Source organism: Euleptes europaea, chromosome 5 (genome assembly GCF_029931775.1).
Source record: "Euleptes europaea isolate rEulEur1 chromosome 5, rEulEur1.hap1, whole genome shotgun sequence".
Taxonomy (NCBI): domain Eukaryota; kingdom Metazoa; phylum Chordata; class Lepidosauria; order Squamata; family Sphaerodactylidae; genus Euleptes; species Euleptes europaea.
In genome coordinates, this window is record NC_079316.1 from 102,921,932 (window position 1) to 102,978,437 (window position 56,506).

Below are 56,506 nucleotides of genomic sequence, written 5' to 3' on the forward strand. Positions count from 1 at the left end.
AGGGTTGCCAGCTCTGGGCTGGAAAATACCTCAATATTTTGGGGGTGAAGCCTGAGGATGGTGGGGTTTGAGGAGGGGAGGGACTTCAGTGGGATAGAATGCCCTAGAATCCACTTCACAAAGTGGCCATTTTCTCCAGGTGAACTGATCTCTATCGCCTGGAGATCAGTTGTAATAGTGGGAGATCTCCAGCCATCACCTGGGGTTGTTCAGCCCTAATACTGACCACCTAGGGTTGTCAACTCCAGGATGGGAAATACCTGGAGATTTTGGGGGCAGAGCCTGAGGAGGGCGGGTTTGGAGAGGAGAGTCCAATTGCTATAGAGTCCAATTGCCAAAGTGGCCATTTTCTCCAGGTGAACTGATCTCTATCGGCTGGAGATCAGTTGTAATAGCAGGAGATCTCCAGCCACCATCTGGAGATTATTGTAGCAAACAAACGTTAGCGTGCTGTATAGTTACTTAAGCAAACCCAAACCAGCAACGTGTTGCAAAAACAATGAATAATTCAAAATTAAGTACTTGTAATAGTGTTATTCAATATATCATATACACTATATACAATGAACTTGGTTTACAAACTGAACCATATATTCCAAAGAACACAAAATTAAAGTACAGAACATAGGTACAATGTCCATTTTTTGCAGTCCTTTTAGCTGTATAGAACATCTTGTTGTTCAAGAGGTAAGAAGGTCAGTTCTTCATTTAAACAGAAGCCCGGTTGTCTTTCTGTTTCGGCTTAACAAAAAGCCTTCCTCAGCGACCAACGCGAGCTGTTACTAACTGGCTTTACTAACTATACGTTGCTGGTTTGGGTTTGCTTAACCACCTGGAGATTGGCAACCCTAGACCCACCTGTGAAAAAATTGCAACCAGCTTTGTGATCCTAACCCATCGTTTGAGACACCACTGCATTAGTGTGAACCTTTTGACATTGAGGAAAGTCATTCCAGAAGGCCAGAAAAAAAGACTTGTTAAAATCTTGCTAGCTATAGATATTTGAAAAAGAGAAATTTTGCTTCACAAAATAGAAGCTGGTCTGCAATGTCTGGCAGAGGGAAGAAAGCAACCCTCTCTGCGTGCGTTTCCAGGAAGCAATAAGCACCGACATGAAAATAACCTCACGATTAATCCCCTGCCGATCCGTTTTATCTGATGGCTTCACAGTGGGCTGGGAGATCACTGCGCGGTGGAAAACGGCGGTGCGTTAACAAGATGTGACCAGACTCATGGACAGAACAATAGAGGAAACCCTCCTCCGCCTTGTCCAGTAGCCAAGGGGGTCCGCTCTCATGCCCAGGTAGTGATGTGGGTCACGGTGGGCTTAGTCTGCTGCCTCGCGTTTGGGGGGCTGCCGTCGGCTCTGGGTTCGTGCCCTTCCCAATGCAGCTGCACTTTCCACAGCATCAACGAAGGAACGAAAGCCAGGTACGTGCCCAACTGTTGGTTTTAGTGATCGAACGGTTGGAAAGTATAGGGGGACGAGAGCAGCTTTAACAGAACTGGCTCGCCCACGGCCCGGGTAAGAACCGCAAACAGATGCGAGTTACACACTGGGGCTTCTTGAAGCAAAGGATGTTCTCCCAGTCACTCTGGACTCCGGCTTTAGGCCCAGCGGGATTAGCTGCGGAGCAAACTGTAATCTGATTTCGGAGATGGCATCTGATGATCCCCCATACCAGGGGGGAGGCAATATAATTAAAATTAGTACAATGTTGGGGAGGGGGGTAACCATGAAGCTTTTGAAATATGTATTCAAAGGGGGAAATGAGATCTTGAAAGGAGTCACTCAGCCATGCTGGATGTACAAAAATTATAACCAGGTTCCTTTTTTTTTGGCCTAAAGGGTTAAACAGATGTATGTTGCTTATTTACCAACCTTTCATGTCGCTGTGGTTTCAAAGCCAGCCATGGTACGAAGATACTACAAACTTCCTCTGTTTCAAGCAGAGTCAAATTAGAAAAATGGCAACAGATTTCTCTGGTTTTGGAAGGAAACACAGTTAGAAACACACGACACCTGATTCAAAACATTGCTTCGAACGCTACACAAATATAGACTAGGAAACCAAGCACATCTTTTAGGGATAGATTTGTAGGATAATAGGATGAAGAACACTGGCTCTTGTTTGAACCGTATTCATAACCAAGTTTTAACCTCATGCCACCTTTTACATGATACGAAGAGAAGCTGATGAGCTTGAAAATAAAGAAAGAAATGCAGGGATCGGTGTTTACAGAATGCCTTTTGAGTTTGGATTAAAAACGTTTCATATACATTGATCTGTGTAATCCGGTAAGGTGGGTCGGAATTATTCCTTTCTCTCCAGACCGGAGACGGGGTTCTGAGGTGAAGGAATCATGGTTTACCTGAAGCTACCTATTGTATTCCTGGCTTACATTTGGCTTACAATGGAGTTGTAGCCGCCACACCCACGCATGAGAGTAGCATGGCTAGAGTGTATGCAAAGCACATTTCTGACCGAACATTTCAGGTGAGGGAAATGACAAATGGTCACAGGGAGCAATGGAAAAGGAGAGCCAGCATGGTGTAATGGTTAAGAGCGACTGACTCTAACCTGGAGAACCGGGTTTGATTCCCCGCTCCTCCACATGAGCAGTGGACTTTAATCTGGAATACAGGATTTGATTCCCCACTCCGCCACATGAAGCCTGCTGGTTGACCTTGGGCCAGTCACAGTTCTCTCAGAACTCTCTCAGACCCACCTACCTCACAACTTGCTTGTTGTGGGGAGAGGAAGGGAAAGCGATTGTAAGCCGCTTTGAGATTCCTTAAAGGTAAAGAAAAGCGGGGTATCAAAACCAGCTCTTCTTCTTCTTTGCTTACTGGCTTGCAGTTTTTCTCGCAGAGAAGCTCATGGGTTATGTAAATGTGGTGCTGTTGTTGTGGTGAGGTTTAAATTCCTTTGCAGATCCCTTGTTTCCCTAAGGAAACTAGGGAACAAGGAATTAGCTGAGACTTTGGGGGTGATAAGCATATCACAAAATAGACACCAGATTTACAGTGCAGTCCAAAGCATGGCTACGAGAGCCAGTGTGGTATAGTGGTTAAGAGTGGTGGACTCTAATCTGGAGAACCGGGTTTGATTTCCCACTCCTCCACATGAGCGGCGGCCTCTAATCTGGTGAATCAGGTTGGTTTCCCCACTCCTCCATATGAAGCCAGCTGGGTGACCTTGGGCTAGTCACAGCTCTCTTAGAGCTCTCTCAGCCTCACCTACCTCACAGGGTGTCTGTTGTGGGGAGGGGAAGGGAAGGAGATTGTAAGACAGTTTGATTCTTCCTGAAGTAGGCATATAAAAACCAACTTCTTCTTCCTCGACATCCTTCTCAGGGTATGTGACCAAGGGACCTTTGACTCTTGAAAGCTTATTCCCCGAAAATCTTGTGGGTCTCTAAGGTGCTACTGGTCTTGAATGTAGCTGTTCTGCCGAAGACCAACACGGCTACCCTCTGAAACTATCCAGTATTGCCATAGAGACCAACAAGATTTTCAGGCTACCGAAGTGAGCTTTGACTCTCAAAAACGTATAACCCCAAAATCTTGCGGATCTCTAAAGTGCTACTAGACTTGGATCTAGTTCTTCTGCTTCAGACCAGCATGGCTACCCTTTGAAACAATCTTTCTCAGTGATTTGAAGTCAATGGGTTTAGAAGGGTGTAACTCTGTTTAGGATTGCACTCTGAAGAAGTATAGGTTAGTGTCTTCAAAATGTTCATACCCACTTCCTAAAACCAGGCAACTAAGAGTGCGAATAACCCCACCAGAGACTTTAAAGAGGAGGCTGGATGCCTGGTGTAGGCAGGGAGAACACTGATGTAGCATCAGTGGTGCTCTTGCGCTACCGAGTTTATAACCATGAATCACAGTTGGTCCCACCAACCGTATCAAGCCACAAATTTTCTACTGGGAGGAGGGCTAGCCCCACACTTTGCCTGGTGCCGTTTCCATGTCCAGGTGGTGAAATGGGTCACAGTGGGCTTTATGTGCTGCCAGATTTTTTTTTGGGTGGGGGGCTGCCTTGGGTTCTCTGTTCTTGCCCTTCCCAGTGTAGCTGCATTTTTCACAGCATCAACAAAGGGGAAAAATCATGGTAAGTCTACAAGCCAGGGGCTCTTGTACCTCTGTCTCTATGCTTGTTCCTAACGCTCTGTATCCAAGCCCTGCCCCAATCCTCAAGGCTTTCTTTCATTGGAGGTAGCCTAGTCAGGAGGTCTAGACTTGGGCACCTTCTCCAAAGGAACTACACCACCCATTATTATTTTTTTGAGCCACGAGGCAGTGGGAAGTTTTCTGGTCCTTCACCAATTTAAGCAGTTGCCCTGTGCCCATGAATCGGAGCACCCCCTCTTAGCTCCACAAATTCAAATAAAAAACGGCGCATGGTGACTGTCCCCAAGGAGCACTTTCTTTGATCCCATGGGCACAAATGATCACCCAAAAGTCAATGGGGGCATTCAGGGGTGTTTTTGTAGAGGACCAAAGCACCCTTTCTGCAGTTCCTTCAACCAATTGTCGTCCAATCAGCACAGTGCCATCTTGGGCTCTGGATCTTGGTCACACTAGAATGTGACAGAATGTGGGGAACTGGTGTTTTTGACTCCCTTAGCAACGAAGGGTAAAAACATTTCAGACCAATTATATAACCATCCAGAGAGGCAATCGGGGATTGCATTTTCTGCTGAAATCTTATCTCATGAATCTGTCACAATGTTATGCAACATCCTATAGAAATCATAAGATTAAAGCTGTGGAAAGTCAAGCAGATGGCAGTGGCGCATGCGATTTAACGCACACACAGCGTTGTGTTTAAAGATGTATCTACCTGGCAGCAGAAAAAAGGCAAAGAAAATGCTTTCTTTCTCTGCTGTATTTTTATCCTGCTTCTCAGCCCCCAGTTGTCTTTCAGTGCAGCTGATAGGAATGGAAAAAAACAAGACGAATGAAAATTCAGTTTACCTTTTCCTTAGGGAATGGGTTCACAGACAGCTGCCTCCTGCCTTCTTTTGAATTGCCCAATGTCTACTGGAAACTGGAAGAAAGAGCTATAGCTGGATCCAAGCACAACGGGAGAGTGCTTCTCAGCTTCTGGCCATCCCTATGATGGGCCTAGGGTTGCCAGGTCCCTCTTTGCCACTGGCGGGAGGTTTTGGGGGTCAGGGCCTGAGGAGGGCAGGGTTTGGGGAGAGGAAGGACTTCAGTGCCATAGAGTCCAATTGCCAAAGTGGCCATTTTCTCCAGAGGAACTGATCTCTATCCGCTGGAGATCAGATGTAACAGAGGGAGATCTCCAGCTAGTACCTGAAGAAGAAGAGTTGGTTTTTATATGCTAACTTTCTCTGCCACTTGAGAAAGAATCAATCAAACCATCTTACAATCACCTTCCCTTCCCCTCCCCACAACAGACACCCTGTGAGGTAGGTGAGGATGAGAGTGGGGTTAAGAATGGCGGACTGTCAGGCCTGCGTTCCTCCGCTCACAGCAGCCTGTCAGACTGAGAATGCTTTGCTTTCGGGGCCTCTCAAGGTCGAACCTGCTAACTGTTGAATTCCTGTTCCAGCGCTATCTCCCGTGGGAACGGCTCCTCGTTGGGAGGGGAGTACCGTAACCCATTGTGACTCATGCTTTACAATATAGGCCTTGTACTATGCTGCCCGTTCCCAGTCATGCCAATTTACCTGTTAGCTCTGTAAGCCTGTAGGTTTTCCAATAAATCAACTCTCTTTTGGACTTCTCGTCTGTGGATGTTGTTTGTGGGGCAACCACGGGGACAAGTGCTCACACGGACTCTAATCTGGAGAACCAGGTTTGAGTCCCCACTCCTCCACATAAGCGGTGGACTGTAATCTGGATAATAGGGTTTGTTCCCTGACTCCTCCACATGAAGCCTGCTGCATGACCTTGGGCTAGTCACAGTTCTCTCAGAACTCTCTCAGCCTCACCTACCTCATGAGGTGCCTGTTGTGGGGGGGGGGGAAGGAAAGGAATTTGTAAGCTGCTTTGAGACTCCTTTTGGTAGAGAAAAGCAGGGTATAAAAACCAACTCTTCTTCTTCTTGATTGGCTTGCATATGTAGGATTGCCCACCTCCAGGTACTAGCAGGTGATCTCCTGCTATTACAGCTGATCTCCAGCCGAGAGAGATCAGCTCACCTGGACAAAATGGCTGCTTTGGCCATTGGACTCTATGGCACTGATGTCCCTTCTCTCTCCAAACACTGCCCTCCTCAGGCTCCACCCCAAAAATGTCTGGCCGGTGGTGAAGAGGGGCCTGGCAACCCTATGTAAATGGGCCACCATGCAAAATAAAACAGGTCTGCATACTATATACTCAGTCCCAAAGGCAAAAAATCCCTTTCCTTAAGAAAAAAAGACCTTTGATCTGCATTGCTATAGTTATTATTGTGAGATATGAAATGAACCTAACTAGCCACAGCTGAGAAGGCCACACTGGCTCAGTAGGTAGATGTGATTTGGGCACCTTTTGTGTGTTAGTATTTTGAGATAACAGACAGTTTCAATTTTACGATTTTCAGCAGTCTAAACCACAATGGAAATTATTGAAAAGAGAAGAGTTGCCAACTCTGGTCTGGGATATTTCTGGAGATTTGGGGGTGGAGCCTAGGAAGGGTGGGGTTTGGGGAAGGGAAGGACCTCAGAGTCAACCCTTCAAAGCAGCCATGTTTTCCAGGAGAACTGATCTCGATAGTTGGAGATCAATTGTAATTCTGTGAGATCTGCAGGCCCAGCCTTGAAACTGGCAACTTTATCTATGAAAGCAGGCCTGATACACAGATGCAGGTTCACCAAAGTAATTGCCCTAACACTCCCCTCCCTCCCGCCAACAGAAGACATTAGACAACGATATCTGGGCTAAACTAACAAGATTCGACCAACAAGATATCCAGGGTATAAGCTTTTGAGAGTCCAAGCTCCCTTCATCAAGTATCTAACAAAGGGAGTTTTGACTCTTGAAAGTTTACACCCTGGAAATCTTGTTGTCCTTTAAAGTGCTGCTGGACTCAAATCTTGCTCTTCTGCTACAGATTAATGCTCCTACTCACCTAGGGTTGCCAACCACCAGGTACTAACACAAACAATCACCTATGCTGAAATAGTTAATGCTTAACCACCAGGTACTAGCTGAAGATCTCCTGCTAATACAACTGATCTTCGAGTCCAGCCGATAGAGATCAGTTTACCTGGAGAAAATGGCTACTTTGGCAATTGGACTCTATGGCATTGAAGTTCCTCTTCTCCCCAAACCCCACCCTCCTTAGGCTCCACCCCAAAAACCTCCCGCTGGCAACCCTAGTCCAAGCTTCCTTCATCAGGTGTCTAACAAAGGGAGCTTTGACTCTCAAAAACCTATACCCTGGAAATCTTGTTGGTCTTTAAGGTACTGCTGGACTTGAATCTTGCTCTTCTACTACAGACTAACACTCCTACTCACCTGAAACCTGGCCTAAACTAGGTTTTATTGGATGATTGTACAGCACCACCAAACTGGTTACTCAGCTGATTAGGTGTGGATCGCAATTAGTTTAGAATTTAGAAATCCTGCATACACATATAGCTCAACTTTTCTTGTTTTTGGTTTCTGTGGATTTGAACCTTCTTTTTAAAAAAAACAAACAAACATTAATTTAGAATGGGGAAAAGCTTTGTCGTAACGGGAGGAAAAAACCCAGAGAAAACAAAAGGGAAAAAATTAATAAATGAAAAAAAAAACATTTAAAAGTTTACAAATTTTACAGAGTTGTTTCAAGACATGCGTTTGTCCCCAACAGAGCTGTTCTGTGCAATGATCCCGAGATGACCCTCACGCCAGTGAACTTCCCAGCGGATGCATTTAAGCTCCGCATCGAGAAGACAGCCATTCGAAGGGTGCCGGGGGAGTCCTTCCACTCTCTCCGCAGCTTGGAGTTCCTCTGGATGCCCTATAACTCTCTGGCAAGCCTCACTGTGACGAACTTTCGTGGTCTCCGGAGGCTGCGCGAACTCAGGCTGGGTGGGAATGACCTGACCTCATTCCCTTGGGAAGCCCTTCTGAGCATGCCCCAGCTGCGGCTGCTGGATCTCCACAACAACGGACTGGCCTCAATTCCAGCCGAAGCTGCCCAGTACGTCAAGAACCTCACGTACCTTGATTTTTCAAGCAATAAGCTGACGACACTTCCTCAAGCTCTTATTGCGGTCTGGTCTAACCTCCAGGCTGTTCCCTACTTCCCCAATGACAATTCCAAGATCATCTTAGGTAAGGAACTGAACTAGGGAAACAGGAAAAAATGGAACTCTGCATGTATAACTTGTTGTCACCCGCCAACCCTTTCTGAGCTAACATTGGCCACTCTTATGCTCAAGAAGGTTGATCTTTGGAGGCCCCCCACCTCCAGACTAGCTGTTGTTCTCCTGTATGAGTGGCTGTTCTGACTATGCCTCCTCAGGCATTTGTTTGCAATCTCTGCATCGGGAGGGATTGAATGATCCAATACGCAACCGAAAAATGAGCAATAGGTGCAATAGTGAGTGTGTGGGTTTTCCTCAAAAATGGTGGCAGCGGTGGTATTTATCATGGTGGTTTGGCACACGATGTGCACAGAGCAACAAGTGTATATTATTTGAATGAGCTTCCCTCAAACAAGTTCCTTTACCGGCAATTAGGCATTCCAAACCTTGTCGAGCTGGTGGGAACAACTGGAATTTTGAGAACAGGTCATAGGTACCACCACAAAATGGCTGCCATGAGGACTCCGGCCTGTCACAAAACGTTGGGAGGTTTTAATATGAGCATCCTCCTATAAATGATGCAGCTGTTTCCAAATGAATATTCCCTGACAGAACAAGGTACCTGGGGTCTTTTGAAGAACTTTCTGCTCCAAAGAAGTGGAGGAAAGGCAGAATTGGCTCTTTGCTTTAGAAAAGAAGGAAGTGGGCACTAGGAAACTCATCAGTAGGCACTATGGCCCCCTTGGGCCCCCTTGGGACATTTGGGACATTTGGGACCACTGATCTGAAGTAGGTCCAAGAATGAGATTCTACAACTGGCCTAGGCAAGCTACGCATTTTGGGTTTTTGAGACAGTGCTGCTCTAAACTCATTTTGCAATGCCATCAGCTTTTCCCGTCACCAGATTTCATTGCTGACTCATGGTCTTTGACACCTCTGTCTCCTCTAAACACTTCTGCAGTAAGTCAACTGACTCAGTTGAATTTAGCCATAGACTTTCCCCTCTGTCGAAGCTGAATGTCACAATGGTGCTGTTTGTCCGGCTTTGCAGTTGACTGCTGTCCTTTTGGATGTTTGGGCCATCCTCTAAAGGCTTTGTTGTTTAAACCAGCTTTGTGTCATCTTTAGGGTTGCCAACCTCCAGGTGGCAGCTGGAGATCTCCTGGGATTACAACTGATCTCCAGGCATCAGAGATCAGTTCATCTGGAGAAGATGACCTCTTTGGAAGCTGGACTCTATGGCATTATACCCAACTGAAATCCCTCCACTCCCCAAACCCCGCCCTCCTCAGGCTCCACCCCACAAATCACTGGAAAAGACAAAATTGCTAGGAAAAGTTGAAGGCAGCAGGGGAAGAGGAAGACCCAATATGAGATGGATTGACTCAATCAAGGAAGCCATGGCCCTCAAGACTTGAGCAAGGCTGTAAACGATATGATGTTTTGGAAGACCATAAGGTCACAATAGGGTCACCATAAGTTGCAAGTGACTTGACGGCACTTAACACACACAGTCTTTTATGCCAGATACCATTAGGTTTCTGTCTGCCAATGTACATACCAAAGATGTGGTGTGGGGTAAATATATAAGGAAACTTGCTGAAATGGTGCATGTGATCATTGCTTAAGAATCACTCATATTACTTGGCCCTGTCATAGATCACTGGCAAAGCCATGAGTGGGTGACAAATCTTGGAGACAACTACATCTGCCTCTACTCACATCAAAGGCCTTTTATGCAGGGAAGTTTCACCCCCGCCAACTGCTTCAAGGCTTCCTTTTGATTATGCATACCTTTTGCACCCGTCAGAGGTCGCCTCGCTCTCCCCACACATTTTGCCTGTGTTTTCCAGATGCTGTTTTAGCCAGAATCTGGAAAATGTGGGGAACACACATAGGGAGACCGAGGCAACCTCTGACGGGCGGAAAAGCCATGCATAATCAAAAGGAAGCCCCAGAGCAGTCGGCATGAGGGACTGCAGGGAAATGCTCCTACATAAAAGGTCAAAGATGCTACTCATCATTTTCTCCAAAAGCAACTACCTTTGCCTCCCTAGGCCAGATCAGTTGCTGCTGGAGCAAATGGACCAATGGATTCCTTAAGAAGATAGCTGCAACAGACAAACAGTCTCAGATAGAATTGCCAGATCTGGGTTGGGAAACACCCGGAGATTTTGGGGGCGGAGCCTGAGGAGGGTGGGGTTTGGGGAGGGGAGGGACTTCAATGCCATAGAATCCAATGGCCAAAATGGCCATTTTCACCAGGGGAACTGATCACTGTCACCTGGAGATCAGTTGTAATAGTGGGAGATCTCCAGCCACCACCTGGAGGTTGGCAATCCTAGTCTGAGATGATATGGGGGCCAGAGGCTGGAAGTGCTGGAAGTGACATTGTGCTGTTTGAGTGACAGTGGTTTGAATTTCCCTGCCCCTGTGAGCCTCCCACAAGTTGCCAGTGCTCAGCTGGCAACCTTGAAGGAGAGACAGGAAGGGGGGGAATTGGAGGGCTATCATCACCCCTTGCACTGTCAACTGAAGGGATGGTGTTTGGTCTCCTTGCTGAGTGTTACGAGTCTCTTTGGATTCTTAGCAAGCAGGCACTGTGATATTAGTTGTTCTTTTTGTAGAATATGAGTCCCTTTTGGGTAACCAACAGAAATACTTTAGGTTCAGGGGCTAGCTGATCTTATGAGGTTTGGAAATTGTGGTGTGGGAGCTTTCCGCCACTGCAACAATTACGTTGAATTGCTGTCACGACACTCCCCCCCCACCCCCGCGGTCCAGTTTCCTAAGTATGGAAGTCTCTTTTATCAAGGAAGTATACCCGCTAACTTTCAGTATTTGTAGGTCGCTTTTCTAATGAAATTACCCCCAAAACATTTCAATCCAAAAAAAAAAAAAAAAAACAATTATGGTGTGTACTGCCATCTTGTAGAGATCAAACACTTCCAAGACAGGAACACACTTCTTATATTTTTTTACCTCATAGAAGGTGAGCTTCCTATTTTTCAAGGATGTCCTTTGGAATTTTATTTATTTACTTTATTTATAACCTGCCTTTCACCCCAATGGGGACCTAAAGCGGCTTACACCATTCTCCTCTCCTCCATTTTATCCTCAAAGCAACCCTTTGAAGTAGGTTAGGCTGAGAGCGTGTTACTGGCCCAAGGTCACCTGGCAAGCTTCCATCGCACAAGTGGGGATTCGAACCTGGATTTCCCAGACCCTAGTCCGACACTTTAACCACCACACCATGCTGGCTCTCAGTTTTTCCAGTTACTTTTTTTTCAGTTATGTTGTCAGCCATCCTTCATTTTGGCGGGAAAGAGTTCTGCATGTCAACAGAGGTGGGTTTTTTTAAAAAAAGCTACTCAAGAACCCTGTGAGGTAGGATAGGCCAAGAGGTAGTCACTCCTCTAAACTTTGTAGGTGAATGGGGTATTAAATGAACCTGGGATTCCCATATCCAAGATGTTAGAAACTGTGAAAATGCACTCTGTGCTTCTGAACCCCATGTGGATTTTAGTTCCAGTTCCAGCGCAAAAAGAGTGCCTGTATGCAAATGTGCATATAGGCATAACTTGATTATAACTTTCGGCGTATCTTCAAAACGGACGTTAAATAATAAACTGTGGATAGAGTAACAGCCTTATCTTTACCAGATAGCAGATAGATTAAGTGGTAGTTGTGAGAACATACAGGAAAGTGTGAAATCAATGGAGTAATAAAAGAAGATCTTATACAGGAATATAAATCACAACTGAATTGAAAAATGGGTGTTTCTGTCTTTGCCTTTCCACATGGGCAGACTCTCTGTTTGACTGGAGTATTTAAGAATCTGCCAGATAATTCGTTGAGGGGTAAGGCAGTATGTCTGGCCAAGAAGAAAAGTCTTTGAAAGGTTAGAATGGTTAAGAATTCAAGATAATCTGGGAGCACTGGAAAAGATGGGGTGCTCTGTCCCCAAAAGGAGGGCGCGCATTTCCTTTTGGCATCACCACATAGTTCAAGATGTTCCCTTCATTCTAAATTTGTATCTTATTCATTACTAAAGGGAGGACTGAGGGAAAACTTGGATAGGAAATCTGTAAACTTGAAAGTCTTTTGTCTACTGACTTTGGTTGGCTTCCATGTGGATTCATTCTTCCTTGACAGACGTTGACGTGAAGATATAAAGAAACTCAGTGTGATGAAGTAGTTGGACTAGGATCTGAGATATCTGGATTAGAACCCCCACTCTTGTGCCTTGACTTTGGGCTGGTCACGTTCTCTCAACCAAATCTGCCTCGCAGGGTTATTATGAGGATAAAATGAGGGAGAAGTGTTCACTCTTCTTTGAGTTCTTTGGAGGATCAGTGAGATAAAAATGGGCTAGATAGGGAAAGAGGGGGATTAGGGTGGCAAGTTTGGTCTACACACATTTATGCACGCATGTAGGGAGTTCCTGATCATGGAGAGAGATTTGTACACATGTACATGTGTATGGCCCTGACCTGGATGGCTTATGTAAGCCCAAGTTCGTCAAATTTCAGAAGCTAAGCAGGGTCAGTCCTATTTAGTACTTGGATGAGAGACCACCAAGGAGGTCCAGGGTTGCTATGCAGAGGCAGGCAACTGCAAAGCACCTCTGTTCATCTCTTGGCTTGAAAACCATATGAGGTCACTGTAAGTCGGCTGCAACTTGATGGTACTTTCCACCACCACCACATGCATATGGATATAGAGTCTGTTCCTGAATGCCAATGAAAAGGTCAGGGTACAATTTGCAATGGTGATCTAACTCCTCACTAAGGGTGTGCAAAAAATCCCTCCCTGTAAATTTTGGGTTTGGGTTAATTGGCCCAGTTTATTTTAGAGTAAGCCTAAATAAGCCAAATACCCATACTGGTAAATGGGTATTTGGCTTTATTTCTGGGTTTCCCAAAAACAATTGGGTCCATTATAGTCTATGGAATTTATTTTCGAGGCTTGTGGGGGGGGGGGAAGCGTTTTTAGAGATAGAGTCACCAAATTCACAGGATAGCTGCAAGGGACTCTCCTTAGATGGACACTGAAGATTGGTGAAGTTTAGGACAGGGGGTACAATTTTATGGGCCCACAAAGGGGTCACCCCCATACTCCAGGCATTTGTGAGAGCCAAGCTGTCAATCGGTTTTCAGGTTCATAAGGTCAGCGTTGCCAAGGACGGGCAGAAAGAGCCAACTGGCAGGCTGGCACCTCTGAGTCAGGGGCTGTGTTCATATTTGGGTCACTCTTCATGTTGATCATTTAAATTAGCTTCCAAACTGAGGAAAATGGCTTAAATGCAAGAAAAATAAGGCACATTGGTGGCAAATGACATCCTGTGAACAGTCCTTTAATATAGTAATCAAAAATCTGATTTGAATAGATGGTCACAGTGCAGGTAAACGAAGCCACTACTCAGTGCGATCTTCAGTTTGAGAGCAGGTTTTCATAAGGGGTGGTGGTGGTGATATTGGAGCCAGCCGAAGTCTCGACCAAGGGGGCTCTTCTGAAAGAGATTGCTCATCTGCGCGGGTGAGAAAGTCTTCTTCAGAAGCCCGATCAGCAGCTGTTGAAGCTGGTGCTTTTAGTGGGAGGGTATATCCCACTGGACGGGACTGGGTGAGACCAGACTTTTAAATTACCCTTTTGCTATGCAAATTAGTCTTCTGTTGAGTGATTTATTTAGAAAGTTGGTCAGACCAAGTTGGCTCTGATTACATGACCACTACCTCAAAAGGGCCCAACTATGGAGTCCTGGGAGGGGACAACACCCCTCCCAAGCAAAACCAGTCAAAAATAGAAAAATAGAATAGCCAAAACCTGAAAAAGCCGAATATCCAGCTTTATTCAGCTTCCCGTTTTTTAGTATTTGGCCATAACTTAACCCCCCAAAAGCCAAAACAGCTATTTTTGGGTTTATTTTTGGTTTTGGTTTCCCAGTGTGCAGAGCCCTACTCCTCACCCCTATGTTCACAAGCTCTCGAGTTAGAAAGTCTGAAATTGGCAAGCGTGAAGGGCAAATGGACACAGAGAGGGGTACTCCAAATACACCTGTCAATTTTACACAGGTTTCCATTCATCTGGTGCATTAGTGGTGCAATGGACCATCCACAGTCTTTATTTTCTCCCCAGGTTTACAGGACAATCCTTGGACATGCGACTGCAGTCTGTATGAAATGGTTCACTTCCTCAATTTCCAGTCCCCCAACACGGCGTTCATTGAACCCAGGCTGAAATGCTTCAACCCACGGAGTCTGGCTGGTGTCTTCTTCAGTCAAGTTGAGCTTCGGAAGTGTCAGAGCCCTGTTGTGCACACGTCGGTGGCCAAAGTGAGGACCATCCTGGGGAGCACCGTGCTGCTCCGGTGCGGGACCACTGGAGTCCCGGTTCCTGAGTTAAGCTGGAGACGAGCTGATGGGAATCCACTCAACGGAACCGGTAGGTTTCGATATGCCACTTGCCCAGTGATTGAGGGCTTGCAAGGAATACAGCAATCACATCATATTTTGTGCCCTTAAAAAATTCTAGCAACACACCTGCTTCTCTCAAATGTTTAAAGGTATGATGGGGTTTTTGTGAAATGTTCTGCCAACAAAAGGGATAATACCCTTACATAGAAAGGGGTAATATAGCCCTTTGTGAATCCATTTGCAGATTTGGCAAGTGCAGGGCCAAATAAATCATTTATCTTTGCCCAGAACAAACGTGTCACATGATCCACCATAAATCCATCCCCTGCCCACCCCCTATGAACCTGGTGTAGTAGTTAGAGCAGTGAGGGGGGGGGGGTCAGCAACCTTCTACAATTAAAAAGCCAAACTATGTCAACATTCAGAGCCAGAGATCAACAAAGAGCCAGTATAATAAAGTATGTGTGTGTGTGGTGCCGTCAAGTCGCTTCTGACTCATGGTGACTTCATGAATCAGTGTCCTCCAAAATGTCCTATCATTAACAGCCTTGCTCAAGTCTTGCAAACTGAGGGCTGTGACTTTCTTTACAGAGTCAATCCATCTCTTGTTGGGTCTTCCTCTTTTCCTGTTGCCCTCAACATTTCCTAGAATGATTGTCTTTTCCAGTGACTCTTGTCTTTTCATAATGTGACCAAAGTACGACAGCCTCAGTTTAGTCATTTTAGCTTCCAGGGACAGTTCAGGCTTCATTTGATCTATAACCCACTGATTTGTGTTTGTTTTGTTTGGCAGTCCACAGTATCTGTAACACTTTCTTCCAACACATTTCAAAGGAATCTACTTTCTTCCTGTCAGCTTTCTTCATTGTCCAGCTTTCACACCCATACATAGGGAATACTGTGGCATGAATTAACTTGATCTTGGTTGCCAGTGACACATCCGTACACCTAATAATCTTTTCTAGCTCCTTTATAGCTGCCCTTCCCAGTCTCAATCTCCTTCTGATTTCTTGGTTGCAGTCTTCCTTTTGCTTGATGATGAAGCCAAGGAATAGAACGCCTTGAACATTTTCAATTTCCTCATTGTCCACCTTCAAAGTCCAGTAATTCTCCAGTAGTCATTACTTTTGTCTTCTTGATGTTCAGCTGTAGTCCTGCTTTGGCACTTTCTCCTTCAACTTTCAGCAATAATCATTTCAAGTCTTCGCTATTTTCTTACAGTAACGTATATGAGGAAATATAGCTGAAGATATAAACTTAACATTACCTATAATTGACATGGTGATTAATAATCTATAAAGCCGACGTGGATGTTACAAATCTTTTATTAGCAAGTGGCACCCATGAGGTCTCACAGGAAGTAATGAATGTACATAGGAGCACCCTGCATGATTGTTTGAGTACACTGGCCTAAACCTGGGCACGGTTTCCCCTTAGATTACTAGCAACTGTTCACTTCTATCATTTTCCTTTCTGTAAAGCAACTCAAGAAACTCCTTAGTCCCATAAAAACCAGTTCCTGCTATTCACATACTGGTTATTCTAGCATCTGGGAACCTAAGGGTTGATCTAGAACTAAAAATTCTTTAAAAGTATTATATTTATATATTTATTAGGCGTACACAATAGAATGGATAAAAAAACACTGGGCCTGGACCACAGGCTACATACAAAACCAGAAATATAAACCATTGCAAAAATAATCAACACCGTCGATGATATGCAAAATATAAATGACCAATAGACCTTACGCATTTCGGCCTCTTGGGCCTTTCCCAGTGGTCAAATTATACAAAACATGATTATTCAAAAACACATCTGGAAATGCACTTCACAAGGTATTTTATCTGAAATTAGTAAACCTTATATTCTGTGTGGCTAGATTTGAAGTAACAACACCAATCATAGGTCTTTCAGCATGGTAATTTGCACATACAAGTATCTGGTGCGAAATTTTTTTAGGTCTCCAGATGTGTTGTAACGTCAACAAGTGACTAAGAGCTCATTCCTAAGCCTGGGGGCCGAATGGGCTTAGGAGGCGACTAGCCCCCTACACTGGCATCCATGCCACTTGCACCGTGCAAAGTGGCATGGACGCCGGTGTAGTGCCACTTTCGGCAGCGCCCCAGGACTGGTGTGGCAGTGTGGCCAATGGACCCCGGCTTGGCCTCCTGCCAGCATCCTGCCGGTGCAAGTGCTCACGCTGGCATCCTGGGAGGCATTCCCAGGCATTCCGGGGGGTGGGGCTGCTGGTAGGCTGCCTCCTAACCCCTTCCAGCCTGGGAATGCCCCCTTCAGAAACAGCATTGCTGTGCCACATTTTTCCTGGTGCAACCTCACTGTTTTCTATGGGGAAAATGCCCCGTTTTTGATTTTTTTAATTTTAAAAGGCTTTTTTTAGCCTTTTGGCGGCCAGGGAACCTCTTTGGAGGTGCTGTGGCGGCGCCTCGGCTGTGCTGTCCTTGGCCTCTGCTAAGCTCAGGAATGAGCTGAAAATCTGTTAGCTAATATTGGCTAATAGATTTTGTCACTTGTTAATGTTACAAAACATCCAGAGACATACACATCCAGCTACATCCGGCTTACACCTTTCAGATAAAATACCTTGTAAAGTGCGTTTCCAGATGTGTGTTTGAATAATCATGTTATGTATAATTTGACCCCTGGGGAAGGCCCAAGAGGCCAAAACATGTGTGGTCTATTGGTCAATTATATTTAGCATCTCATTAACGGTGTTGATTATTTTTGTAATGGTTTATACTTGTGGTTTTATATGTAGCCTGTAGTCCAGGCCTAGTGTTTTTATCCATTGTATTGTGTACACTTATTAAATATATAAATATAATACTTTAAATAATTTTTAGATCTCAGCTCGACTTTTAGGTTCCCTGTACTTTTTTGATTGAGTTCTTTCTCCTTTTTTTGGGTTGTCTATTCTAGCATCTGACCTGCCTCTTCCTGTATACTTTCAAGGTTTCTTTTTTTAAAGAGCCACATTTGGCGTTAGAGCTGTAGATTGAAGAGCCCTAGGCTAGACTAAGATCCGGGAGACCCAAGTCCCAATCCTCATCTGACCTGAACCTTGCTGGATGACCTTGGGCCAGTCTCTCTCTCTGCTGGGGTTGCCAGGTCCCTCTTGGCCACCGGCAGAAAGTTTTGGGGGCGGAGCCTGGGGAGGGTGGATTTTGGGGAGGGGAGGGACTTCAGTGCCATAGAGTCCAATTGCCAAAGCAACCATTTTCTACAGGGGAACTGATCTCTATCGGCTGGGGATGAGTTCTAATAGCAGGAGAACTCCAGCTAGTACCTGGAGGCTGGCAACCCTAGTTGAGTAGGAGTGTTAATCTGTAGAAGAGCAAGATTTGAGTCCAGCAGCACTTTAAAGGCCAACAAGATTTCCAGGGTGTAAACTTTCAAGAGTCAAAGCTACCTTTGTTAGATACCTGACGATTTTGGTGAATTCTATAGATGTAATTTTTGGTGAATTCCATACATGTAATTTTTTTTAAAAAAATCCTGGTTCTCTCTCTCTCTTTCAGTACACCAAGAAATTTCCAGTGATGGAATGAGCTGGTCGATTTTAGGTTTGCCTGTCGTCTCTTACCTTGATTCTGGAGAATATATATGCAAAGCGAAAAATTTCCTCGGTGCCACGGAAGCATTCATTTCCCTGATCATCACTGACTCTGAAAGCACGGACGACCCCAGTGGAAATCCCAAAGGAACATGGCATGGAAAAATGAGTGGAATGGAGGCGGCTGCTTACAATGACAATTTGGTAGCGAGGTACGTCATCGCAACTTCTACTTCGCCCAACTTGGGCGCCAAATCGATCCACGTCAACACAGAAGGGAACCTGGTGCTTCATGACCAGGCCCTCAATATGATCAACGACCCAAGAAATCTCTTGGCAAGCCCACCCACTGACCAGGAGGAGTTGGAACGCATCGTGCGCTCCGTCAGAGTCATAGGAGACACGGACCATAGCGTCACGTTAGCATGGAAAGCTCCCCTGGCCAACTTTACCACGGCGTTCAGCGTTCTCTACGCCATCTTTGGAGAAAGGGACATGCGTAGGATCAATGTGGAGCCAGGGAAGACCAAGATCACCATCAACGATCTGATGCCCCAGACCAAATATATTGTCTGTGTCTGTCTGAAAGGGCTGATTCCCAAAAAGGAGCAGTGCATTATATTTTCCACGGACGAAGTTGCCAGTGCTGGTGGAACCCAAAAACTTATCAATGTGGTGGTCATCAGCGTGGCGTGTGTCATTGCGGTCCCTCTGACCTTGGTGGTTTGCTGCGGCGCCCTGAAAAGGCGGTGTAAGAAGTGTTTCATACGGAAACCCAAGGAAATTCAGGACTCCTATGTCACTTTCGAAAGCCTGTCTCCAGGGGCCAAAGCCAAAGGAATGGAAGGGAGTTTTTTGACTAGGCACACACCCGACGAATCAAACAGGCTGCTCTCCGCCAGGTCCAGCGTGGACTCGGAAGCAGTCGCAAAGACAGAAGGACAGCCCAACGAGTACTTCTGCTGATATCGATGGATAAAACAAATAAACGCGGCCCCACATTGGCAATTCACACATTCCATAACGCTTGTAGCCTCTCATATCACAAATATTGTCTCCCAATGTTTTTTGACAAACGGACATGAAAAGACTATGTACAGCTTTACTAGGACTTTTTTTCACAGTAGAAAAAAAACATTCATGGTGCATTTGAAGCCATAATGGAAAGCTTTTTTGGATTTTTTTTAAAAATTGCGTCATACTGTACAGGAAATTTTAGTACATAAATCTGAGAGGGTGGGGGAGAAGATAGGGTTGCCAACTGCCTGGAGGGGAAAACAAGAACTGTCCCTTGAATAGAGGTTTAATAGGATGTTATTTATCAGGTGATGTTATTTATTTACACCCATTCCATGAAAAAGCTTCAGCTGCCCATTTCCACACACTAGAAGAAGAGTTTTTTATACCCTGATTTTCTCTACCTTTAAGGAGTCTCAAACCGGCTTACGATCACCTTCCCTTCCTCTCTCCACAACAGACACCTTGTGAGGTAGGTGGGGCTGAGAGAGTTTGGTGAGAACTGTGACTAACCCAAGGTCACCCAGCAGGTTTCATGTGGAGGAGTGGGGAAACAAATCCTGTTCACCAGATTAGAGTCTGCTGCTCATGTGGAGGAATGGGGAAGCAAACCCGGTTCACCAGATTAGAGTCTGCCATTTTTAATCACTACACCACACATGCCTATGTTCAAGGGAAAGGGGATTTTATTCCAAGCCTGTTGGCAACCCTAGGGATGTAAGGAGAGAGGAGGAATTTCCAAGGCATTAGGATTTAGGGGATATAGGTTGGATTCCAGTTTCAGCCACTCCAAGGATGTAGAATGGTGCTGGAAGGCTGGTGTGGTTGGGGCAGGAGTCCCCAAACCTTTTGAGCCTGTGGACTCCCTTGGAATTTCGACACAGGGTGGTGGGCACAACAACAAAATGGCTGCTGCAGGATGCGGAGAGAAATGCACGCTGAGAAGAATTCCAGGTGCAGGGGAGAAGAGGGGTAGTTTAAAAAGTACACTGAAAAAGAGGAGTGAGAGAGAAAACAAAACCAACATTGCAACTGCTACCAAATCATTGTTACTTTAATCTGCTCTGCCAATCATATCTGCAATGGCCAGTCAGAAGTCGGGCTAGGCAAGAGAACCCCACCTGGCCCCACCCACTTCCTGAAAACACCTGGTGGGCGCCAGGTAAGGTGTTGGGGCACCAAGGTGCCCACAGGAACCACGCTGCGGACCCCTGGGTTGGGGCGCGCGAATGTCTACAAAAGGGGCCCAAGGATATGGAAGAGTCCCTTGAGAGAGATGAGAAGAAGAGTTGGTTTTTCTATGCCGACTTTCTCTACCACTTAAGGAAGATAATTCACAGTGGGTAGCCGTGTTAGTCTGTCTGCAGTAGTAGAAAAGAGCAAGAGTCCAGTAGCACCTTAAAATATTTTCTGGCAGGGTATGAGCTTTCATGAGCCACAGCTCACTTCTTCAGATACAGCTAGAATGTGAATCCATCTGTCTTTAAGAAGAGGAGAGTGAATTCAGACAAGCATTAGTATGTAAATGTTAACAGTATGTAAATGTGAATAGCAGGCGTGATGGGATTAGGTGTGGTATGCAGAAGAGTCTGTGATGTCCAGGGGAGAGATGGGTGTGGAGAAATCAGCATTGGAAATCAGCATCAAACCCGGTTCTCCAGATTACAGTCCATTTATCTAAACCATCGCTCTTATCTACTATATCATGCTGGCTTGCTTGCTGAAGCAAATGGTGATCGGAGCCTCTCCTAAGTCCATCCCAAATGCTGAATACTAAAGAGGTCTGATGGAGCTATATCCCCATGGTCCGTTCCCAAACCTTTATTTCTCCCTTTCTCTCATCCTTATTGCTGGTTGTTTTCCTGGAAGGACTCTGAGAACAGGAGAGGGGAGGTGGGTAGCAAGTTGTCCCTTATCTACTTCCTGGACTATTTTTTTTTCTCTTCAGAAATTTGTGTTCAGTGAATACATGTACATGATGTAACCATATTGAATGTACATGATGGTATGTTGTTGTCTGTTCACAGTCTTGTAGTCCAAAGGAGGTGTGCTAAATTCTCTTAGGGTGACACAGAGAAATTGTGTTTAATAATATTAAATTGAACTGTCTGCCAAGATTCAGAGTCATATGTTACTGCTGATCAGGGATGGAGGAACTTTCAAGGACTGAGCGCTGTAGGGTTGCCTACTGGCCAATTTTCCACTGGCATGACCAGTTTTTCTTTCTTTTGACTGGTTGCCAGATAGCCTCTTCAATTTAAACAAGCCCAACATATCTGAGGGCTCTCTTTTCAGAAGTCAAAATATGTCTCTCCAGTTTTCTCCTGTGGTCTCCCGAGAGAGAGATAGTAAATTCAGTGCAATCTCTCATCACTTGGTCAGTATTTTGACTTCCAGTCAAATGTTGTGGAAGGCAGCTTTGGTCCAGAAGAAAAGGACAAATGAAGGGGTCCCATTTGCGCAGAGGTGAAACGACAGAGCAGAACAATGAAAAAACCACTTGGTTTCAAACAATGGGGATTGCAGAATGTGGAAACCTGCAGTATCAGAACCTGATTGGAGTCCCTCACAAATCACATGCACACCATCCACACACCCTCCAGTACCAGGCTGAGCAGCTCAAAATATTACACTTGCTTCATACTTTATGGTTCAGGGTGTAAATAACTGAATCCCTGAAGGGGTACTTGCTAAAACTGTAATGTTGGGAACATGCAGACATCATTTTCTTTTGTGTAAGCAAGTGGTCAAGCAGGTGAAAGTGGAGGCAGTCATGAATCCTCACAGAATGGTTTGCAGAGTTGGGGTTTAGGAGTAGGGTTGCCAGCCAATGCGTGGCCCCCAATGGGAGGTGGGGGCCAGGGACATAGGGGGCACTGGCATTGCCTGCAGCGTGATGTAACCTCTGGGGGAAAGCGGAAGTGATATCATGTTGCTCTGGGAATCTCCACAAACTCTATGGTAAAACTGTCTAAGTTGGAGACCTGGCAAACCTGGTTATAGGGTCGCCGGCTCTGGGTTGGGAAATACTTGGAGATGTTAGGGGTGGAGCCTGAAGAGGGCGGGGTTTGGGGAGGGCAGGGACGGGTTATCTGACTCAGCACTGAGTGTTCTCCTCTATTGCCTGCCCAGCTCTCCAACTTGCCTTTGGCAGAACAGCAGGGACTCTGCAATAGCTATTGCGTTCTGAACAGGGCGACACTGGAATGAACAGCCTGGTGTGACAGCAAAATGGGTAGAACTACTTTTCACACCGCTCTCCATTTTGTGGGGGGAGATTATTGCTGTTCTCTCGGTGTCAAGACATCAAATGTTGCAGGAGTCAACAAAATATCTTCCTGGACCTGGATGGCCCAGGCTGGCCTGATCTCATCAGATCTCAGAAGCTAAGCAGGGTTGGCCCTGGTTAGTACTTGGATGGGAGACCACCGAGGAATAACAGGGTTGCTATGCAGAATCATAGAATCAGAGTTGGAAGGGACCACCAGGGTCATCTAGTCCAACCCCCTGCACAATGCAGGAAGTTCACAACTACTTCCTCCCCACACCCCCGGTGATCCCTACTGCACCCCCCAGAAGATGGCAAAAAAAAAACAAAAAAAAAAACCAACCCTCCAGGATCCCTGGCCAATCTAACCCAGAGGAAAATTGCTTCCTGACCCCAAAGTGGTGATCGGCACTACCCTGGGCATGCAAGAAAAGCGGCACGAGACCCAAACACTGATGCAACCCTTCCTGCCCTCCCTCTCATTATCTGCCTAAGGTCATAGAATCAGCATTGCTGACAGATGGCCATCTAGCCTCTGCTTAAAAACCTCCAGGGAAAGAGAGCCCACCACCTCCCGAGGAAGCCTGTTCCACTGAGGAACCGCTCTAACTGTTAGGAAGTTCTTCCTAATGTTTAGCTGGAAACTCTTTTGGTTTAATTTCAACCTGTTGGTTCTGGTCCAACCTTCCGGGGCAACAGAAAACAACTGGGCACCATCCTCTATATGACAGCCCTTCAAATACTTGAAGATGGAAGGCAATGGCAAACCACCTCTGTTAGTCTTCGGCCTTGAAAAACCTACTCAGTTGAGATAAGTCGGTTGCAACTGGATGGCACTTTACACACACACACGTAACTGGTTGTGCTGGGCTCCCTCTGGTGGCTATGCCAGATGGAATTCTGTCCCCCCCCCCTTCCATAACTGGCAATGGGGTTGTTCTGCTTGTGCACATCCCTGGATCATGGCCACTATTTATGTGCAGATGTAAGAAGCCAGCCGTCCTTGCACACATTAGTTGGACAATGGACACATGGAGCGCCTATGTGTGGCAGGGGTTCCCCGTTCACTGCAATGGCGCTACCCCTGGGAGGGAGGAATGGAGCTACCTCTTCTGTTGCAGTGAGCGAGAAAGCCTGTGTGCATGAAGGGGCTTCGTCAGCTTGCCCACAGAGCTCTGGATCAGAGTCGGAGTTTTGTATTGGACATGCCGGCTGAACACAGCCAGCCTGAGGCAGAACATGTTCCCCAGAAAGAGAAACACATTCAAAAACATTCTTCAGAATGACCCGAGGCGTCAATATTTTAAAGCTGTATTTCAGAATGCTTGTCCAAGATTTAATAAGAAGGGGGAATGAAGATAATAGATTACCTGGATGATCTGAAAATGGGGAGAGGCGGAAAACTGCTAGAATGAAGATGTCTTGCCTCATTTTATCTTCTTTTTCATGAGCATCCGGAAGTTATCTCCCACTCCCAGAGGTTTTTTGACAACCATTTCAGTGCACCATTTCCCCTTGTTCTTGGCCCTAACACTCCCTGTATCATCTGCCTACATTAACAATGAACCCTATTGGCTGTGCAATCTTGCGTGACTTTGCCAAGAGCATTCTGGCTGATACGATGTCATCATAAATGTAGAGGTTAAGAGCAGTGGATGCTAACCTAGGTTGTTTATGCATGGTTACTTTCACTCACATTCGCCCCTGGTCTGTCTCAGTTGTTCCTTGTAGTTATGCATGAGTTTTCCCTTCATTAGAGATGATCTCGCTGCCAGCCCACACAACGTCCAGGTCTTCCCATTCCTCTGTTAATCCGACTCTTCCATCTTCCCTGAGCAAAGCCCGGGTGAAATCCCTGTGCGTAAGGCAAAGTGCAGGACACGCAAGCTAGGCTTTGCTCACAGCCAGTTACAAAGATTCATGTAAAGAGGTGATTGAAATGCTTTCTGCTTCCTCGGAGCTCTTTCTGAGCAGAAGAAAGTCTTTTTAAAATGGAGGCTTGGATTTCTACACCCCCTCCTTTCAGATTGCTCCATTGTTGTTGTCGTTGTTCTTAAAATGCTTTTTTATATGGCAATTGGATTTGGGGGGGATTTTCTCTCACAGTAAGCACTACAAGTAAGCCAATTACGAAGCAGCATTTAAAGGGGCGGGGACTTGGTTTGAGCTTGGAGACTGCTGGTGCATAGGTTCCAGACAGGAAAGTGTGGGTCCAGCAAGCAATGAACCTCAGGTAAAACTCCTATGCATAAATTACCCTTGTAAGCTGGATTGGTTTCCCCACTCCCCCACATGAAGCCAGCTGGGTGACCTTGGGCTAGTCACAGCTCTCTTTGAGCTGTCTCAGCCCCACCTACCTCACAAGGTGTCTCTTGTGGGGAGGGGAAGGGAAGGTGATTGTAAGCCAGTTTGATTCTTCCTTAAGTGGTAGAGAAAGTTGGCATATAGAAACCAACTCTTCCTCTTCCTCCTCCTCCTCCTCCTTCCTGTGGGATGCAGGGCTGTAGCTGGGGGTGGTGGTGAGGAGGGCATCTGCCCCCTGCAGAGAGGGTGGCAGAACTGCCTTTCCTACAGGAGGAGCAGGCCAGGTAGGAGAGGCAGTTCTGCCACCCTCTCTGCATGCCACAGGGGCGGCTGCCCCCTTGCCCCCCCCTGCCCCAGTGGAATGCCACAGCCAATGGCACTCCTCAGTAGTGTAGGCAAAGGAAGCCAGAGAACAGGAAGGTGAAAGAGAAAGAAAACACCGCCAATGCCATTGGAAGCCAAGCAACAAAAATATATCAAAGAGCAATGAAACATGCTGAATATTGTCGAAGGCTTTCACAGTTAGAGTTCATCGGTTCTTGTAGGTTATCCGGGTTGTGTGACATCTTCAGAGTGAAGATGCCTGCCACAGCTGTGGGCGAAACATCAGGAAAGAAAATGCCAAGACAACGGTCACACAACCCGGATAACCTACAAGAACCGAGAAACACGCTGAATATCTCTCAAAGTAGGTTCTCCCCCACCTGCAAATTGTGCAGCTGTGCTGGAAGTACTGTGTTTGATGCAAATACTGAAACTGGAGAGCATTTTGGTACAATCCTGCCTAGAATATAATTGTGCGACTGATTGTCTGCAGCTGGGGAGGGGCTGTGGCACAGTGGTCGAGCATCTGTTTTGTCTGCCTGAAGTCCCAGGTTCAGTCCCTGGTGCCTCCTGCAAAAAAGGATCAGGTAGTAGATGATGTTGAAAGACCTTTGCTGGAAACCCCGGAGAGCTGCTGCCGATCGCAATAGGCAAATATGACCTTGATGGATCAATTGTGTGATCCAGTAGAAGGCAGCTTCCTGTGGTAAACATATCCTTCCTTGGCATATTTGGGCTTTCACCCAAGCCCAATACATTTGTATTCTGCACATTCACCGAGGCCACTGGAGGGAAGTGGTGTAAAGTCACAGCTGACTTGTGCCCCCCCCCCCACATAGGGTTTTCAAGGCAAGAGCCTTGCCATCCTCCAAGTGGAGGCTGGAGATTTCCTGGAATTACAACAGATCTCCAGATGACCGAGATCATTTCCCCTGGAGAAAACGACTGCTTTGGGGTGTGGGCTGTATTATACTCTGCTGAGGTTGCTTCATATTTGTTGATGTTATACACATCCTGAGACGCTGGACACCACGTACAAGGTGTGAGCTGTGAGCCATCTTTTAAGGCACATGGACAAACTATTTTAACATACACAGAATAAATGGCTTATATATATATATATATATATATATATATATATATATATATATATATATATATATATATATATATATATACACTGTGTATACACACACACACACACACACATATATATATACACACACACACACACCTTGTACCTTTTTAGGAAGCCTGTATTTTAGGCCCTGTGTTTTTAAATATAAATGTGCACAATATATAATAAAAATAGATTTATTGGTTGTTTTATTGGATAGTGTTTAACTCAACCCCTTTGGTTTCCCCTGACTTTGAGGTTGAGTTTATTTGTTCCCCTTTTTCTTCAGTTGTGTTTCCCTCCCCAAACCTCACGCTCCCAAGGCCCCACCCCTAGGGTTGCCAAGTGCCAGGTGGTGGCAGGCAAACCCCCGTCAATCCACCTGGCTGCCCGCTGACCAGGTGAGGGTTGGCGAGCAATCCGTGCAACTGGCGACATGTCACTTCCGGTTCATATCCGGAAGTGCTGCATTGCAAAGGGCCGGTTTGCACTCAAACTCCCAGTTTGAGTGGTAAAGGCCTGTTGCGATGCAGCACTTCTGCGTGTAAAATGCACCACAAGGGGCTGTTTTACACTCAAACTGGGAGTTTGAGTGGGAAATGCCCCCTTGTGGGTGTGTTTTACACCCAGAAGTGCCACATCACAACAGGCCTTTACCACTCAAACTGGGAGTTTGAGTGCAAACTGGCCCTTTGCAATGCAGCACATCCGGGAGCGCGCGACCCCCCCCACCTCCACTCCAAAAACCTCCCGCCGAAGAAGAAGAGGGACCTGGTAAGCCTACCCACACCCAAATCTCCAGGAATTTTCCAACCTGGAGCTGGCAACCTAAAGGGGAACAGGTCTCTGTAGCTGGGAGATCCATTGTGATTCTGGGAGAGCTGCTGCCGCCGCCACAGCTACTGTGTGAGGGGAAGAGGAAGCAGGCTGGGAGGGTGATGGGGGGCAGAAAGAGAGAGAAAGTGACAGGCATGGAGGAGAGAGAGAGAGTAAGAGAAGGGTGGCAGGAGGGAGAAAGAGTTAGAGACTGAGAGATGTAGAGGGAGTGGGGTGGAAACAAAGGAGGAGGGAATGAAATAACTGCTCCTGCAAGTTTCTTGCGGGTCCCCACTTGTACAATCTAATGGGCATTGTTATAATTAGTTAATGACAGTCCAAATATTTAATGAAGGACCACTCTTTATGCTATTGAATATGCCTCCCCCCCCCCCACAGTGAATGTATCAGCAATTCCATACAGGCATCAGCTTAATAAATTATTAGTATTTAAAGATGCATCCTCTGGCAATGTAAAGGGCTACAGGACTGGGGCAGATACGGCTTTGTTAGCTGACCTACAAAGATATTATTTGGCTCTGTTACTGAAAGCCTATAAATAATTTCCCGCTCTGGTCATTTAAGGCAACTGGTTAATCAGGTTCCAGCCAATCTCTGTTTTCTGCCAGTCTCGGTAGGGATGTGGAAGGTGTTGCACTCTATGAACGTGACACCTGCCCAAAACTGCAGGACCAGCAATGAACACTAGATGTCACCAAGAGAATACAGTTTGATTATTTTTGGCCCTCTCCTCCATCATCGGAGGCACACAGTGATATGAAAACAGCTAGACTGTGGTTTTTCAGTTCAGTGCTCAAGGATTGATTTGTTCAGATGAAGGTTAATATTTGACATCCCTGGAATTTGTGTCATTTCCACGGAGCATGAGGCTGGTGCATAGAGGGAGCATGCACATGAACGCTTCCTGCCTGGGACTGGGAACGCTGCTTTCCGAACATTGCCATAGACAGGGAGGGAGCATATGCATGGGCACTGCCTCTGCGCACAAGTGTGCTCGCGAGTCAGAGATCACATGGAGCCAGGGGCTGAGGCCTGCATGCTCATGCCTCATTTCCCTCTCCATGTGTTCAGTCACATGGAGGACACAGAGGGCTCGTGCGTAGAGGGCTCCTGCTGTAGGTGGTTCTAATATTAGTCACTCCACTTGATGTTCGTAGACTTAGCAGGATTAGCCAGGTTAACGGTAAGGTCATTGTGGCCGCTGTCCTGGGAACACTGTCAGGTATGAGATGGTTCAAGGTGGTAAAGTGGCAAAGTGCTGGGAAGGGCTCACGCCTTTTCCTAGCTGTGAACTCACTAGGGTGAAGTCTGTCTTAGCTCAGCCTCCCACCTACAATTTGGAGAAAATACACTATATACATATAGTTAATATGTCCATATAGAATCATAGAGCTGGAAGTGACCACTAGGGTCATTTAGTCCAACCCCCTGCACAATGCAGGAAATTCACAACTACCTCCCTGACACACCCCCAAGTGACCCCTACTCAATGTCCAGAAGATGGCCAAGATGCCCTCCCTCTCGTGATCTGCCTAAGGTCACAGAATCAGCATTGCTGACAGATGGCCATCTAGCCTCTGTTTAAAAACCTCCAGGGAAGGAGAGCCCACCACCTCCTGAGGAAGCCTGTTCCACTGAGGAACCACTGTAACAGTTAGAAAAGTCTTCCTTCTGTCTAGACAGAAACTCTTTTGATATGAAGCTGCCATTATACTTGGTCCATCAAGGACGGTACTGTCTACTCAAGACTAGTATGGTCTGTCCACTGGCTCAGGTGGAGGCCTTCCAAATCATCATCTACCACTAGATCACTTACACTGGAGGTGCTGGGGATTGAACCAGGGACCTTCTGCACGTCAAGCAGAATGGCCATGCCCCCCTCCCCAATGTCTGTGTCTACTTTAGTGATGTGTATCCAACCACCCAGGGCATAGGAGGTCCTCTGCATTCCTGGGGCCCCTTTTGATCCTTAGAAAGACCGTTCCAGAAATTGTTCCTGAGATTGTGGGGTCAGAGGAAGAGTTGTGTGGGTCGGTGGACCCGAGTGATGTGGGGCAAGCGGATGAAACTGACCCCTTTCCTCAGTGGATCATTTCGGAGTGTTGGTCTGCAGTAGAACAGCTAGACTAGAGTCCAGTAGCACTGTAGACACCGACAAGATTTTTGGGAGTATACACTTTTGAGAGTCAAAGCTCCCTTCATCAGGTATCTGACAAAGGGAGCTTTGACTCTTGAAAGCTTACACCCCAAAAAGATCGTCTCTCAGGTGCTACTGGACTTGGATCTAGCTTTTCTCAGTGGAGTTGCTTGCACAAAGAAGAGCAATTGCACCCCTTTGTTATTGCTCACGCCACCCCCCTCTAACCTGCATGCCTGTTCCTCCACACAGGTCCCTCTTCCCTGGCAATGACTTTCCTGGGGGTCAAAAGAGGCTGCAGCAATGCAGAAGCTTGTGGGGAAACACCACATTCTGTGCACGGAGGGGTAGGAGATGGCCCATTCCCTGTATCCAGTATGAGGATACAGATACCTGTAGCTGTTTTCATTTATACAGTGCCTATTCCTCATATTTAAATGGGAGGTTGGAGGTCACTGTAACCTGCCTGAAGCCACCTTCATGAGTTTATGACAGAGCAGAGATTCAATCCAGGGACTTCCTAGTTGCAGACTGGTTGCATTTTAAGACTATAAGAAAAGCCCTGCTGGATCAGACCAAGGCCCATCCAGTCCAGCAGTCTGTTCACACAGTGGCCAACCAGGTGCCTCCAGGAAGCCCACAAACAAGATGACTGCAGCAGCATCCTCCTGCCTGTGTTCCACAGCACCTAGTATAATAGGCATGCCCCTCTGCCCCTAGAGAGAATAGGTGTGCATCATGACGAGTATCCATTTTGACTAATAGCCATGAATAGCCCTACCCTCCATGAACACGTCCACTCCCCTCTTAAAGCCTTCCAAGTTGACAGCCATCCCCACATCCTGGGGCAGGGAGTTCCACAATTTAACTATGTGTTGTGTGAAGAAATACTTCCTTTTATCTGTTTTGAATCTCTTACCCTCCAGCTTTAGCAGATGACCCCGCGTTCTTGTATGAGGAAGAAAAGCATCTCCCTGTCCACTCTCTCCACACCATGCATAACTTTATAGACCTCTGTCATGTCTCCCCTTAACCTCCTTCTTTCCAAGCTGAACAGCCCAAAGCACTTTAACCACTCTTTATAAGGCAGTTGCTCTAACCCCCTGATCATTTTGGCTGCACTTTATTGCCCCTTCTCAAGCTCTGCAATATCCTTTTTTAGGTGTGGTGACCAGAACTGTACACAATATTCCAAGTGTGGTCTCACCAGAGATTTGGACAAGGGCAGTATGACAGCAGCAGTTTTGTTTTCTATTCCTTGTCTAATTATGGCCAGCAGTTTCTCACGTTGTTCGCACTGAAAAAAAGCTGCCTCCTGCTGGGTGCCCTATGTGCGGCCTGCAGAAGCAGCGATCCCTGCGTCAAGGAAGATTACGCTTAATAGGATTGACTACTTAACAGGTGGTTGCCATGTCCATCACAAAACCTTCATGTTTTGTTTACTTAACAGAAGAATATGGACCCTGTTTGCCACCTGTTTCTTCTTCTTGTTCTTCTTTTCTTTCATGGGACAAGCCCGGTGCGTTCGTCGTGTGTCAGAGGATGCTCTTGCACCGATGAACACTTTGGAAGGTAGGCAATGGCAACGTTTTAGTAAGAACAGAGAAAACTGTCATTAGAGCCTTCTCTTTCCAGGTAGTCTTATTTTATCAAAAGGGGTCAGATAGGCATGGGATGGAAGGCAGCAAGGTATAGCTCGATGTCATCAGATCTTAGAAGCTAGGCGGGGCCAGTACTCGGATGAGAGACCACCAAGGAAGACCCTGCAGAGAGGGCAACGACAAACCACCTCGGATTCTCACGCCTTGAAAGCCCCTTGCTGGGGCTGCCATCAGTAAGCTGTGACTTGACGACACTTTACACACACCCATCAGATAAGGAGCTGTTTAGAAGGGGAAGATGTCAGTAAAACCCAATCACAAAATAAAAGGGACTTGTTAGTCACACCTAAGCGTGCGACCCTAAGCCTATGCAGCCTTACATCGGTGTAAGCCATAATGAACAAAATAAATAAATACACATAGGATGCACATGCTGCTCCATTGCATTGAAAATAGCATCTTCAGTGCATAACAGATCAATCTCTGAGCTCTATGAAAAATGGATAGTATGCCTTGTCTATATAGCTCTTAGCCAATAAAAATAAGAGAATGTATGAATTTAAGTAAGAAATGCATTTTCAGATATGCAAATGTCGTAACTTAAAGAAGGTATGATTGAATTGCAATCATAAAGTAAGTTCCGGTACAATGTAAGAATTTGACGTTTATTTCTGTATGTTTGTATGTTTTGTTTGGTTCATTTGAAATTGAAAAAATATTGGAAAGAAAAAAAGAAATCGCAATACACTTTGACTTCAGCCTTGCCCAAAATGTCTGCAGGCAAAAGGATTTCTGTCTAAGGAGAATGACTTCCCTGCTTCCCCGCACCCACTGCAGCCCAAAATGCCACCTGAAATGGCAATCCTAGGAATGGACCGCTAGGAATAGCTTGGTGGGAACTAAAGTTCTGCAGCAAGGGGGCAAATCAGCAAAAATCCCCCCTTCTGCTCACAGAACTTTTAGGTAGGATCCAACTCAATATTTCAAACCCTTTGAAAAAATGTTATCCATTTAAAAGTATTTTTTTAATATAAGGGCATGATGACTTTCTTGAAACATCAAGAGTGTTGGAGCACCATGTTAATTGCTCCCTTAATTTGCTTTGGTCTGGGGTTTATGACTAAGAAGCTGAAAATAAATCGACTTCATTGTTATAGTTCCTGCAAGGAAAAAAAATCCTCGTTTGTAGTTATCCCATGGAACAGTTCAATTTATTAATTCAAACCAAAAGAATTAGAATAAATAAATTGTGGAACTCCCTGCCCCAGGATGTGGTGATGGCTGCCAACTTGGAAGGCTTTAAGAGGGGAGTGAACATGTTCATGGAAGATAGGGCTATCCACGGCTACTAATCTAAATGAATACTAGTTGTGATGCATACCTATTTTCTCCAGTCTCAGAGGAGCATGCCTATTGTATTAGGTGCTGTGAAACACCGACAGAATAATGCTGCTGCAGTCATCTTGCTTGTGGGCTTCCTAGAGGCACCTGGTTGCCCACTGTGTGAACAGACTGTTGGACTTGATGGGCCTAGGTCTGATCCAACATGGCTTTTCTTATGTTCTTATGTAATATATTAATTAGAATCAAATAGTAATTTATTAATGTTATTATCTATTAAATCAATAAATTGATTGATCAATTAGAATATAAAATATAAACTCGATATTAAAAAGATAAAGGTGCATGCACCGGGTCACTACTGACCCATGGGGTGATGTCACATCATGACATTTACTAGGCAGACTATGTTTACGGAGTGGTTGGCCATTGCCTTCCCTGGTCATCTACACTTTACCCCCAGCAAGCTCAATATAACCTTTACAAAAAAATTTCTTCCTAGGAGTTTGTTTTGCATGTCTGCATCTTTGAAAAAGATCCTGGAAGGCATCCCTCAAGAGATCAAAAAAATCAGAATAGAAAACTCTCACCTTACAGAACTGCCTCCCAGGGCATTCTCCAATGTCAGTGCCTTGGAATATCTTTGGCTTAACTTTAATAACATCACGGTCATGCACCTCAAAAGCCTAGAGTGCCTAAAGGATTTGCTTGAGCTGAGACTGCAAGGAAACAAGCTGCGTTCAGTACCATGGACAGCGTTCCAGGCGACTCCTGCGTTAAAAATCCTGGACCTAAAGCACAACAGACTCGACGTCCTTCCAGAACACGCCCTCCGCTATCTGCCCAACTTGACCTACCTAGACTTATCTTCCAATCAACTTACAGTCATCTCCAGGGATGTTTTCTATAACTGGCCGGAGAAGAAGGCGGGAATGTCATCGAACGCAGTGTTAGCCTTGCATGATAACCCCTGGATGTGTGACTGTCGCCTGCGAGGGTTTGTCCAGTTCATCCAGTCTATTGGCCCTCCCCTAATTCTGATGAATTCCTACTTAACTTGTTTGAGCCCCCCGTTTAGGGAAGGAAAGTACTTTCACGAAGTAGAGCTGCACAGCTGTACGAAGCCGGTGGTTTCTGCCACCGAGTCCAACGTTACTGTCGCTGTCGGACTAAACGTTACCTTGACCTGTCTGGTGCACTCCAGACCCACCTCAGCAATCTGGTGGACTTACACGCTGAAACATCTACGTGCATTTAACGGTAAGTGTCATTTCACAGCAAGAGATTTCACGAGAAGCCTTGGTCCCTGTTTTATGGTCACTGTTAAGATTGGCATTGCTTTGTTCTTTGGACTCTGAGCTTTTTCTAAATCTTAAGTTGATCTATAAACCAGTAGACCCTTGCCATCCATGGATTCATGACTCATGATTCCACTTATTCACAATTTACGGCCCGATCGCCTGATGTGATTAGTCCTGAGCACATGACCGCTACACATGCTGGAGAGGGGAGGCAGGCATGAGCCTGCTCTCAGTGGCAGGACATCTGCTTTGCATATTGAAGGCCCCAGGTTCAATCCCCAGCATCTGCAGTTAAAGGATCTGGCAGTAGGTGATGGGAAAGACCTCTGACTGAGACCCTGGAGAGCTGCTGCCTGTCTGAGTAGACAATGCTGAACCTGATAGACCAAGGATCTGATTCAGCTTAAGGCAGCTTCATGTGATTCTCATGCTGCCCAGCACCTTGCTGCTTCGCAATCACTGACTTGTCAGAACTGTGTCACTGCATTTTAATTTTTTTAAAAAAATTTTAAATTGTTATCCCAAACAGAAAACATAATGACAATAGAGGCAAGGAACTTGACAAGAAACAGAGAATAAAACTGCTGCTATCATATTGCCCTTATACAAATCTATGGTGAGACAACACTTGGAATACTGTGTACAGTTCTGGTCACCTCACCTAAAAAAGGGTATTGCAGAGCTTGAGAAGGTGCAGAAAAGAGCAACCAAAATGATTAGGGGACTAGAGCAACTGCCCTATGAGGAGCGGTTGAAACTCTTAGGGCTGTTTAGCTTGGAAAGAAGGTCTATAAAGTTATGCATGGTTTGGAGAGAGTGGACAGGGAGAAGCTTTTCTCCCTCTCTCATAATACCAGAATGCGAGATCACCTGCTGAAGCTGGAGGGTGAAAGATTCAAAACAGATAAAAGGAAGTATTTCTTCACACAATGCATAGTAAAATTGTGGAACTCCCTGCCCCAGGAAGTGGTGATGGCTGCCAACTTGGAAGGCTTTAAGAGAGGAGTGGACATGTTCATGGGGGAGAGGGCTATCCATGGCTACTAGTAAAAATGGATACTAGTCATGATGCATACCTATTCTCTACGGTATCAGAGGAGCATGCCTATTATATGAGGTGCTATGGAACACAGGGAGGATGATACTGCTGCAGTTGTCTTGTTTGTGGGCTTCCTAGAAGCACCTGGTTGGCCACTGTATGAACAGACTGCTGGACTTGGCCTTGGTCTGATCCAGTAAGGCTTTTCTTATGTTCTTAAGTCTACAAAAGGGGCTTACAAATATCTAAAAATGTGTCCATATACAATTCTAGGGCCATTTTGACCTTTCAGTCCACCCCTGGAGGCAGCTAAGAGAATTCCATGGGATTAAATGATCAATCCAAGGATTGACAGCCTGCGTTGGGCCATGGTAGGGTTGCCAACCTCCAGGTACTAGCTGGAGGTCTCCTGCTATTACAACTGCTCTCCAGCCGATAGAGATTAGTTCACCTGGAGAAAATGGCTGCTTTGGCAATTGGACTCTATGGCATTGAAGTCCCTCCCCTCCCCAAACCCTACCCCCCTCAGGCTCCACCCCAAAAACCTTCTGCTGGTGGCAAAGAGGGACCTGGCAACCCTAGGCTGTGGTTAAAATGTAGGAGCTTTGCTGAGTGATCTTAGGCTGGTCAATCTAACCTAACACATAGGGCTGTTCTTCTTTTGAGGATTAAATGGAGGAGGGAAGACTGCTGTTGCAAGGGACTTAGGGTCCTCCTGTTCAGTTAGGGAGAAAAGCAAAGTACAAGTCTTTTATTTTTATTTATTTTATTCAATTTATATCCCGCTCTCCCCAGCGACGCCAGGCTCAGGGCAGCGCACAACATATTTAAAACATTTTATAGTTAAAACATTTGTGAGTAGAAGTTTGCCCCGTAAAAACTCATTTTGGCGCGCTTTGCAGCGTAGACTACAGCACCGTCTACAATGATAACCCACAGAAGAAATGGGGTGGGTGGGTTTGGGAGACCAGCGATTGATGGAAAACCGTAGCTGACTTCATCCATAGGCCTGGTGGAACAGCTCAGTCTTGCAGGCCCTGCAGAATTCCCTAAAGTCCCACAGGGCCCTTGTCTCGTTAGAATGGCTATTCCACCAGGAAGGGGCCAGGGCATTCTCTGGGGCATGTACCAAGAGAGGGGAGGGGCTGTGGCTCAATGACAGAGCATCTGCTTGGCATGCAGAAGGTTCCAGGTTCAATCCCCGGCATTTCCAGTTAAAGGGACCGGGCAAGGAGGTGATGTGAAAGACCTCTGCCTGAGACCCTGGAGAGCCGCTGTGGGTCTGAGTAGACAATACTGACTTTGATGGGCCAAGGGTCTGGTTCAGTAGAAGGCAGCTTCACATGTTCATTTAGAGATGGTCCCACAGATACGAAAGTCCCAGACCATGTCTCTAAATACATCGATGGATTTAAGGTAAAATACTTACCTTGTTATGTAACTAAGTTTGGAAGGGGAAAGTGCCATCTAGTCATAGCCGACGTATGGCGACCTCATAAGGTTTTCAAGGCAAGAGATGAACAGAGGTGGTTTTGCCATTGCCGACCTCTGCCTAGTGACCCCTGACTTCCTTGGTGGTCTCCCATCCATGCACTAACCAGAGCCGACCCTTCTTAGCTTCTGAGATCTGACGAGACAATTACTAAATGCAATTATCGGCTGAGGCTAGGACATCAGTCACGTGAGCTGCCTTCCTAAGAACATTCATCTGGGAGTAAGCCTCATTGAATAAAATGGGACTTCCTTCTGAGTAAACAGGCATAGGATTATACTATTTGTGTCATGGAACTATAAGCCAGCCACATTCTGCTAAAATTAAACAATCACATTGATTCAGTAGGAGGGAAGCAGATATTTTCACCAACAGCCCACATTTTGCTGATCATCTTCCCGGTAGCAGGACAGGTGATCGAAAGATTCAAGCTTACTAGGCATGTATGGAGATGGAGAACCTCATAGATTTTCTTATCGCTCAGAGGAGATGGCTTTCTGCAACATATAATGTAGCTGCAACATCTTGGTTTTAAAAGCAGTCATTATCACCACAGCCAACTTCAGTAGTGTCCCAACTTCAGTAGTGATTTTAACTTGACTACGCTAGTGTGGATGAATTGTTGGTTGCACCCAAAGACCTTCATGATAAGCTATCTGCTTTCTTAAGTTTTGATCAACTAGTTTGCAAATCTATTCACCCTACACCAAGAACATTAATTAATTTATATTGTGGTGAATGAGCATAATCTAGCACAAGGTGTCTATGTCTAAACCAAATTAATTGAATCAGTAACCTTGCAATCCTCTATACTCCAGTCTGTTATTCTACGGAATCCTGTGCACTCCAGAGTGACTCCGGTCTCAGTCCATTCAAATCAAGGGCTGGAGAAACTGTGCAAAGGATTGCACTAACTTACAGCCCATTCCTGAGGCTAGGGGCCGAATGGCCTTAGGAGGCAATGTGACCTCTACGCCAGCGCCGGTGCCACTTGCGCTGTGCAAACTGGCACGGACGCTAGTGTAGTGTCACTTACGGTGGCCCCCCTGGATCATGGCGGCAGCATGGCCCTTGGACACCAGCACAGCCTCCCACCGGCATCTTCCAGGCGCATTCCTGGAGCGTTCTGGGGAGCAGAGCTGCCTTTAGGCAGCTTCCAAACCCCTTTTGGCCTGGGAATGCCCCCTAAAGCAACAGCAGTGCCTCGCCACCTTTTGATTGGTGCAGCATTGCTGTTTTCAGGGGGCTTTACCCCCCTTTTTATTTCTTAGATGCCCTTTTTTAGCCTCACAGCACCTGGGGAACCTCATTGGAGGCGCTGTGGTGGCGCCTCGGCCATGGCATCCTCGGCCACTGCTTCTGACAGGAATGGACTGAAAGCCCACTGTTTCCCCATTTATTCACTACATCTTTATCCCACCCTTCTCTGAAGGATCTATAGGTGGTATTACCTAGTCTTCCCCACCCACCCCATTTTACCCTCAAAGCAACCCCATAAGATAGGTTAGGCCGAGAGAGAATGTGGTGAGCTCAGAGATCACCCAGTAAGAGTTGTGGCTTGAGGGTCATGCCAGCCCTAGTCTGACATGCAAGCCACTATACCTCACTGTCAATTCAGAGCCTGGTGTGTGGTATTCAGTGGGGCATACTGACAGCTGACCTTTGCGTGGTGTAGTGGTTAAGAGTGGTGGTTAGAAGTGGCAGTGGACTCTAATCTGGAGAACCAGATTTCATTCCCCCCTCCTCCACATGAGTGGCGGACTCTAACCTGGTGAACTGGATTGGTTTCCCCACTCCTCCACATGAAGTCAGCAGGGTGACCTTGGGCTAGTCACAGTTCTCTTAGAGCTCTCTCATCCCCCCCTACCTCATAGGGTGTCTGTTGTGGGGAGGGGAAGGGAAAGTGATTGTAAGCCGGTTTGATTCTTCCTTAGGTGGTAGAGAAAGTTGGCCTATAAAAGCCAACTCTTCTTCTTTAAAATATATACCAGACACGGAGGATTTCCACTTTCTCTTGCAAGCTATATATGCAAGCCACTGTGCATCTCTCTAGCACAGGGGTGGGGAACCTTTTTCCTGCCAAGGGCCATTTGCTCATTTATAACATCATTCGGGGACCATAACTAGGTGTAGCTCTCCTGGGGGGGGAGCGGCTAGGGTTGCCAGGTCTCCAGCCACCACCTGGAGGCTGGAAACCACAGGGGAGGCCACACAGAGAAGTCCTGGAGGGCACCCCCCCTCCCCCTCCCTCCCCAGCATGAGGGCAGCCAACGGTGGGCCCCGAGCAAATGAGGCGCCATGGGGGCGCAGCCCGCAGCCAATCCTCAGGGAAGGGAGGAAGGAAGGAAAACAAAGAAATGGAGGGGGAGAAAAGGATGGAAGGAGACAAAGAAAGCGACGAGGGAGAGAGGGGGAGAAAGGAGGAAGAGTGACAGAAAAAGGAGGAGAGAAAAACCTTCCCCCCACAAGCACACACCCACACACGCCAGCCCCACGCAACCGGGCCCCAGGCTCCCCGCTTCCCCCAAAACACACACATACATGGCAGCACACGCAGCCCTGCGTGATCGGGCCCCAGCCTTCACGCCCTCCCACCCCCCCACCCCGAATCCACAAAAGGCCCTCCAACTGGTAAAGAGGACCTTGAAAGGAACAGTTAGGAGGGTTAAATCTCTTGAAAAGGCTTGGGGGTTACTCAAGTCCACATTACTAGAGGCTCAGCTAGCTTGAATACCGCAGGTCAGGAAAGGTAGTAATAAGTCCAAGAGGTCACCACCATGGCTAACGGGTAAGGTGAAGGAAGCAATTAGAGAAAAAAAAGTCTTCCTTCAGAGACTGGAAGGGTTGCCCAAACGAGGCGAACAGAAGCAAACACAAACTTGCACAAAAGAAATGCAAGAAGATATTTAGAGATGCAAAAAAAGATTTTGAGGGGCATATTCCTTCTCCTGAACAGAGATTTTGGAGAGGGGAAAATCAGGAACTGAGGCAAATAGTGGTAACAAGGCAGGAAGTCCTAGAACGTCTTGACAAACTGCAAACTAACAAGTCACAGGGACCAGACGGTAGTCATCCTAGAGTTCTTCAAGAACTGAAATGGGAAATTGCTGAACTTCTAACAAAGATATGTAATATGTCCCTTCGATCAGCCTCTGTACCAGAGGACTGGAGAATGGCCAATGTAACACCTATTTATAAAAAAGGTTCCAGGAGGGACCCAGGAAATTACAGGCTAGTTAGCTTAACGTCTGTCCGGGTAAATTAGTGGAAAGCATTATTAAAGATAGAATTGTCAAGCATATAGAAGGGCAAAGTCTGCTGGGCAAAACCCAACATGGCTTCTGTAAGGGTAGGTCCTGACTCACTAACCTAATAGAGTTTTTTGATAGTGTCAATAAGCATGTGGACAGGAATGAGCCTGTGGATATTGTGTATTTGGATTTCCAAAAAGCTTTTAACAAAGTCCTCCACCAAAGACTGCTAAGCAGACTTCATAGTCACGGGATAAGAGGACAAGTCCTCTTATGGATTGAGAGCTGGCTGAAAAATAGGAAGCAGAGAGTAGGAATCAATGGTCAGTTCTCCCAATGGCGGGATGTGAGCAGTGGGGTGCCTCAGGGATCTGTGTTGGGACTGGTGCTTTTCAACCTGTTCATCAATGACCTGGAGTTGGGGTTAAACGGTGAAGTAGCCAAGTTTGCAGATGACACCAAATTATTTAGGGTGGTTAAAACAAAATCGGACTGTGAAGAGCTCCAGAAGGATCTCTCTGCATACTGGAAGAATGGGGATTAAAATGGCAAATGAGATTCAATGTAAGTATAAAGTGATGCATATTGGGACAAAAAATCCCAACTTCACATATACACTGATGGGATCTGTGCTGGCAGCGACAGACCAAGAAAGGGATCTTGGGGTGGTAGTGGATAGCTCAATGAAGATGTCAACCCAGTGTGCGGCTGCTGTAAAAAAGGCAAATTCCATGCTGGCTATAATTAGACGAGGAATAGAGAATAAAACTGCTGATATCATACTGCCCTTGTACAAATCTATGGTGAGACCACACTTGGAATACTGTGTACAGTTCTGGTCACCACACCTAAAAAAGGATATTACAGAGCTTGAGAAGGTGCAGAAAAGAGCAACCAAAATGATTAGGGGAATAGAGCAACTGTCCTATGGGGAGCAGTTAAGACGCTTAGGGCTGTTTAGCTTGGAAAGAAGGTGGCTGAAGGGAGACGTGATAGAGGTCTATAAAATTATGCATGGTTTGGAGAGAGTGGACAGGGAGAAGTTTTTCTCCTTCTCTCATAATATTAGAATGTGGGGTCATCTGCTAAAGCTGGAGGGTGAGAGATTCAAAACAGATAAAAGGAAGTATTTTTTTACACAACGCATAGTTAAATTGTGGAACTCCCTGCCCCAGGATGTGGTGATGGCTGCCAGCTTGGAGGGCTTTAAAAGGGAGTGGACATATTCATGGAGGAGAGGGGTATTCATGGCTATTAGTTAGAATGGATATTAGTCATGCTGCATACCTATTCTCTCTAGTATCAGAGGAGCATGCCTATTATTTTGGGTGTGGTGGAACACAGGCAGGATGGTGCTGCTGCCGTCGTCTTGCTTGTGGGCTTCCTAGAGGCACCTTTTTGGCCACTGTGTGAACAGACTGCTGGACTTGATGGGCCTTGGTCTGATCCAGCAGGGCCTTTCTTATGTTCTTATGATGAAGAGTTGGTTTTTATATGCCGTCTTTACCACTTAAGGAAGAATCAAACCAGCTTACAATCGCCTTCCCTTCCCCTCTCCACACCAGACACCCTGTGAGGTTGGTGGGGCTGAGAGAGCTCTAAGAGAGCAGTGACTAGTCCAAGGTCACCCTGCTGGCTTCAAGTGTAGGAGTGGGTAAACCAACCTGGTTTACCAGATTAGTGTCTGCCACTCATGTGGAGGAGTGGGAAATCAAACCCGGTTCTCCAGAATGGAGTCCACTGCTCCAAACCACCACTCTTAACCACTGCACCACAATTCTGATCCATAGTTTTTTGTAGCAGAGATACCAGGTCTTGTCAATGCCTTCTTCATATCAATGCTTGTAGGATTTCACCCAGGAGTTCTGTGAACATTCTTTATAATGATTCCCCCAGCGGATATGGGGTGTACAAAAACTGTAGTTGCCCTGATGATGTGATCTTTTGGAATCACTACCCAGAGCTGGTATGGAGTAGTGGTTAAAAGCGATGGTTTGGAACGGTGGACTCTGATCTGGAGAACCGAGTTTGATTCTCCACTCCTCCACATGAGCAGCGGAGGCTAATCTGGTGAACAAGGTTGGTTTCCCCACTCCTCCACATGAAGCTAGCTGGGTGACCTAGGGCTAGTCACAGTTCTCTTAGAGCTGTCTCAGCCACACCTACCTCACAGGGTGTCTGTTGTGGGGAGGGGAAGGGAAGGTGATTGTAAACCGGTTTGATTCTTCCTTTAGTGGTAGAGAAGTCAGCATATAAAAACTAACTCTTCTTCTTCATCAACTGTTTCTGCTCTGACAAATCATTTGAGGCATTTATGTGTTTGTGTAAAATGCCTTCAAGTCACAGCTGACTTATGGCGACCCCTTTCAGGGTTTTCATGGCAAGAGACTGACAGAGGTGGTTTGCCAGTGCCTTCCTCTGCACAGCAACCCTGGTATTCCTTGGTGGTCTCCCATCCAAATACTAACCAGGGCTGACGCTGCTTAGCTTCTGAGATCTGACTTATAGGGAAACTAAAAAGAGTTTCAGGGAAACAAGTGGGATTTCTCTTGTGGTGCTTTGCATGTCTGCATTTCTGGATAGGTTGGGGACAAGGGAGAAACACGGTTATCACATCTAGAATGTCAATGGTGTCGAAAGTAGTGTCTGATGCACTTGCTTTTGTCCTGTTTTGCCTCCAGTGTCTACGAGCCATGTCAGCAAAGATACAGCCAAGTCAGATTTGGTGATTCCTTCAGTCCATATTATGGATCAGGGCAACTATACCTGCACAGCTGCCAACTTCCTCGGTAACACCTCAGCCACAATCACACTGCACATTCGAGCCCCCAGTACGATGGCTTCTTCCTTCTCCTCCTCCTTCTCAAGGGAGGATCCCTCTATCGACGTGAGGATTGCCAAGCAGACAGTCTACGGGATCACGCTGGAATGGTACACTGTGACTGAGAATCCAGGGGAAACCTGGTATACCCTCCATTTTGGGAAGTACGACTCCAAGAAGGAGATGATTTACATCGCCCCCGGCATCAACAGCTATTCGGTCAATGACCTGCTTCCTGCCACTAAGTATGAAGTGTGTGTGACTTTGAGGAATCAGATGCCTCAAAGGGGGCAGTGCATTGTCTTTGTGACTGGAAATGACATCAGTGAGCTGGAACAGCGAGAGAAACTCATCCATATCATCATTGTTGTGTGTGCCATGGTCCTGGCTGTCCCCGCTGGAATGTACGCCTGCACTACCGAGACCCGCTTCAATTGCCCATGGAAATGCCCCGACATCTGCCGCAAGAAGAGAAAAGCGAAAACCCTTCGAGGAGTCAATAAGGGGAGCATCTTTGACAGTTTGCCGTCAGGCAGCGACGAGGGGTTGTGCCAGCAGGACTCCAGTGACAGCAAAAGGAACCTGAGGGTGTTTGAGGACAAGGAGATGACCAGCAAACAGAAATCCGAACAGAGTAATAGCGCAGATCTCTATTAGCCCATCTCCGAGCACAGTGGCATATTAGACAAGAGGAAGGCAAACGTAGGCAATCGCACCAAGGTAGCCCAAGCACACAGATGGTATGTCTTTGTGTTACATCAACAGCTTGGTGTGTGACATGCACATGCAACAGGGATGTTGTTTTCAAAGGCTGTGGAGCCACGCGATGCCTACAGGTGGGCAGAATGATTTGGTAGGCAATGACTTGTTCCGCTAGGAGCAACACGCCTCATTCAGGTGTCTAGCTGGGATTAATGACATAAATCGGGGACTAGATTGATGGAATCGTAGAACGATCATGCAAGTTAACTATTAGTGTATGCCGGGAGATCCTCCATAGACATTCAGCTGTGATTTAGATGACCAGACTGTTCTGGGACTTCGACCCACTGCTTGTTCTTATTATTGAATTATCCCCCCCCACACAAAATAAATTAACCAGGACGTTTCAGATATGTAAGGATTGAGGTAAGCTTTTTTAAGACAAGAAGAATCAATTCAACAGGATTTTAAAAAAAGACAAAATCAGGGACTTGCTATGCTAATATTGTGAACCATTCGAACTATTTTACGCAGCGGTAGCAAATAAAGACAGCAAGCTGTAAGGCTGAAATTGTTCAAGGGTGAAAATAAAGAAAGGAAACGTTCTGAAAAATATAATGTTTTGCTTTGTTTGTTTCATTACAGAAACCTGCATCAAGCTCTTAGTGTAGTGGTCTCCCGCCTTCTGCATGGATGTTCCTTGGATTCCCTGGGTTCTTTTGAAACAACTCCCCCCTTTAAGTTGGGAGCCTTGGTCAAATAGACAATCTATAGCGCAATAAACTTGTCTAACTGTACCACAACAGCATAGAGCATATATGCTTGCCAGGTTAAATGCACTACCCTCCAACGTGTTATCTGGAAGAATTCAAAAAATCCCATATATGAACAGAGTTTGCCCTTCTTGGAATGGTGAAATAGAATCACTTGTTCATGTCCTTTTTAATTGTTCTTTTTATGCTTGTAGCCTATTCCAATGCACTGACCCGCTGTTTGTAAACAGGGGATGGCTTTCTGATGAAGTTAGGACATCCTACCTTATCACCAAACAAAATAAATAAAAAATTGAATCACCTGCAAGGTTTTTACATTCAGCCATCAGATATTGTGAATAGTATGTAGCATTTCTTAATGGGGCAGCGAAAAAAAATTGTTTGGTAAATTTCGGGTTCAGGTTTATTGGGCCTGATTTTTTTCGGGAAACCTGAAATAAGCTGAATACCCATACTGGTAAATATGGGCATTCGGCTTATTTTCGGGTTTCCCCAAAAGAAATTGGCCCTGAAGGGTAATTATTTGAAGTAGAGCCCCCAAATTCACAGCATAGCTTGGAGAGACTGTCCTTGCACAAACCCCAACGTTTGGTAAAGGTTGGGTCATGGGGTCCAATTATATGGGGTTCGGAAGGGGTTGCCCCTCCTCCATTGAGAATTATTGCGAAGTTTGCTATGATTGTCTATGGAGGAAAGGGGCAACCCCTTCTGGACCCCATAAAATTTGCCACCCAGACCCAATCATAACCAAACTTTGAGGATTGTGCAAGGAGAGTCCCTTCAAGCTATGCTGTGAATTTGGGGGCTCTACCTCATAAAATGCCCCCTCGGGATAATTTTAAATCTACTTCACTTTTTAGACTTGTCTGTAATGGCCGCCGGTCTGCTTCCTTCGTCATGGTCGATTGCAAGGTTGCTGCTAATTATGGGAAATTGAGTTTTCCCGCACTTGTAATGGCCACTTCCTTCCTTAAGAACTCAATTTCCCCATGATTAACTGCAACCTTGCAGTCAACCATGAGGAAGGAAGCAGACTGGAGGCCATTATTGACAAGAAGTCTAAAAAGTTAAGTACATTTAAAATTCTCCTGGGGGGGCACTTTTGAAGGTAGAACCCCCAAATTCACAGTGTATCTTGAAGGGACTCTCCTTGCACAACTCCCAAAGTTTGGTGAAGATTGGGTCAGGGGGGAGCAATCTTTTGGGGTCCGGAAGGGGTTGTCCCCTCCTCCATAGACAATCAATGCAAACTTCACAATGATTCTCTATGGAGGAGGGGAGTGACCCTTTCCGAATCCCATAAAATTGGACCCCCTGGCCCAATCTTCACCAAATTTTGGAGTTTGTACAAGGACATTCCCTTCAAATGACGCTGTGAATTTGGGGGCTTTACCTCAAAAAATTACTCTTCAGGACCTGAATAAAGCCAAATAATTGGCTTTATCCGGAATTGCCTATTCAGCTTCAGCTTTCTCCCCAGGTTTGTGCATTTGATAAACCCAAACTGGAAATTTATTTTTATTTATCTAATTTTATGTATTTGTACTCAGATTTATCCTAATGTACGTTCTCCTATATGCCAATAAAGCTCTCTCTCTCTCTGTGTGTGTGTGTGTGAGAAACAACTCCTGCTCCAATGAGGCAGAGGAACATGGGGTTGGTCTTTGTTTTGGGAAAGAAGGAAGTGGAAGCCAGGAAATACATCAGTGGGCACCACGTTGAGGATCACTGTCTGGAAGTCAATATGCATTGAACACATTGATATCTGAAGCTGCTTTACATTGCTTCAGACTCTTGGTCCATCAAGGTCCATATTGTCTACTCAGACTGGCAGTGCCTCTACGGGTCTCGAGCAGAGGTCTTTCACATCACCCACTGCCAGGTCTTTTAACTGGAGATGCTGGGGATTGAACCTGGGACCTTCTGAATGCCAAGCTGATGCTCTACCACTGAGCCATGGTCCATCCTCATCAAAAGACGTATCTGCATCATGGAGTTTGATGCATATTTTGATAGGGATCTGCATCCATATGCACTTCCCTATTCACTTCAGATGTGTTATTTTATATGGCATCCAAAGGGATTAGGTTAAAGGAGTGTGGGAGATGAACCATGAAGGAGGGCTGTTGGTGTGAGGGAAGCGTCTGATTTGGCTCTTCCGGAAACAGGATGCTGGACTTGATGGACCCTTTGGGCTGATCCTTCAGGGCTCTTCTTGAGTTGTCATTACTCTCCTTCACTGGAATTAAGTGCCCCATTTTAACTAAGCACATTTATTGTAGTCTTTCTAGTGTGATTGCATGGGTACTGACTTCATAAATGCTGCCAACAAAAGCCACTATTATTTTAAGGATAGTGACACTAGAACGGACGCCAAAAACTTAAAGCACCAACAGAATGAGAGTTTCTTGTTTGCTAAAACTAAGCTACCTTCACCTAATCTTGGGGACTTCCGGCAGAGGAGGCCACAGCTGCTGCTGTTAGACGTTCCGCTGCGCACCTAATCTTATTTGTCCGCTTCCTGTGTCTGTGTCTGCAAAGTGCTGTCAAGTAACAGCTGACTTACAGTGACCCCGTAGGGTTTTCAAGGACAATAGATATTCAGAGGTGGTTTGCCATTGCCTGCCTCAGTGTTGTGACCCTGGACTTCCTAGGTAGTCTCCCATCCAAATACTAACCAGGGCTGACCCTGAGATTGGATGAGATCAGAAGAACAAGAAGAGTGGGTTTTTATACCCTGATTTTCTCTCCCTTTAAGGAGTCCCAAACCGGCTCACAATCACCTTCCCTTCCTCTTCCCACAACAGACACATTGAGAGGTAGGTGAGGCTGAGAGAGTTCTGACAGAACTATGACTAGCCCATGGTAACCCAGCAGGCTTCATGTGGAGGAGCAGAAGAAGAAGAGTTGGTTTTTATTTGCCGACTTTCTCTACCACTTAAGGAAGAATCAAACCGACTTACAATCACCTTCCCTCCCCCTCCCCACAACAGACACCCTGTGAGGTAAGTGGGGCTGAGAGAGTGTGACCAGCCCAAGGTCACCCAGCTGGCTTCACGTGTAGGAGTGGGGAAACAAATCCAGTTCACCAGATTAGTGTCTGCCACTCATGTGGAGGAGTGGGGAATCAAACCCAGTTCTCCAGATTAGAGTCTACTGCTTCAAACCACCGCTCTTAACCACTACACCCAGTTCACCAGATTAGAGTCTGCCGCTCATGTGGAGGAGTGGGGAATCAAACCTGGTTCTTCAGATTAGAGCCCACCACTCTTAACAACTACACTATGCTGGCTCTCACTCCACCATGCTGACTGGGCTAGCCAGGCTGTTTAGTAGTTGTAAAATGTGTGCTTCCCACAACACAAGGCAGAAAGGATTTAAAAGATTGATAGCATCTATTAGCCTTTGTTCAAATGCTTTGTCCAAATACTTGGAACGGGACTCCTTTGCAGGGGGCAGGAGGGGGTCTGGTGGTGATTCCACAGACACCAAGGTGTGGTTGTCAAAGGTAACAGTTCTATATTCAACTAGCTTAGACTTATGTTTTATGTTGTCTTCATTCGATCTGTAACTACTAGGCTTGATAGCAATTTTCTCTCTGTGTGTTCTACCTTAATCTATAGCAATAAAGTCTTTTCCTGTTTAAGAAAGCAGACTGTGATTCGACTCCTCACATTGCTTTAGATCACTCGCTCATGCTTAGACATGCTCACAGGCTTGTGTATGGGATGGGCTGATGTAACTGGAAAGCTTCACCCTTTGTTCTTGCTCAGAGGCAGTCTTCAGGGTTCCCCAAGGGACTGGTATCATGGGAGGCTGGATTCTGTCTTGGGGTGGTGGCACAACACTGAGGGACCAGGTCAACATGCCCACGCAACATGGATGTGAGAACACATAGACCCCGGGGTGGGTTTATGACACCTCCTACCTCCTGCTGCCCAGGAATGTGAAAGTAGACAGAAGGTGCCAAGATAGCTGTCAAATCAAAATATTTCTGACTGCTCCTGAATGTCAGAAATGGTTGGATTCAGAGTATTTGGTGTATTTATGAATATGTGCTATTGAGGTCAGTCCTTGATTATTAACATTATACAGTACTAACAGCACACCTCTCTACTAATTATCCCGTTCTTTGGCTGCAGGTGTCTAGCAGAATTTAGATTGCCTTGACATAGAATATTCTGGCACAGAACATGCACAATTTTCAATATAAGCAGCAAAAAGAAAAAAACCCTACAGAAATTCAAATAGGGTAGCAGGTGTGTTTTACAGGTTTTATTAATAAAACATTTAGAATACAGTGTTAATTGGTAAGGAGAACTGAATTCACGGAAAAAGAAATTGCATGGCATATCATAAGAACATATTTCCCTTACATATCTCAACTCTTATAATAGCATACATCATTTAAAAACAGCTGGATTGGAGTCCAGTAGCACCTTAGAGACCCACAAGATTTTGGGGGTATAAGATTTTGAGAATCAAAGCTCCCTTGGTCAGATACCTTTGACTCCTGAAAGCGTGTACCTCAAAAATCTTGTGGGTCTCTAAGGCGCTACTGGGCTCAAACTTAGCTGCTCTATGGCAGACTAATATGGCTACTCTCTGGAATGATTGTTTAAAAAGTCTTATTTAGAATTTTAACCCGGCAAAATCTGGACGGACTGGCAGCTCTCCATGGGAAGGGAGCATCTCTGTGGGCTTTCTAAAAGGGAGAGATAAAATCATATAAAGGAAAAATACAATAAATTGAGTGAACCGGGCATACTGTGACCACAAAATAATCACTGGTCTTTCTCAACCATTTAAATTATTAGGCACAGCTTTGGAAAAGAGGCCAGCGATATGCTGTGGTCACTGCAGCCCCTAAAGCAGGGGTGTCCAAACTTTTTTCAAAGAGAGCCAGATTTGATGAAGTGAACATGCGTGAGGGCATGTTCTCTTCTTCTTTCCTTCTGACCTCTTTGCTCTCTGCTCGGGGCTTTGACCTCCAGAATGAACACGGGTGTCCTCTGCAGACTCGGCCCCGTCTGAACGCGCCTCATTTCCAAACACGATACATGCCAGGAGTCATTTATTTTCCCCATCCCTTCTTTCGAAGCAGCCACTTGCCTTGGAGAGAACCTGCTGGGGGGTCTGACTCCAAACACCCCGCCCCCAAATCCAGCCCCCTCTCCCCCTGCCTTTCCTTGACTCACAATCCCCCCACTCAAGACCCATCCAGTGTCTCCTCTTCTCCCTCCCACGCACCCTGCAAATCTGGATCCCTCGCGAGGCCTCTGCAATGCAGGGAAGGGGCTGCATCTCCCCCCCACCCCATACTTCTGTAGGGAGGAAAGAGGAGAGCCAGACGGAGCAGCCCCCCCCACTCCCGGTCGGGGATGCAAAGCACAGGCGCAGCCCCCACGCGCCCCCTTTTCTCTCTCTGCAAAACAGGCTGGGGGGCCGTATTAAACCGGCCCAGGGGCCGCAATTGGCCCCCGGGCCGGACTTTGGACATGACTGCCCTAAAGGAAACCAACAATTGTTAAAGGAGGTGTGCTGAGCACAATAATACCATACAGAGTATTTCTAAAATGTTCTACTTGTTGCTGTCTCTGTCTGCCTTCAGAACTCCCTCTTTCACCTCCTCTAACAGACAATTTGAAAATGGCATGTGGATCAAGTTGGGATTTGTTTGGAAGCAAAACTCTGGCAATGCAGCTGTGCTTTCTGTCAGGGGTGGACCAGGATGTCAAAATAGCCCCGGGAAAAAATGAGACAAGCAGCCACTGCAGGGTTTCCACTAAGGGTTGCCAACCTCCAGGTGGCGGCTGGAGATCTCCTGCTATTACACCTGATCTCCAGCCGGTTCACCTGGAGAAAATGGCTGCTTTGGCAATTGGATTCTATGGCATTGAAGTCCTTCCCCTCCCCAAACCCCACCCTCCTCAGGCTCCGCCTCAAAAATCTCCAGGTATTTCCGAATCTGGAGCTGGCAACCCTAGCCATAGGGTAGTTTCATGGGACTTCAGCCCATTCCTTGTTCCTATGGTATCAGCAGCACACACCTGCTGATCCGACCCTGAGGTAAGTTTATACTGTAAAGTGAAACTGTGCAAATGTATTTGCTATGCAGGGAAATGAAAAAAAGAGAATCAAGTGAGGCCATAGGGCTGCCAACTCCAGGTTGGGAAATTCCTAGAGATTTGGTGGTGGAGTCTGGTAAGGGGAGTGACCTCAGAAGGTATAATGCCATAGAGTTCACCCTCCAAAGCCGTCATTCCCCCCCACCAAGGGGGAATTAATCTGTGCAATCTGGAGATCAGTTGTGATGCCAGGAGACCTCCAGGCTCCACTTGGAGGTTGGCAACCCGAAGTGGGGGGCAGAAATCCCCTCAGGACCGGAATTCACCAAATCAGTTAGGAAACATTACTAGCCCCATTGTGCTAGTATGCCTCAAAATGACAACAGTCTTGTAACAATTGGCTGTGTGTGTGTTAAGTGCAGTCAAGTCGCTTCCGACTCATGGCGACCCTATGAATGAAAGTCCTCCAAAATGTCCTATCTTTGACAGCCCTGCTCAGATCTTGCAAATTGAAGGCTGTGGCTTCCTTTATTGAGTCAATCCATCTCTTGTTGGGTCTTCCTCTTTTTCTGCTGCCCTCAACTTTTCCTAGCATGACTGTCTTTTCCAGTGACTCTTGTCATCTCATGACATGACCAAAATACGATAGCCTCATTTTAGTCATTTTAGCTTCTAGGGTCAGTTCAGGCTTGATTTGATCCTTCTGGATGCACACCTTAACGTGGTGAGGGGGTTTGTGTGTGTCAGGGAAGCTGAGAGCAATACCGTAAGGCATCTAGACTCTATCAAGAGACTAAACTCCTAGCAGAGTCACTCAAGACGGAATGGTCTCAGCTGAGACACCAGACGAAGATGCATCCACCCCCTTAAGGGATCAATGGCCACATCCGCAGAAGAAAACAGGCAGTTCCAGTGGGGATGGGGGCAGAGGAATCCCTGAAGGTTAGCTACTGGGCAGCAGCAGCAGTGGAAGGTGACACTGGTGGAGGATCTTTCGTAGACAACGGCAGTGCCACTACAGCTAACCCTGGTTAGTACTGCGCAGAAGAAGGCACTGGTAAACCACTTCTGAACAACCGTTACCTTGAAAACCCTATGATGAGACCCTGTGATGAGACATTGGCTGTAGGGTTGATTATATTTTGTGATGGGATCCAGATTTGACTTAGTGAGGCCTGGCCTACATATGCAGAAGACTGAGCTGGTAGAATCTTGAGGTGGTGAGGTGAACCGTTCCACTAAGGTGATAAAGGGGAGACCTTTTTGAATGCTTCTTTGTAGACTACATTTGATACAAATAAACAACAAAAACACCCAGTATGTCGGTGAGAAAGGTTCTAATTTAACATTCTCCTTGTTGTGCAGATTTGTCCGTTGTGAGTCCTTTGTGAGGGAACTCTATAAATTACGAGCCCCCTTAAAATTCAAAATGGTCCAGCCAGTTCTACCACGTCACTCGACTACAGGCATAAACCACAGCAGAGTTCTTTACTTGTCTTAGCAGTCTAAGAGCAAAAAGGTGATAAAATGAGGGTTGCCAACCTCCCGGTGGTTGCTGGAGATCTCCTGCTATTACAATTGATCACCAGCCGATATAGATCAGTTTACCTGGAGGAAATGGCTGCTTTGGCAATTGGACTTTATGGCATTGAAGTCTCTCCCCTCCCCAAATCTCGCCCTCCTCAGGCTCCACCCACAAAATCTCCAGGTATTTCCCAACCCAGAGCTGGCAACTCTAGAAAAATGACTGATGGAATAACATTGGGGGTGGAAGCTCATCTGAGCTGTATTTTGCCTTAACAGGCAGCCATGCCTCATTGTGGGCCTTGCTTTCTTTCTCTCCCATTCCCCCCACCCCACTCTTTTGCATGGTCCTCTTCCAAGGCAAACACTTCTGACTCCATGTGGATGTGAAGTGCCGTCAAGTCACAACTGACTTATGGCAGCCTAGTAGGGTTTTCAAGGCAAGAGACTAACTGAGGAGGTTTTGCCTTTGCCTGCTTTTGCGTAGCTAGCCTGGACTTCCTTGGTGGTCTCCCATCCAAGTACTAACCAGGGCTGACTTTGCTTAGCTTCTGAGATCTGACAAGATCAGGCTAGCCTGAGCCATCCAGGTCAGGGCTTTTCTGACTCCATACCTGATGCAAAAACAAACCCTTTGTAATCATTTAATATTTTGGAATCTTTTTCATTTTTCCTTCTCTGTAATGCCTTAAACCTCTCTCTCACTTCAAATTTACACAAATACGGGGAACTGAAACAGATTTTAGTGCTTAGTAGTTTAAAGCTATAAACAAGTGCTTTGTAGGTATGCAGGGAGCAAGTTTACTTTTTATAGATACTTGATTTTCCACTCCTTTACTTCACCGAACTGGAACAACAAGGAATGGGGTGTGAAAACAAGCTTACTCTCGATAATACTTTGGGTCACTGTGCAATTTTCTTTGACAATAGCACTTTGTGTATTTAATGGGCCTTTTCAATGTACTAAAGGCTTGTTTTGAGCAAGGTGTCCTCGTGAGTTGGCCTAAAAAGCTTTTTAGGATGTAAACACTCAACCCTGAAATGTATGTAGTTATGTGGCATAGATGTTTAGCTAGTGTGGTTTAGTGGTTAGAATAAGGTTGCCAGCTCTGGGTTGGGAAATACCTGGAGAATTTGGGGGTGGAGCCTGAGGAGGGTGGGGTTTGGGGAGGGGAGGTACCTCAGCAGGGTATAATGCCATAGAGTCCACCCTCCCAAGCAGCCAGTTCCTCCAGGGGAACTGAGGTCTGTTGTTTGGAGATCCGTTGTAATAGTGGGAGATCTCCAGCCACCACCTGGAGGTTGGCAACTCTTGTAGGGTCTGTCTAGGCCTATAAGGTATAGGGTATAGGGTTTTGGCCTAACTGGTTGTTGGCACACCACCCAGGCGTGACGTGGAACACCGCGTCACCCAGGCCTTGAGGGGGCAGTCTGGGGCCGGCTGGCACACCACCGCCCATAAAGGCTGCCTTTGTTCTTAGGTTAGCAACTGCTCCTTGCAGAAACCTATATTGCAACAATATGCCTTAGCAATGTACAAGCTGTTCTAGTCACTGAATCTAGCTGCTTTCTGCCTTGCTCAGCTTGGCTGCTGATTACAATTGCTATAAAATAAACTCAGCTCTCTGCAAGGGAGTTCTGTTTTACACTGACACTGAAGCCTCGCCTCAATCCTTCCCAATTCCCACATCTGGTGCCGCCGACGTGATTCGACGTGATCCACCGGACCCCACCCGCTTACCACGACTGGAAAAGGTTTATGTGCGCACTCGGCTCATCGGCCCCCTCGGCTTTTCAGCCCCCCTCAGCTCGGCTCTTCGGCCCCCTCAGCCACGGCTCCCTTTGGTAAGTATGGGTGAAACATTGTCTACGGAACAGGTAAAGCATGCTGAAGAACTTCATCAGTTGGTGAGGCAGTATGGCAGAGATTCAGTGTCAGTGGCAGATCTCAAAGATCTCCTACGGGAGACTGATTGTCAGTGTCCCTGGTACCCCCAGGAAGGCACTTTCAATCCAGGAGACTGGGAACGAATAGGAAGGGAATTGAAGGGTGAGCCTCGTGCACTAGTGCAAATTATTCTTGCCTGGCAAAAGGTTGATAGAGCTGTCTGCGCTGGGACGCCAGTGGCCAACATGCTCTTGCAACCTGCTATGGAGGTGCTACCGCCCCCCTATCTGGTTCTCCTCCCTGCAGCCTCGTCTTTAACTCCCATACCTTCTTCACCCATCCCTCCTTCTCCTGCTTGTCCACCGCCTCGATCAAAACTGGCGCTGGCAGTCCAGGCAGCCCGTTGTAATGGGGACCTGGATCTTTCCAAAGAGTGGGAGGGGGAATCTGCATTTATGATTGAAGGGCTTTGTACTGGTTATGGTATGTTGCCTAGAAATTGGAAAGATTTGATGCGACTGATTCTTAGTCAGAAGACTCAGTATGTGGTCTGGTATCGTGCTGCAGCCCAGCTCAGTGTCACTGCTGATATCACTGCTGATCAGGCTTATCGGTCAGAGCAGTGTTGTGGTCCAGGATAATTTACCTATTGTCTTGCAGTGTTGGAGCGCTCTTCCTTTAAGATTAAAGGAGGGTGCTTCCTGTGCGCACCTTGTCCCACTCCCGCACTGGGAGGGGGACAAGGGGAAGTTTGTCTTTTGATTCCTTACAGATTACCTTGGTCCTGAAAACATCTGACTTCAGAAACCAATTCGTGAGTATGAGGTTCAAGGTAAAAAGTTTAAAAATCTCCTTGATAACTAGTGCTGATGTTTCTGTAACCACCTTTCATGATTGGGACCCCTCCTGGCCTCTAGAACGTTCATCTGCTGTCTGGGGGGTGGGGGGTTCCACTGCATTAGAAGGGGGTATGTACTCCATTGTCGTCCCACTTAAAATCAATCTTTGGGGACGAGACCTGATTAATGCTTAGTATAGTGACAAAAGCCTCCTTAGTATGGAGGCCTGGTTTTTTTTCTTTTAGCCCTAAATTTTAGCCCTGAAATTAAAAATGTGTAGCTTTTAGTCGTATTATGCTCTTATAGACAATAAGATTGTGTGTGTGTGTTTTAACTGTTACTTTTAGGGTGCTTGTTTGTGAGGAAGCCGGCCGGTTCCTCTCAAACACATTGTGGGGAGCAGGCTCTCCCCCCACCCTACATGTTTTGATTTCCAACTGCAAATGTATGCCCTCTCACCATGTCTGAAAAAAGCAAGACAACTATTTCTGTTTCCTCATATTAAGTAAGGTTACGTTCATTGTACAATGAAAGTCTTCCCTTTAGTACTGATAAAGCATTTGTATACCTCAGTCCTGCAAAAGCCGATTTCTCCTCCTTTAGGGAATTTCTCCTGTTTACCTTTGCATTTTGGTTTAAGTATTGGCTATTGTCTTAAAAGTCAAGTGTAAAAGAAAACAAATTACAAGGACTGGGGAATCTGATTTTGCATTGATATGTGCCTGCTAAACTTCCAAGGTATATCTGAACTGGCACACGCCAGGACCAATGACAAATTTGTCCAGACTCTTAAATCCAGCTTTGCAGCTGTTAAAATGGTACAAAAAGCTTGTGAATTAACACCAAAAAAGGGTTTGAAAATGCCTACCAAATGTCAAGCAGGGACCCTTCTTTGAAAGCTTGACTCTAACAGTTGAACAGAAAAATGAAGCCCATTCTAAAGGCTCAGGATTCTCCATCCCCTCAGGCCCATTGGCGTCTCCCTTACACCCAGTATAATGGTTAGCACTCTGGACTCTAAATCCGGAAATCCGAGTGCAAATTTCCTCCACTAATAATTGTAAAAAGAAAAGGCTGTTCTCACCCAAAATCATGTCTTGCCATAACAGCCCATCTGCCTTCATTCCGAAAAATAGGGGGAGGAACGCAATCCTCAGGCCCAGTGACACTTTTCCTACAGCTCACACTTTGCTGTAGAAATGCATTCACCCTACCCCCACTCCAAAGAGGGAGGGTGCCCGTCTACTCCTTGCCTGACATAGATAAGATGTACTCTTGTGAAGGCAAATCACCCTCCCAACGGCCTTGTCTGTGGGGAAGCACATTCCTTTGCTCCACTCTATCTGGCACACACCCCTCCTCGCAAGCTCCACTTCTAAAGGAATTTTTTTAGGTCTTGCTCTCTGGCTTGCACAGCAAGCCCTAACACTCTGTGTAAGCACAGAGGTGCCATCACTTTCTGTCTTCTTTGGGCCCCTTTTTGCAAAAACCTTATAGTTTGCTTAAAAATTTAGCAGATGCACAGCAAGGACCTTAATAATCAGGAAACACAGGAGCTCTATTTTTATTTTCATTATATTTTTGCTTACTGTTTTTGAAAAACCGAATTTTTGAAATTTGCTTTGTGTAAAATACCATAACTTGTAAGCATTGCTCTCCCAACCTGGAACTCACCCCTGCTTTCCAGGTGCACTCTGCACATGTCCAGTGGTGGTGACAAGCCAAAAGGTTTGTTTCCTATGCTGCTCTCTCTCCCATTGAAAGTCATGCCATGCATCACCTACACGCCAAAGTCTTGGCGAAACAATTTCATTTGCCCCTTGCAGAAGCCTCTGCCATCATTCAGCAATGCCCTCAGTGTTCAGGGCGAGCTTCCTTTCCTTCCACAGGTGTAAACCCTCGAGGTTTTGGAGCCAATCAACTATGGCAAATGGATGTTACTCAGTTTTCTCCATTTGCTCCCTGGAAATATCTCTATGTGGTTGTGAATACCAAGCACGTCTGCACCCATTTACTTCGTGCCTTTTCGGTCATGGGTGTTCCCACTGCTCTAAAAACAGGACAATGGCCCTGCCTATTGTTCCTCTGCATTCGCTGCCTTCTGTGCTCGCTGGCAGCTGAAACATACGTTTGGCATTCCTTACAATTCCACGGGCCAAGCCATCGTAGAACGAGCCAATGGCACTCTCAAGCGGATGCTTGCAAAAGTAAAAAACAAGGGGGAGTTGACCTCTCCCTCCTGGACAAAGAGAGCCTTTTAGCTCAGGCTCTCTTTACGCTCAACCATCTTAACCTTCTTTCTTTTAATTTAAAATTTCTTACTAGGACTCAGCGGCTTTCCAGGCCGGCGAGCCGCTGCAACAGCCCCTGGTGCGGTATCGCCGTCTGCCCGACCCCCACTGGCACTGGCCGGTGCCTCTCATCACGTGGGGCCGGGGCTACGCTGCTGTCCAAACTCCTACAGGACCTCTGTGGGTGCCTGCTCGGTGTGTGCGACCAGATTGCCATGGCGTGGCACCAAGGTCTCTCCAACCTGATTCCTCAATTCAACCTTCAGTTGATGGATTCTGAGTCCATGGCCGGGAGACGTCGTGGTTGTCGCAGACCAAACCCTCCAGT

At 46.3% G+C, this 56,506-nt stretch overlaps 2 protein-coding genes across 2 annotated transcripts; both read left to right on the plus strand.

The window, feature by feature from the left end:
* Positions 1 to 1,245: 1,245 nt before the first annotated feature.
* Positions 1,246 to 19,209, plus strand: LRIT1 (leucine rich repeat, Ig-like and transmembrane domains 1). The gene is made up of 4 exons (XM_056850240.1): positions 1,246 to 1,431; positions 7,815 to 8,281; positions 14,392 to 14,697; positions 18,209 to 19,209. Exons 1-4 carry the CDS (start codon positions 1,310 to 1,312, stop codon positions 19,207 to 19,209), a joined length of 1,896 nt encoding a protein of 631 aa, XP_056706218.1. The 5' UTR covers positions 1,246 to 1,309.
* Positions 19,210 to 32,691: 13,482 nt separating this feature from the next.
* Positions 32,692 to 42,750, plus strand: LRIT2 (leucine rich repeat, Ig-like and transmembrane domains 2). Its single transcript, XM_056850267.1, has 2 exons — positions 32,692 to 33,449; positions 41,954 to 42,750. The coding sequence occupies exons 1-2, from the start codon at positions 32,705 to 32,707 to the stop codon at positions 42,748 to 42,750; spliced, it is 1,542 nt and encodes a 513-aa protein (XP_056706245.1). The 5' UTR covers positions 32,692 to 32,704.
* Positions 42,751 to 56,506: the final 13,756 nt, after the last annotated feature.

Bases quoted from the DNA above. Each gene is read 5' to 3' on its own strand.
- LRIT1 (XM_056850240.1), top strand. From the start codon at position 1,310: ATGTGGGTCACGGTGGGCTTAGTCTGCTGCCTCGCGTTTGGGGGGCTG. The intron at 8,282-14,391 runs GTAAGGAACTGA...TTTTCTCCCCAG, and splicing joins CAATTCCAAGATCATCTTAG to GTTTACAGGACAATCCTTGG. The intron at 14,698-18,208 runs GTAGGTTTCGAT...TCTCTCTTTCAG, and splicing joins GAATCCACTCAACGGAACCG to TACACCAAGAAATTTCCAGT.
- LRIT2 (XM_056850267.1), top strand. From the start codon at position 32,705: ATGTCTGCATCTTTGAAAAAGATCCTGGAAGGCATCCCTCAAGAGATC. The intron at 33,450-41,953 runs GTAAGTGTCATT...TTTTGCCTCCAG, and splicing joins ACATCTACGTGCATTTAACG to TGTCTACGAGCCATGTCAGC.